General features: G+C 42.6%; 3 protein-coding genes across 5 annotated transcripts in view; all 3 read left to right on the top strand.

Annotated features, from left to right (window-relative positions):
• Window positions 1-15,826: 15,826 nt before the first annotated feature.
• LPAR4 (lysophosphatidic acid receptor 4) lies at window positions 15,827-33,875 on the top strand. The gene is made up of 2 exons (XM_034435000.3): window positions 15,827-16,338; window positions 32,480-33,875. Exon 2 carries the CDS (start codon window positions 32,614-32,616, stop codon window positions 33,658-33,660), a length of 1,047 nt encoding a protein of 348 aa, XP_034290891.1. The 5' UTR covers window positions 15,827-16,338; window positions 32,480-32,613; the 3' UTR covers window positions 33,661-33,875.
• A 28,486-nt stretch (window positions 33,876-62,361) lies between these two features.
• LOC117675901 (putative P2Y purinoceptor 10) lies at window positions 62,362-64,023 on the top strand. The gene has a single exon (XM_034434961.3). It carries the CDS (start codon window positions 62,417-62,419, stop codon window positions 63,383-63,385), a length of 969 nt encoding a protein of 322 aa, XP_034290852.2. The 5' UTR covers window positions 62,362-62,416; the 3' UTR covers window positions 63,386-64,023.
• A 5,225-nt stretch (window positions 64,024-69,248) lies between these two features.
• LOC117675933 (putative P2Y purinoceptor 10) overlaps window positions 69,249-72,089 on the top strand; it is an 8,068-nt gene continuing 5,227 nt past the window's right edge. Inside the window, exon 1 of one of the 3 annotated variants that reach the window (XM_034434997.3) lies at window positions 69,249-69,525. The gene's annotated coding sequence lies outside the window, so the exon portion shown is untranslated. The remainder of the gene's footprint in view (window positions 69,526-72,089) is intronic. The other 2 variants (XM_034434999.3, XM_034434998.3) reach the window with 2 other exon arrangements.

Raw genomic sequence — 72,089 nt, forward strand, 5'->3', positions numbered from 1 at the left:
AGTTTCCAGCCTCCAGAGGGCCTCCGGAGACTGGGGAGGCCGTTTTCGCCCTCTCAGAGGCTCGACGGAAGCCTCCAGAGCCCGGGGAGGGCAAAAATGCCCCCCACCATGGTGCAGGAGGCTGACTAGGCCACACCCAACATGGCCACGCCCACCCAGCCACCGGGACCTTCATCACTGGAGGCTTTCAAGAAGAGATTGGACTGCCATTTGTCAGAAATGGTGTAGGATCTCCTGCTTGGGTGGGAGGTTGGACTAGATGACCTACACGGTCCCTTCCAACTCCGTTAATCTGTAATCTGGTGTGTGTGTGTGTGTATAGACAAGGAGAAAACACTAATTTTATTATTTCCTTTTCTCCACTCCTTACTTATGTTGATTTTCTAGTTTCTAACCGTCTTTTGCCGACTCTAATAGCATAATAAACCGCCTGGGAAAACCAAGGGAAATCATCAAAACCATTAAAAAAGCGAAAGTTAGAATATTTTGGACATATGATGCGACACCCAGAAAAATACGGCATCCTTCACTTAATCCTTAATAATGAACCTTGGTAGTACAGTGGTCTAAGGCACCCTGTTATTAAGCTGGTTATTAAGACCAGCTGCCTGCAATTACTGCAGGTTCGAATCTCGCCAAGGCTCAAGGTTGACTCAGCCTTCCATCCTTTCTAAGGTAGGTAAATTGAGGACCCAGTTTGTGAGGGCAATAAGCTGACTTTGTATAAATATACAAAAGGATGAAGGCTATTGCTTAGTGCATTGTAAGCCGCCCTGAGTCTCCGGAGAAGGGCGGCATATAAATCAAATTAAAAAAAAAAATCCTCCAAGGAAAGATTGAAGGCAAACGAGGTCCAGGCAGAAGAAAAACATCATGGCTTCAAAATCTGAGGGACTGGTTTGGACAAAACTCAGCAGCACTTTTTGGTGATGCTGTTGATAAAAATAAGATCGCCAACATAATCACCAACGTCTGATGACGGATATAGCACAAGAAGAAGAAGAATAGCATAATCTATAAACGGGTTCAACAAACCATTGTTTCTGCTGTGGAAAAAATGATCTGGAATTGAGCTACAATCCAGCAGTGAGACTAAACTTGCCAGCTGACTAAACCTACAATGTTTTCAAGAAGTCCCACCCATCCTGAAGGGAACCCACTGATCTAGTGTTTATACGGGAATTAAACTAAGGCGATCAGGTTGCAAGGTATTTTTCAACAAACAAGAGGAAGTTCTTTGTACGCCCTGAGAGGCCAAAGGTTTTTTTTTTTTTCCACAAAAGGCAACTGGACTTTCTTGGGGCTTTTTTTGTCTTTGAAAACATTTTGCTTCTCAGAACTGCTTCTTGGATGAGAAGCAAAATGTTTCAAAGAAGAAGAAGAAGAAAAACACCAAGGAAGTCCATTTGCCATTTGAAAAAAATCACCTTTGGGACAAAACCATGACTTGGAAGATTGAGCATCTCCATAGACACCCCTTGATAGAGTTTACTTTTTTTTGAACTTGAGTTCTGTTGGAAGAAATGTCCATCTGGGTTCAGTTCCAAGTGGGGAAGAAAGACGCTGGAAACATGGAGACTGCTTAGAAAGATGGTTTTTAATGGTGGACAGGACCACGTGGTTTGAGGCCCTGGGGGGAAAAAAGGGAAGAGATCCTGAGAGTGCCTGGGTTTTATGCCCTCTCTGGGCTTTTGAATTTGAGCTTGTATTCTGATTGGTTGTCAGACTCCCATGGGGCCATGCAGGGGCAACTCCGTAGGCTGTCCTGAGTCCCAAGCTTGGTTGACTCTTGCTGGGTGATGATGTAATGAAAGGGCTTTGGGATTCCTATTATGGCTACCGGTTCTTCAGAACTGGTCAGAACCTGCGGAAACCCACTTCTGGCGTGCATGCTCAATATCAGCAAACTAATGTGCTGAAGCTGACCAGAATAAGGATACTAGCCAGATGAATACCTGGTAGGCAGATTCCCCCCCCCCATTTCCCTCCCCAAAACTAAGCTGCATCTTATACTCGGGTGCATCTTATACTCCGAAAAATACGTTATAGAATAGGTTTTCTATACTGTATCTCTTAATGAGTATTCATTTTGCCATTTCTAAATGGATAAAATCCTGCGGATGCTAGCAAAACAATGATTGTCCATTTGGTTTTGGGTTTTTTTAAGTAGAGAGGTTTTCAAGCAAGGCAATAGATCTACTATTTATTGTAAACAGAGGAGGATGGAGGACCTATCTGCCAACCTACCTGCCACTAGGATCAGCAGCTGCAAAAATCAACCAAAAACAACCCTCACAAAATAACAGCTAAGAAAGAAGGCTCCAGAAGTCGTGACTGATGATGGTATCCAGAAATGGGGAGAGCAAGCCAAAATTTTAAGAATTATGATTCTCAAATGCTAAAGTCCACAGGAGACATGACAGAGGTGGGTTTCAGCAGGTTCTGACCGGTTCTGGAGAACTGGTAGTAGAAATTTTGAGTAGTTTGGAGAACTGGTAAATACCACCTCTGACTGGTCCCGCCCCCATCTATTCTCTGCCTCCCGTGTCCCAGCTGATCAGGAGGAAATGGGGATTTTGCAGTATCCTTCCCCTGGAGTGGGGTGGGAATGGAGATTTTACAGTATCCTTTCCCTGCCACACCCACCAAGCTACACCCACAGAACTGGTAGTAAAAAATTTTGAAACCCACCACTGAGATATGACGATAAATGCTCCACCAACATCTTGGAGCGGGTGGGGTTGGGATTTTCAGCTGGTTTATTGGGAGGGGCGAAGGAAAAGAGTTGCACAAAAATTGCTGTCTATTTTTAGTGAATAATTCATTGAAAAAGTCAACCGGAAATCGTACCCTCGCAAACCTCATTTCAGATTCATAAAATAGTCCCATGTTTATCCATCAACTCTTCGGTCTCCAAAGTTCTCTTACTCCTAGTGAGTCTATATAGGTGGTCCTCGACTTAGAACAGTTTATTTAGTGACTGTTTAAAACTACAACTGCACTGAAAAAAATAACTTATTATTGTTTTTTACATTTATGACCGTGGCAGGATCCCCATGGTCATGTGATCAGAATTCAGACGGTTGGCAACGGACTCATATTTGTGACGGCTGCAGTGTCCCAGAGTCATGTGATCACTTTTTGCGACTTTTTCACAAGCAAAGTCAATGGAGAAGGCAGATTTACTTAACAGCTGTGTTACTAACTTAAGAACAGCAGTGATTCACTTCAAAAAAGTGGCAAGGAAGGTCGTAATATGGGGCAAAACTCACCAAACAATTCTCTCACGTAGCAAGAGGAATTTGGGGTTCAATTCTGGTTGTAACTCAAGGACTACCTGTGCAGTTTTTCTCAACCTTGGGAACTTGAAGATGCGTGAACATCAACTCCCAGAATTCCCCAGACAAAATGGTTGGCTGTGGAATTCAAGGAGTTGAAATCTACACATCTTCAAGTTCCCAAGGCTGAGGAACAGTGATGTAGTGCATTACAATAAAATATTAAGGTAAAGGTAAAGGTTCCCCTTGCATATATGTGCTAGTCGTTCCCGACTCTAGGGGGCGGTGCTCATCTCCATTTCAATGCCAAGGAGCCAGCACTGTCTGAAGACATCTCCATGGTCATGTGGCCGGCATGATTCAACACCAAAGGCGCAGGGAACGCTGTTACCTTCCCACCAAAAGTGGTCCCTATTTTTCTACTTGCATTTTTTACGTTCTTTTGAACTGCTAGGTTGGCAGAAGCTGGGACAAGCAACGGGAGCTCACCTTGTTACGCGGCACTAGGGATTCGAACTGCTGAACTGTCAACCTTTCAATCGACAAGCTCAGGGTCTTAGCCACTAAGCCACTGTGATCCTTAGTAATAAAATGTTAAAAGATTATTATCATCTTCACCTACTGTATCCCTCACAATGGACTTACAATAAAATTTCTGGCCCAGCTATCAATCACATTGCTTGTCAATTAATTTCTGAATCTGATTCAAGCTCCTGGCTTTTCTCTATAACCCTTTCAATGATTTGTGAGCAAAATATCAGAATAACAGAGTTGAAGGGACCTTGGAGGTCTTCTAGTCCACTCTATTGCTCAAGCAGGAAACCTTATACCTATATCACAGTTGGCAACCCCTTGCAATGGGTTGGACATAGGTGGGGGGAGGAGGGAGGCATGTAGGCAAGATACCTGCAACATGGCCAGATTTTTCATTGAAATCTGTTTGCAGAAAAGATTCAGCTGAAGTCCAGCTGAGATTGAAATCACTGTAGGAAGAACAAGAAGCAGGCTGGGATCCTTGATCTTTTGACCTAAAGAGAGTGATTCCTGGTTTGTTCTGGGGAAGGGAAAGCAAATACTTGTAAGGAGGGGTTGCTCTTTGACCCACCATTGAAAATGGGAGAGCTACAAGCTGAATAAGCTGGCAGGAATAGTCAACACCTTAGATGATAGGCTCAAGATCCAGATAGATCTTGACAGACTTCAACACTGGGCCCTATCTAACTAAATGAAATTCAATGTAGAGAAAAGTAAAGTCCTACACTTAGGTAAGAAAAACCCAAAGTACACATATAAACTGGGTGAAACCAGGCTTAATAGATACTATTAAGCCTGGTTTCCAAGGGATCTTGGAGTCTTAGGGGACAACCAATTAAATATGAGCCAACAGTGTGTGGCAGCAGCCAATCTTAAATTGCATTAACAGAGGGATACAATCAAGATCAAGTGAGGTACTAATACCACTCTATAAAGCCCTAGTAAGACCACACCTAGAGTACTGCATCCAGTTTTGGTCATCACACTATAAAAAAGATGCTGAGACTCTAGAAAAAGTGCAGAGAAGAGCAACCAGGATGATTAGGGGACTGGAGGCTAAAACATGCGATGAACAGTTGCAGGAACTGGGCATGGCTAGTCTAGTGAAGAGAAGGACCAGGGCAGACATGATAGCAGTGTTCCTGTATTTGGGGGGGGGCTTTCACAGAGAGGAGGGGGTCAAGCTATTTTCCAAAGCACCCGAAGGCCAGACAAGGAATAATGGATGGAAACTGAACAAGGAGAGATTCAACCTGGAAATGAGGAGGAATTTTCTGACAGTGAGAACAATCAACCGATGGAACAGAAGCTGCCTTCGGAGGTTGTGGTAGCTTAAAGATAATTTAATCACGAATGTAATGCAATAACTTTTATGAAGGATTTGCTATTAGAATAGCAGTTACAGTATAGAGAAGACAAGCGAAACATGTAGAAAAAACGAGATATACAAAAATTATCACTATGTCAGTTAATACTTAGTTGGGTAACCTTTAGCCTGAATTGCAGCCTTACAACGTCTTCCCATGGAGTGAACCAAGTCTTTTAGTTCTGCAACTGTTCTAATGTGAAACCAAGATTGAATGATGGCTTCTATTAACTGGGTTTTATTGCTGGGTCGCTTCTGACTAACAAGTTTCTTTAGTCGGCTCCATAGATTTTCAGTTGGGTTAAGATCTGAGCTATTCCCAGGCCACTCCAGCAGTGGAATATGATTATCCTGAAACTCCAAAAAAAGTGGTGTTATTAGCCATCAAACCTCAAAAATACACTTTTCCCAAAAGGTTTCCACAGTTTTGGCCAGTACTGTAGAAGCGATCAGAGTGCCCTGCAAATTTAAATAAAAGGGTAATAAAATGATGATGAATGTCCTTGTAGAACTGGAAGTACAGAAGAATATGGGATGTGGTTTCTATGGCATCCATATCACAGAGGAAGGCATCTTTAGTTAAACACAGGGATGTGTTTGCTTTTTAAAGCTATTGCTGTGTCATCTTTTTCCAAACAAGTATTTCCAAAGTCATTGACCAAGCAATTGAAAACAAATGAAATCAGCCCATATGTTTTAGCAGAAGGAAAGGCAATTGCATAACAATTCAGCTTCATAGAAGAGGAGATGAATCCAAACCACCAGGGATATTGGAGGGAAATGATGTCATAAGCCACAGAAAAGGTCCTGGCTTACATTTCCCACCAAACGAAGATGGTTATTATAACCCATGGAGAAGACAAGGCCAACTTAGTGTTGGCTGGGGTGGGCTGCTGGGGGTTCGCAGGGGTTCGGGAGAACCTCCAGCTAAGATTCTGTGCAGTTCAGAGAACCCCCAAATCCCACTCCTGGCTGGCCCCACCCACCCCACCCCTCCCAGGAGTCCCCATGTGGCCCGTTTTGGATGCAGGTAAGTGCAGGGTGCCCGTGGAAACTTGGGGAGGGTGAAAAACAGGCCAACTGGAAGTTTGTTTCCAGCCTCCAGAGGGCCTCTGGAGCCCGGGGAGGGCAAAAACGCCCCCCCCACCCCCACAATGGTGCAGGAGGCTGACTAATCCAGGGGTCTCCAACCTTGGCAACTTTAAGACTTGGGGACTTCAACTTCCAGAATTCCTCAACCATCTTTGCTGAGGAACTCTGGGAGTTGAAGTCCCTAAGTCTTAAAGTTGCCAATGTTGGAGATCCCTGGACCAGTGGTGAAATGCAAAATTTGTTACTACCGGTTCTGTGGGCGTGGTAAAAAAAACAGGATGTAATGATGTCCCAGCGGGTGGGCGGAGCTTCCCACCACCAGCACTACCGGTTCGGCGAGCCAGATAGGATTTCAGGAGGATTTCACCGCTGGTTATAACCCGGGGAGAAGACCACAACATAGAAAATTTTAGAATGTGCAGAAATGAATAGATTAACATTGAGAATAAAAGATAAAGAGGAGTCGATGTATTTCAAGACATGGAATAAATTTTATGATTGGTTAGAAAAGAAATATGAATAAGGATATAGAAATAAAATAGATAGAGAATAGATGGGAGAAAACAATTAGAAAAATAAATACCCAGATGATGTCAAGTAAAAGGAGAAAGGGGAGGGGGGTAAAAGGGAAAAAGTGAGATATTATAAAAATGAACGCAAATGATGAAATAAAAATAAATAATAATTGAATAAGAAATTGAAATGAGAATAAAGATAATTAGAAAATCGGGGCTGTTCGAATACCACTTTAGATTGAACTGAAAAGGGAAACAACAGGAGAGAGGGGAAGGAGTAGAGAGAGAGGAAGAGAAGAGTGGAGAGGAGAGGAGAGGAGAAAGAAGAAAGGGAAAAGGAGAGGAAGAAAAGGGAGGGGAAAGAGGAGTAGAGGAGAAGGTTAGAAGGGGGGAAGAAGAGAGGAGTCGGGGAAGAGAAGGGGAAGTAGGAAAGAGAAGGAGAGAAAGAACGAAGGAAGTAGGAGAAGAGAGAGGAAGAAAGAGAAGGGGAGGAGAAGAAGAAGGTTGGAGTAAAGGTAAAGGGTAAAAGAGCAGTCCTGAAAAAGTAAAAATTAAAAATGAAAGTTAAAAGATAAGATGAATGAAAAATGATGGATAAATGACTGTACATGTAAATGTATTTATGAGAAATAAAAATAAAAAACTTAAACAAAATGTTTGGGGTAGCCACAAGGTTGTGTTTGTGTGGCCAACTCCAACTCTTATTTGATGTTTTGTTTTGTTTTTTTTAAAAAAAATCATCTCCAAATAATGTAAAAGCCCATACATGGGGAAGGAAATGGAAGATCTACAATAAACTCTGGCTTGGCGTAGTCCGTCTGAGCGGTGTGTCCTGCAGACTCTGAATGAATTGTCTAAAGCGAAGAATAGCTGGGCCAGTATGGAAAGTATGTGCTATTGGATTTGTGTTTCCTAAGAAGAGACACAACTAACACACTACTCATATCTGGGATTAGTCACTCCTGGCTAACAACCACCACCTGCAACTTTAGGAACAATGTTGGATCCAGAAGCACTTCATCTGTTTCCTTAAGAAGGAATGCAACTGTGCAGAACACATATTCAATTCATATTTACTGAATGTTCCTGCCTTGTCATTGTTTTCAAGCAAGGAACATTGATAGTTTCCTTGGTATCATTTGAAAGGAAAGATAAAGTTTTGGATACCAACAGTCTATTGATAGCAACCAGCCCTAGTATGCTGGATGTGTTTCCTCACGGATTTCAGGAAGATACTAAAAAGAAGTGGAAACTTCTTTAAGATGCTTAAAGATTCTTTGAATTGGCCTCTATTCCTGGTGAGTTCACAAATAGAGCCATTTATTTTTCCTTAGCAACAATACAGAAGTGGATTGAAATGCCTTCTTCCAAAATTATTTTGAATTTCTCAATTTAGCCACCAGTGCTAAATTCCAGCACTAACCACATCTAATTTTTCAAAATCAGGTTTAGGTTGGGCTTTGTACATAGATTTTGTGGGATCCCACTTTACTGTTCAGACAATCTGGAAAAAAACATAAAACTCTTCCGGTTTCCGGCGCTGCCATGTGCGTGAAGACCAACTGACTGGCACGCATGTGTACGCCGGAACCCAAAAGAGGAACGGGCGACGGCTGGCGTGCCCAGAGAGATGGCTCTGCGTGCAGTGGTGGGATTCAGCCGGTTCGTACCACTTCGGGAGAACCGGTTGTTAACTTTCTGAGCAGTTTGGCAAACTGGTTGTTGGAAGAAATCATTAGGGCAGAGAACCGGTTGTTAAATTACTTGAATCCCACCACTGTCTGCGTGTCACTTCCGGCACGCGTGCCATAGGTTCGTCCTCACTGGCCTAGAAGCAGGTCCAATCCAAAAATCATTCTTGAACTGATAAGGATCCACACATCCGATATAATTCAAGAAATTCTGGATTTAAAGTTGCCATCACAGGATAGATCACTTTTAAAAAAAAAATAATCAGGACCGCAGCTTCAAACAATATTCTTGGCCCTGGAAACTTTGTGGCTAAGCAAATTTAGTCTTATGATTTTTTCCCCCCCACCTCCTTGTTTTCAGAAGGAGTACAACTAACATTTGAAGAACTAATGAAGTCCACAAGTTTCCAATTTTGTCCAACTCTGTGACAAAGGTCCCAGATGAAAGCTACAGAGAGAAGTAGGGAACAACAGGGAGAAAAAACATCGACCATTTGTTTGTCCGTTTTTAAAGAAAACCTTCCCCCCCTCCCCTGTTACAAAGAAAGGAACGTGCAACGTCGCTGTTGAACGCCATGTTTAATAAATGCAACTGTGCTGGAGACATATTTTTTTTTGACTGACACCCTCCTGGTTGCATCGGTAGGATTAGTGATTTCACGAAAGAAGCCTCTGCCAAGGCTGTTTATGCAAAACATCTGAAGTTTCTAAAATAAACCATATAAAATGTAGGATCAATAAAACAAAGGGTTATGGCCAAATTGTGTTTTAAGGAGGCATGCTGAAAGCAGAATCGTTTTGAACCGAATTCAGCTGCCAGCTGTTTGCTACATACAAAGAAAACGCCTGAGACTCAAAGGATACTAATATTTTTCCTATTCTGCAATGCGGTGTAACGTTGTCAGAAAAACATGGCCGTGCTGTTTGTGATGGACGTCAGTGGTGGGTTGCTCCCGGTTCGCACCGGTTCGCAAGAACCGGTAGTAAAAATTTGTAGTAGTTCGGAGAACCGGTAATAACATTGGCTGGCCACGCCCTCGAACCGGTCCCCGGCCCGGTTGCCGCTCGCTTACCCCACCTAATCAGAGGCTTTTTTTTTCCTTTTAAAAGCATTTTTTCTACAACCTCTTCGGCCGAAAAAATGCTTTTAAAAGTAAAAAAAAAAAGCCTCTGATGATCCTGCGGCTCAGCTGGGATCGGCAGAGGCTTTTCAAAACATTGTTTTCTGCAACCTCTTAAGGTTGTAGAAAAAATGCTTTTAAAAGTTAAAAAAAAAAGTTGGCCACGCCCACCCAGTCACATTACTCCCCGCACCAAGCCACGCCCACAAAATAAGCCACGCCCACAGAACCGGTAGTAAAAAAATTTAGAACCCACCCCTGATGGACATAGAGTAATTCAAGGATTATACAACCCCTTGGTGCTCTCTGAGCTTAGTTGTTTTCTTGCAGATGTTTCATTGCCCAAACTAGCTAACATTCTAAACACTGATGGTATTACCTAGTTGGGTAACGAAACGTCTGCAAGAAAACAACCAAGCTCAGACAGCACCAAGGACCTCTCATTTCAAGCCTGAGCTACAAATATTCTCCTTCATTGAATTATGCAACCTGCTTCTTTTTACCACCCAAGTTAAACACACCATGTGCCTGTTGGCTCAAGCTTGGCATAAGGCAGGTCTTCATGTTGTTAGGAATAAGAAGTCTAACAAGAAGTCTAACAAGCTGCATTTTTGGGGGGGGGGATTAATCTACCATGCAGAAAATAGTACTCCCCATCAGGGGTGAAATGCTCCTGGTTCGGACAGGATCGCCCGATCCGGTAGCGATGGTGGCGGGTGGTTCGGAGAACTGGTAGCAAAAATCCCTGCCCCCCCCCCATGCTCAGCTGAGTCGCACTATCATCAGAGGCTTTTTTTTTTTTACTTTTAAAAGCATTTTTTCTACAACCTCTTCCGACGAAAAAATGCTTTTAAAAGTAAAAAAAAAGCCTCTGATGATCACGCGGCTCAGCTGGGATCCTCAGAGGCTTTTCAAAGCATTTTTTAAAAAGCCTCTCTGACGATCTCAGCTGAGTTGCCTGATCGCCAGAGGCTTTTCAAAGCATTAGAAAAAATGCTTTGAAAAGTTAAAAAAAAAAAAGTTGGTCACGCCCACCCAGTTACGTTACCCCTGCCCCACCCCCACCAAGCCATGCCCACAGAACCGATAGTAACACATTTTACATTTCACCCCTGCTCCCCATCAACCCTCCTGCCTGGATTTGTAAAAATTGGAAAGAAGCAATCTTGCTCTCTGTCCCACTCTGACCCTTGCCTGCAAAATATTTTTATTTTGAGTCTCCTAAGAGAAACATATGAGTAAACGCCAAGAAGGAACCAACAAGTACAGTAAAGCAAATTATCTCTCTCTTGTGGATCAACTGTGATAGAGTCCCATTTTGACCTTGCTCTGCATAGATAGATTCATACCCCTTTAGGTGCGAGCAAATCTAGTTTACTCTTCACTAATCTGAAAAGGAAATGAGCATGTGAAGGCTAACCTGAACTCAGCAGGCCTTTATTTCTGCACCATAGATCCTACCCAATTCCACAAAGACTGGAATTGCTTGCAAACGAGGCCCACGCTAAATAGAAAGTGGGGATGGAATGGCCCTGTGGTTAGGAGAACATTTCCTACCAAGCTGCTCCTTGGGAAGGAAGAGCATATTAATTCAAGTCTCCCTAGGCATCTGATGTGTCGCCCCATTGGTCCAACGTCCTTCACGAGTCTCCTAAAATTTCATTACCTGACCTAGGTAATGAAAAAAAGCCTGAACTAGGTGGCTCAGTGGCTAAGACACTGAGCTTGTCGATCAGAAAGGTTGGCAGTTCGGCGGTTCGAATCCCTAGTATAGGCCTCCTTGCGTGAGCAGGGGGTTGGACTAGATGACCTCCAAGGTCCCTTCCCACTCTGTTACTGTTAAAAAGTAGGTAACATCATCAGAGCATCATCAGGGTAATGAACCATCTGCAGGAAAACAACTAAACTTTAGAAAGCACCAAGCACAGTCCTCCTCCTCCTCCTCCTCCTCCTCCCCCTTCCTCCCCCTCCTCCCAAACCCTACTCCCTCCTAGTAACTGATGATATTATCTAGTTTGGTTATGAAATGTCTGCAAGAAAATGTTCTGCCCCAGCTACGGACCCCAAAGAACGCAGCACACACAAAGTCTGTACAAACTTTAGTTTACTAAAATAAAATGAGTTTTTTTCTTCAAACAAAGGCTGTTAATTAACTTTCTTAACAGCCTGCAAGAATCCAAAGAATAAATAATCTTAATCTTACTATGGTTGGCAGAAGCAATTTGCAAAGAACTAAGATCAAGGCACGAAGGTATGTGAACTAAGTTGTTCCCTGCAAATTGCTTCAGTCGGCATTCTTCCTTAAATAGGCTAAGGAAGTGGCCAATTAGCCCCAAGCCTTACTCTCGAGGAGACTTCCTCCTGAGGAGCCACTCCTGCCTTTTGGCAGCTCTGCGCGCCCGTGCATCGAGAAGAGGCTCCTCCTCTTCGTCCTCTTCACTTAATGGAGCTTCTGAAGGCCCTGGTTGAATCCCCGACTCTGGCACCACATCTTCTCCAGCCTCCTCATTGTCCGACTCGAGTGCCAGCTGCACAGGCTGCTGGCGCAGCACCACACCAGCCTCCTCGCTGTCTGAATCAGCTACTAGCTGCACAATCCATGTACGGGCCACAACAGAAAACAACTAAACTTAGAAAGCACCTCCTCCTCCCCCCTGCTCCTCCTCTTCCCCTTCCTCCCAAACCCCACTCCCTTCTAGTACTGATGATATTATCTAGTTTGGTAATGAAATGTTTGCAAGAAAACAAACAAGCTCAGAGAGCACCAAGGACCCCCTCATTTCAAACCCGAGTCACAAATTATTATTCTCCTTTATAAGTCTATTAAAATTCTCAGGCTTGAGGGACCTCTTCTCTTTTGCTCCTCCGAATAATTTTATTCAAGATTGCCGGTATTTTCAACAGATGACACTCTTGTTACCATACACCATCTAGAAATACATCTTTATTGTAGAGAAACAAACCCGTCAACAATTTGCTCCCATTTAAGGAGCTGGCCTTACAGGATGGGGTGGTACAGGAAAGAGCAATGCAATTCCTGTAAATCAGGACCAGGAAATTACTTGGAGCTGCTGGAGAAGAGTTGAGGTAGCTTCAAGGTTCTTGTGGAAAAGACGCACAAAGGCTGTTGAGGACGAGCAGAAAGGAGTGTTTGTTTGCTAGTCTGGAGTTCTTTCGCTCTCTCTTCCAGCTGCACACATACAGTATATACACTCACACACAGACACGGAGCTCCTGTAGGTTGTTTACACCTGAAGAGACTGGAGAAAAGGAGACTCTTTTCAATTGAACATTAAAAAACAAAGATTGCTCCTTTGGGTTCCTTGATGGAAATTCTTCCTTAGAGCCACAATGGCATCAGTAGATAAATCAACCAAGCTTGGATTGATTAACTTACTGATGCAATTGATGCTAGAGAAAATCCAGTTTTGGATCTCAGAATGACTTAGTGAGATGCTTGAAGCCATGGATTGTTAACCACAGTTTAGAGTTTAGCATGCTGTACACTGAGAGCATGTGCACCAAAGGCAAATTCCTTCTGTGTCCAATCACACTTGGCCAATAAAGAATTCCATTTCCATTTCCATTTCCATTTCCTCTTCTCTCTTCTCTTCTCTTCTCTTCTCTTCTCTTCTCTTCTCTTCTCTTCTCTTCTCTTCTCTTCTCTTCCCTTCCCTTCCCTTCCCTTCCCTTCCCTTCCCTTCCCTTCCCTTCCATTCCATTCCATTCCATTCTAATTTTATTCTGTGATGTGGTGTGATGTGATGTGAATTCTTCCTTAGAGCCAATGTGATTAGTAGATTGATCAACCAAAGCTTGGATTGATAAATCTACTGATGCAATTGACCCTAGAGAAGATCCAGCTTTGGGTTAACACAGGGGTCGGCAACCTTAAACCCTCAAAGAGCCACAAAACTCCTAACAGAAGTCCCCATTCAATTCTGGAACCGACCGGAAGCCCAGTTCCCCCACCATAGCGTCTCCTCCTAGTGCGGTGTCCTTTTTCCTCTACCTCTCTTAACCAAAAGCCCTATCAATTGTGGAGCCGACCGGAAAACCCTCCCCTTGCCATAGAGTCTCCTCCTGGCACACCATGCTTCCCCCCCTCCCTAACTTGAAGCTCCTCTCAAAATTGTGCCACCGACCAGCGACAGGGAGCCGCAGCAGAGAAATGAAAGAGCCACATGCGGCTCCAGAGCTGCTGACCTCTGGGTTAACATGACTTTATGTGATGCTTGAACCCACCCCATATGGGTGGTTAACCACAGTTTAAGGCTTAGTGTGTTGTGTCGCAAACTCTGCCAACAGGTCTAGTAGGAGAGACGAATCTGCATGGAATTGGGCAATCTGAAAATTGTCTATGGAGTCGGGCAACTTTTTGCACACCCTCAATACTTCCCCAGTTGGGTGGGACAGACTGTCCTAGGAAAAGGGGGTGGGGAAAAAAACTCTTCACCACTACTCTGAATGTTTAAGGGGGAAGGTTAAATGGCTTTGGGCCATGCCAAGCACCCCACCCTATCTGATGCTTCTAACCCACCACTCAAGAGAAAGGGAAGGTTTTGTGGGTTCAAGTAAAAGAATGAAGATCAGGGAAGTAGGTGTGTGTGTGTTTATGTCTCTCTCTCTGTGTGTGTGTGTGTGTGTGTGTGTGCTCAGTGGCTAAGACGCTGAGCTTGTCAATCAGGAAGGTCAACAGTTTGGCGGTTGGAATCCCTAGCGTAGATCTCATGCATGAGCAGGGGGTTGGACTAGATGACCTCCAAAGTCCCTTCCAACACTGTTACGTTATGTTATGTTATGTTATGTTATGTGTTATGTTATGTTATGTTATGTGTTATGTTATGTTATGTTATGTGTGCGTCAGGGGTGAAATGTAAAATGTTACTACCGGTTCTGTGGGTGTGACTTGGTGGGGGGGGGTAATGTGACTGGGTGGGCGTGGCCAACTTTTTTTAAAAAAAACTTTTCAAAGCATTTTTTCGGCAAATGTAAAAAAATGCTTTGAAAGGGCTCTGACGATCCCAGCTGTGTTGCCTGATTGGCAGAGGCTTTTCAAAGCATTTTTTAAACCACTTCTTCGGGTGGAAGAGGTTGCAGAAAAAAATGCTTGGAAAAGCCTCTGACGATCCCAGCTGAGCCCTGCGCTCATCAGAGACTTTTCAAAGCATTTTTTTTTAACTTTTAAAAGCATTTTTTCGGCGGAAGAAGTTGTAGAAAAAATGGTTTTAAAAGTAAAAAAAAAAGCCTCTGATGATCCTGCTGCTCAGCTAAGCATGGTGGGGTGGGGTGGGGGCGCAGGGATTTTTGCTACCGGTTCTCCGAACCACCCGCCACCATCGCTACCGGATCGCATGATCCGGTCCGAACTGGGAGCATTTCACCCTTGGTGTGCGTGTATCTGGACAGAGCAGACTTTCTCAATCTTGGCAACTTTTAAGATGGGCGGACTTCAACTCCCAGCATTCCCCAAACGAGCGTGGCCGTCTGGGGAATTCTGGGAGATGAAGTCCACCCAACTTCAAGTTCCCAAGGTTGAAAAAAACACCGGGCTAAGACCGATCCTTATCTTAAACCCATCCAGTGGTGGGATTCAGCCAGTTCCAATCACTTCGGGGAAAACCGGTTGTTAACTTTCTGAGCAATTTGGCAAACTGGTTGTTGGAAGAAATCATTAGGGCAGAGAACCAGTTGTTAAATTACTTGAATCCCACCACTGAACCCATCTATCTTCAATTCAGGAGCCTGGATAGCTCTGCAGACTAAGCAGTGTAATTTAACACCAGCTGTCTTCAATTAAAGTAAGTTCGAATCTCGCCAGGCTCAAGGTTGACTCAGCCTTCCATCCTTTCTAAGGTAGGTAAATTGAGGACCCAGTTTGTGGGGGCAATAAGATGACTTTGTATAAAAATATACAAAAGTATGAAGGCTATTGCTTAACGCACTGTAAGCCCCCCTGAGTCTCCGGAGAAGGGCGGCATATAAATCAAATTAAAAAAAATAATAATCATGCAACAAGCAGAGAGCCATCAGTCCGGAGCCCACGTCCCCACTCCCGTTTCCCTTTCCTTTGCCATCGATCTGGCCAAGGATCCCCCCCCCCAATTTCAGTTCCCCACTCAACGGGCAACTCAACGGAACCTCGGAGTAAGTTACCCGGCGGAGGGGGGGGTGTTGAGAGAAATCCGATCCTCCTCCTCCTCCTCCGCGAGCTCCCCCCTCTCATCTCAGCCCTGAATGGGGGGCGGGGACAAGAAGGCAAAATCGAAAGGAGGGCCGGTCCGCCCCCCGCCCCCCCGGATCCTGCCACGATCCGCTCGCCATCCAATCCCCTTCGAAGACTCCGTTTTTTGACCCCCACCCACCCACCCCTCCGATCCCGGCTGCAGCCCCTCGTCCTCCGCCGCCTCGCCTCCCCGTGCGCGGCGCACACGGAATTGGGTCGGGGGGCGCGCTCTCCCAGGCTCCGCCGGCGGCTCCTTCCAGCCCGGGGTTGGGAACAAAGGAAGGCGAGCTCGGGCTGGTGGTTGCTCTCCGACCGGGATGAAGGGCTTCCCTTCCTAAGCCCGGGACTGGACGGAGCGCAGAGAGCGAGCCTGGCCGGAGAGCCGAGCAGGGGATCATCCGGGAGCAGATCGATGGATGGCGCTGCCTGGCATGAAGCTTCTTTGCAGCCGATCCGGAGCGAGGGGGAATCTCCAGGGTCCGGGGATCCCGTCTTGAGCGGCTTCCCTTTGTTGGGTAAGGCGATCCAGCGATCTACTGTGGAGTGGAAGGGGCGGCCTGCCTGCCTGGCTGGCGCGCGTGGAGAGCCTCTGCAAGCCCGATCCTCGGGGGAGAGACCCTTTGGAAAAGCGGCGGGGGCTTTCTTGGAGAAGTCCGCGTGGAGGAGGGTGGGTGGGGGATCCTTCTTCCTTTCTCCCCCCACCCCCCCCACGAGATTCCTTCTAAAAAGTCTCAGCTGCGCTTTTCCTAGCGCCGCCCGCGCCCTTCGATCGACTGCGGGGATCGACTGCGGGGGTCCCTGTACGGAAGGGTGAGGGGTCGGGATCCGAGCGAGGAGGAGGGGGAGTAGGAAGGGGGGAAAAAAAGGCTCGTGTTTGCTGGGAAGTTGGCAAAAACTAACCAGCCGAGCCGAACGCTTTTCTTTCTTTCTTTCTTTCTTTCTTTCTTTCTTTCTTTCTTTCTTTCTTTCTTTCTTTCTTTCTTTCTTTCTTTCTTTCTTTCTTTCTTTCTTTCTTTCTTTCTTTCTTTCTTTCTTTCTCTCTCTCTCTCTCTCTTTTTCTTTCTTTCTTTCTTTCTCTCTCTCTCTTTCTTTTTCTTTCTTTCTCTCTCTCTCTCTCTCGTGCTTTCCAAAGTATTTGCAAAATCGCTTTTTTTTTCCCCCTCCCCAAGAAAATACTGTATATTCTAATCATGCGTTTCTGAAGCTGCTTAGCTTAGAGAGATCAGAGAACTGGCCGTCTGGTCTCCTTAAAGTAACTTACTCTTGAAATCCGTTTCGATCAAGAACTGAGGAAGCCACTAGATCCCAGAGCCTGGAGCAGCCCTCCAAAATGTTCATTGGAGATAACTTATCGAAGGCTCCCTTTGAGAAACTTTCCCTCTGGGAAAGTTCGCAGAAGTTGGAACCTGAAGTGATCTAACGTGGCTACTTTTCCCATTTCCCCACTGCAAAATCCAAATAGTGGCATGGTCCCATATTTGCAGAAGGCCTTTGGGCTGGTTAGCCTCTCTCTCTCTCCCCCACCCCTGCTAAAACGCCCCCTCCCAATATCTTTAAAGGCTAAATTTTAAGTTCCTAGCCCCATAAGAACAGTGACGTTTTTTCACACCACAGAAATCACTCAGAGCCATGAAATGTTCTATTTCTCTTTTATGATACTATAACAAAGTTTTTTTTTTAAAAAACAACAACCTAGGAAGAAGAAACAACATTGTGTGAAACTTACTTTTGTTTTTCTGAAGTAGCTTTTTTTTTCTGTGTGTATTCGTGAGTCAAGGTTTCAGTTTGCTGTTATTATTTTTCTGTAGGAGCTGTTGTATAGGTAAAAGCTACTGATCTTCTGCCATTTTTTTAAAGGTCAAATAAAATGAGCGGAGGCTAAAATTGGATCCAGGTTCCAGATGTTTTGAAATCTAATACTGGGCCACAGTTTAGTAGTTCAAACAAGGCACTGTTCATTTCAGTCGGTTTTCCCATTGAAATATAGAAGATTATGCATGGATCTTAAGCTTTTTTTTCATTCCGGCTGGAGAAAGCTGAATATTTATTAAAGGTTTATTCACAATTAATTCCCATTCATCCAAGGGATTCTGTTCCTAATGCCCGTGTTTACAATTACAAGATTAAATGCTTCAGCTTTGCCAGATCCTGACTATTCTGATTTTTGGTATTTGTCTTTCAAGAAAATTCTATATATGCAAATGTTTTTAAGAGACCACACTCATTTTCTATTGCTATTGATATTACTGTCCTTAGCCTGCCAAGGATCAGAGTTGGCAAATCACTAAGGGTCTAAACTTTTCTGAACTTTTCCAGATGTAGAGTTTATCAAAGGTTTATGGGAGCATTCAACTTATTGGGAATAAAATTTTGGAGGGGTGCTCTAGGATCTGGAATCTAGTGGATTCTTCAGTGTGGTAATGAATGCGTGAAAAAGGGCATAAAGCAGCATCTCATGTCTCATTATAATAAGAGTTAGGACAAAGCAGAATAATAACTGTTTCCTGGTAGTAAAGGAGAATTGATGTACTACTGGAGTCAAGTTAAGGTTATATCTGCTAGCAATTCATCTGATCAAAGGAGAGTGGGCTTCTCAAGTTAAACGAGTGATAATGAATTCAGGTATCTACAGGTAGTCCTCAGCTTACGTCTACAATTGAGCCCAACATTTCTGTTTGCTAAGTGAGACAGTTGTTAAGTGCCTCTTTTTATGACTCTGTTGCCAACAGTTGTTAAGTGAATCACTATAGTTGTCAAGTCAGTAACAGGGCTGTTAAGTGAATGTGGCTTCCCTGTTGACTTTGCTTGTCAGAAGGTCCCCCGGACACTACAACCGTCATAAATGTGAGTCAGTTGCCAAGCATCTGAATTCTGACCATGTGACCATAGAGATTGCTGCAACGGCTGTTAAGTGTGGAAAATGGTCATAAGTCACTTTTTCCAGTGCCGTTGTAACTTTGAACGGTCACTAAATGAATCGTTCGTGTGTTTTGACAGATTAACAGAGTTGGAAGGGACCTTGGAGGTCATCTAGTCTAACCCTCTGCCCAAGTAGGAAACCCTATACCATTTCTGACAAATGACAGTCCAGTCTCTTCTTGAAAGCCTCCAGTGATGAAACTCCCACCACTTCCGAAGGCAACTTCTGTTCCATGGGTTGATGGTTCTCACTGTCAGAAAATTTCTCCTTATTTCCAGGTTGAATCTCTCCTTGATCAGTTTCCATCCATTATTCCTTGTTTGGCCTTCAGGTGGTTTGGAAAATATGTCCTCTCTGTGGCAGCCCCTAAAATATTGGAATCATGTCTCCCCTGGTCCTCCTCTTCACTAGACTAGCCATGCCCAGTTCCTGCAACCGTTCATCGTATGTTTTAGCCTCCAGTCCCCTAATCATCCTGGTTGCTCTTCTCTGCACTCTTTCTAGAGTCTCAACATCTTTTTTACAGTGTGGTGACCAAAACTGGATGCAGTATTCTAGGTGTGGTCTTACTAGGGCTTTATAGAGTGGTATTAGTACCTCCCTTGATCTTGATTGTATCCTTCTGTTAATGCAATTTAGGATTGCATTGGCTTCTTTGGCTGCCTTCTCACACTTTGGCTCATATTTAGCTGGTTGTCCACTAAGACTCCAAGGTCCCACTCACAGTTACTGCTCTGTTGAAGACTACCTGCATCAGATTCCATTCAAAGTTGGCATGGACCATCCCTGTCTGAAGGAAAGAGCTTGACAGCTGTCTCACTTAACAATATAAATTCTGGCCTCAGTTGTGATAAGTCGAGGACTGCCGGTCTAGCAGAGCCAAATATACAAAAGTATGAAGGCTATTGCTCTACGCATTGTAAGCCGCCCTGAGTCTCCGGAGAAGGGCGGCATATAAATAAAAAATAAATAAATAAAATAAATAAATAAAAAAGTTTTCTCATGTAAACCAAACCAGCTAAGAATAATTGCAATCTCTCTGATTTAAGCCAGATATTCAGGTGGCCTGACCCTTAATACAGGTAGCCCGCAACTTACAATCATAATTGAGTCCCAAAATTTATGTTGTTAAGAGAGAAATTGGTTAAGTGCGTTTTACGACCTTTTTTTTTTTTTTTGCCACATTTGTTAAGGGAATCGCTGCGGTTGTCATATTAATAACACGTTTGTTAAGCGAATCTGGTTTTCCCGTGGAGTTTGCTTGTCAGGTCTCAAAAGGGATCACGTGACACCCCCAGGACAACACAACCGTCATAAATGTGAGTCAGTTGACAAGCATTAAATAAAATAAAAAAAATAAAATCGGAATGTAAATCACATGACCATGGGGGGGGGTGTGCTGTAACGGTCATAAGTGTGAAAAATGGGCATAAGTCACTTTTTCCAGTGCTGTTGTAACTGCAAATGGTCACTAAATGAACTGTTGTAAATTGAGGATTACCCGTAGAATTTAAGGAAAAAACTAGAGCCACCTTGTATCCTCTCCAACTTCTGCAGCTGATTCAATATTCCTGTGGCTTGTTTCTGCTATAACTACAAATGCCCCATGATTTTCTGTTTCTTCTTAAGGGTAGCGATGATCACAGCTGTTGATCATATTTAAGAAGCTATTGAGTACCATTAATGTACTCAATAGTGTATCATTCAGGAGTACAACATCTGTACTTTCCAGATGTTACCGCATTACAACTTCCATCCTTCGGGTTTAGTCATAGTCATTGGGGCAGCTGGAAAGATTAGTTCAAGGCACTCTTTAAATTTAATGGATACACATAATGGATGTGTAAATTCCTATTTCTCTACCTCTTCTAGAAAGTCCTTGTACTTACAACTTAAAACCATTAGGAAGAAGGGGATTCAGACAATAAAATAACACCCTGGATAAATCTGAGAATAAAAGAGGAACTAAAGTCTACGGAGGAATTCATGCTGTTATTAATTATTATACTAAACTGCTTTGACATCCAAAAATAGTAGTCCTTAATGGTCTACGCTCCTATGTAACTAAAGGATTTTTATCTGCCCTTTTAAAAATAAGTTTATTTTATTGCGTCTTAGCTCCCAAGAGAGAATTATAGGTAATCTTTTGAAAAATCAAACGCATTTGTATTGTTTATTAAACTCAAAGGAGATCTATAGTGAAGCATTTTGTATTGTGGACAATAGATAGATTCCACAATATCTCATATATTTTTATTATATATAAATAATAACAACTATATATTTTTGTTACATTTTTAATAGAAGACAACTGGCAGTTTTATGTCTTTACAGAAATATAGGATGGGGCAATCCAGAATGCCACATCCGTTCAGGATCTTACTAGACCTTGGTAGCCTAAATAACATTTTTGCTCATTGCACTGAATTAATTGCTCATTGCAGGGAATTAAGAGGGGGAATGAATAGCTCTGAAAATGTTGGTGATGGCCAAAGGGACTGAAAGGATAAAGAATACAGGTAGTCCTTGATTTACGACCACAATGGAGCCCCACATTTTTCTTGTTAAGTGAGACATTTCTTAAGTGAGTTTTGCCCCATTTTACGACCTTTCTCGTCACCGTTGTTAAGTGAATCACTGCACTTGTTAAATTGGTAACCCGGTTGTTAAGTGAATCCGGCTTCCCCATTGAATCTGCTTGTCAGACGGTCGCCAAAGAGAATCACAGGATCCCAGGACATTGTAACCATCATAGTTACGGTTGCCAATTTTCTGAATTTTGTTCACATGACTTTTGGGGATGCTACAACGGTCACAAGTGTGAAAAACGGCCCTAAGTCACTTTTCTCAGACACGTTGCAACTTCAAACGGTTGCTAAGTGAACTGTTATAAGTCAAGGACTACCTGTATTCTTGTTTCAACTGCGAAAGCAGAGCTGCTGCTCGAGCTCTAGGTCCTACGATCAATTTACCTGCAGCTGCTTTTCCAGTGAGTAATTGGAAGCTGTCATGGGTAAGAAAAAAAAGACGAGAAGTCTTAGCCAAGTGACAAAATACTATATTATTTTGCGAGTCTCCACTTTTCTTTTTGCTAGACTTCATGAGAGGAAGTACATTCATGAGAAGGGCCAGCTCAGTAATCTTATTTTCTAGCTGGAAAATAAGATAATTTTGCCCTCTTAGAGCCATTTATTCAGACAAATTTAAGGACTTTTTAGTAAAGAGAATGTATATTTGATTATTCATATAATAACTGCAGCTAGGATTGTATTTGTACAAAACTGGAAAAGTGAAGAGATTCCTACAGATGAGAACGCGATTAGGAAAATATTAGAATATGCAGAAATGAATAGGTTAACACTTGCAATTAAAGAGAAGGAACAAACTGAATATTCTAATGTATGGGAACTATTTTACCGATGGCTAGAGAATAAATATGAAAGTTAGAAACAAAAGTAGTTTAGTGAAATATAGAAATAAGTTAAGAAGAGAATTTTTACAGTATTAGACATGCAATGTAATATACATTGTTATATACAAGATATACAAGATAAACAATGAATACGGCTGTAAATTTTAATTGTTGTTGCACAAAACATTTGCACCCAGGCGACACACTGTTTAATGGAAGATGGATTGTTTGTAGTAAAATACAATTTTATATATATATGCATATTCTTTCTAGCCAGGTTCCACTTACGTAAGCTAAGTTGTTCCACAGCCCTAGTTCTGTGAAATCTCATTCACAAATCTCATTGTGAATGAGATTTCACAGAACTAGGGCTGTGGAACAACTTAGCTTACGTAGGTGGAACCTGGCTAGAAAGAATATGCACCTATTTGGCTGTGGTATCACTTGATCTACTACTACGTGGGAGGGTTATCCTGAATCCTAAAAAGTCTACAGTGGCTACCACATTTGGTGTTTGGAGGAGATGTAGAAGAGACAGCATGTACTTTTCCTGTAACAGTCCCTGCCCTGTGGAACAACTTTCCCTAGAATCCAGCAGCTCCCCAACCCATTAGCCCTTCATAAAGAGCTTGTTCTTCTCCCAGTTGGTGGGTTAGAGCAAATGGATATCTGTGGATGGTTCTATTTTTTTTGTTTTTTTAATTTGATTTATATGCCGCCCTTCTCCGGAGACTCAGGGCGGCTTACAATGTGCTCAGCAATAGCCTTCATACTTTTGTATATTTATACAAAGCCAGCTTATTGCCCCCACAAACTGGGTCCTCAATTTACCTACCTTAGAAAGGATGGAAGGCTGAGTCGACCTTGAGCCTTGGCGAGATTCGAACTCTGCAGTAATTGCAGGCAGCTGGTCTTAATAACCAGCTTAATAACAGGGTGCCTTAGATCACTGTACTACCACTGTACTACTTGAATGCATCCAAGAAGATGACTGTGTCACAGGGTGGTTGGGGTTGATTTTTTGGGTTTGATACTTTTAACTGTTTTTTTGGCTTTTGCTGTTGTTGTGAGTTGTGATACGGTTGCCATAGAAACCATAGGCCAGGTTCATCTGCGTAGCCAGGAACGCTCAGTGAGAATTCATTACTCTTTTTTTTTTAACGTTTCCGATTAACTTTTAGATGAGAAAGTTAATCAAGATAAATTTATTTCTCTCGAAGTGGCAAAAATGCGGCTACCTTATGTCTTGGCATCACCCACAAACCGTTGCTATAGTTCCTGTTGTTAGGGGATCGTTCGTTTCGTGTTTTTTGTTTTATTGAGTGTATTATTTTTGGTCCATGACCGAAATAAAGTTTTGTCTCTCTGCCTGTGTGTTGCGAGCTGTCCGGAGTTGTGTTCCAAAGACGGGCTGGTGAGGAACAATCGTAAGTCACTTTTTTCAGCTTGGTCATCATTTTGAATGGCGGTGAAAGAAATGGTTGTAAGTTGAGGACTAACTATAGTGGAGTTCAAGAGTTTCATGACCTGGGTTTGTCATCCATCTCACAAAACCAAGGAATGAATTTTTGACCATCTGCTTGCAGAATCTGATATTTGTTGTAAGCCTACCAATTTTCTTCCTGCGTCTTCCTTGTTGTTCCCGTTTCCTCAAAAGAAAATAGTTCCCAGCCTATGACCGTAATCAGGTTTAACTCAAAACAAACCATGCATTTTAATTTTTAACTGTTCCCTTTAAGCAAAAAATAATCCTTTGCAATTGGTGGTTTACCCTGAGAGTTTTTAATAAAGAAGAGAATTGTTAATCACCCTGTATGGTTTCACAAATGTATTGTATTTGTCTCCCTGTCTGTCTCTTCCTTCTTTAAATAGGACAATAGATTATTTAAACCCAACCCATATTATATTATTAATACAATGCATCTAAAGAGATTAAAATGAATACAGTCTTTATAATATTGTTGTATTGTATAGTTATGGAATCATGGTGTAATGCCCACATCAAGGGTTTTAATACCATGTTTAATGCATAATCTATCTATTTATGTGGTCTCTAGAAGTTGAAAATGCTTGATGGTACATAATCATTTAATAAACAGAATGGGAAGCAGAAAATCAAATGTTTACACATGCGAGTTGTTTAAGAACTAGTCAATTGGTTTTTTTAATAGTTTTAACATTTGAAATTGGCTGTGGCAAAAAGCAATTTTTTTTTCTACTTGGTTTCATAATAGTGTTGATTTCGGTGGGACACGACGACGAATCTGATATTAGAATAGAACTGGATCAAAGTTCCTTTTCCAGAACAGTTTGCAAAGATACCTCTTGCAAATAAATCCCTTCTGTTCAGGAAAAATACGGCCATTGGATATGCTTGTTATCCTGGGCAATAATGTTGTTTCTGTTTGCTTTCGATTTAGTGCTTTGCAAACAAATTAGAGCTGGTCCAGTTGCACAGCGCATGAAGCTATTGGGGTACTTAAGCCATGATTCATGATCTAGGTGACTCAGCCAGTTCTAATTTTTTAAACAAACTATGCCCCAGCACAGGAATCAGCAACCTGTGGCTCTGGAGCTGCATGTGGCTCTTTCACCCCTCTGCTGTGGCTCCCTGTCACTCAAAATATGCGTCACAACCGCCAATGTGCAACACCCACTGGCACGCGATTTATTGAACTTTTCAACGCCTCATAGGCCAACCATGGATAAATCCAAGAAAAGAAAAGTTTCAGAAGAAAACAGAACGTTTAATTCGACTACATATGCTAGTTTTGTGGCCGCTCAAAAAATAGTCAGGCACGGGAAGGGTTTTGTGGCTCCCGGTGTTTTCTTTTCTGTGGGAAACGGGTCCAAATGGCTCTTTGAGTGTTTAAGGTTGCAGACCGCTGGACTAGCACGATAGGTGAACCCATCCAACATGGAAAGCAAACTTTATCTACAGTATAACAACTATTCCCCCATCCCAAAACATTTCATATTTCGGATCAAGATTCTCTGGTTCACATGATATACCCTGGCTATCTAGTTGTCTGTTTATCATATATTATCCTGTCTGTCTGTCTTTCTATCAATCATCTATCATACCCCTTCTTTATTATTCTTACAAATAACTCAAGGCAGTAAACATACCCATATATGACATAACCTGCAGTGGTGGGTTGCTATCAATTCACCCCGGTTTGGGAAAACCGGTGGCAGTGGCGGGAGGCTCTATCCACCCACTTGGATGCTTCTGCGCATGTGCAGAAGGGTTGTGCATGCGCGCCCATGAGCAAACCGGTAGTGACAGATTTTGAAACCCGCTCCTAATACCCTGACTAGCTGTTTGTCTTGTCTTGTCTTGTCTTGTCTTGTCTTGTCTTGTCTTGTCTTGTCTTGTCTTGTCTTGTCTTGTCTTGTCTTGTCTTGTCTTGTCTCAATCCAAATGCATTGGTGGCGCAGTGGTTGGAGTGCAGTACTGCAGGCTACTTCTGCTGACTGCCGGCTGCCTGCAATTTGGCAGTTTAAATCTCACCAAGCTCAAGGTTGACTCAGCCTTCCAGCTTTCCAAGGTCGGTAAAATGAGGACCCAGATTGTTGGGAGCAAGAGGCTGACTTGACTCTGTAAAACCACTTAGAGAGAGCTTTAAAGCACCGTAAAACGGTATATAAATCTTAAGTGTTATTGCTAAGTGCTATCTCCCGTCTTTCTTATTTTTACAAATAAGGTGGCGAACATACCCAATACACCCTCCTCCTCCTATTTTCCCCACAACAACAATCCTGTGAGGTGGATTGAGCTGAGAGAGATGGACTGGCCCAAAGTCACCCAGCTGGCTTTCATGGCTATGGCAGAACTAGAACTCACAGCCTTTCTAACTTGATGTCTTAACCAGTAGACCAGCTGGCTCTGAAAACAGCTGAAATTTTTTAAACACTAAACATAGCATAGCTGGACACACTTCAGTTCCAAACTAAACTCAAGCCATATCTAAGAGCTGATTTGCTTCTTCTCCTTCCCAGTTTCAATAGACATTTTGCCTTGGACTTCAATACTTTTAAAGTGGATTTGAGCTGTTCTTGCCGAATTAAAATTAAACATTGTTAATACAATTGTTCTCCAAGTCATACAGTTAATGACTTCCCCATTCAGTTGCATGAATAATTAGATTTTCTGAGTGTCTGGTCTCCATTCCCAAGGCTTTTGAGGAGCCCATAAAAGACATATGCATCTTTGAAACATTTATTTGGATATGCATTTGGATATGTTCACCGCCTTGAATTATTTGTAAAAATAATAATACTTCCTTTGGTCCACCCCCCCATAAGACACAGGCAATTGGAAGGGAAAGGAAAAGTCTTCAAGTCAACTCAACTCAACTCTTGGAAGCTTCATGCATGTGTCCATGGCAATCAGAAGAGGCTTGGGTGATAATTCCACTTTCATGCTTAAAAAAAAATAGAATTGTAGATGCCCAACCAGCAAACCAAAAATATTGCATAAATATATTCTTTTCGTGAGTTTAAATACAAAGTACCTGAAAACTACCAGACTGAACTTCTATATGGAGTAGATGAATTGAGTTCTAATAGGGTGCGCATTGTTCTTTACCATAGCCAGTGAATTTCTTTGTGAATGTTTTCAGTTGCTGGGGCAACAGGAAAAAAAGGGACACATGCCTACAGACAAGGGATAGCTATTGTGCTAGCTCCCTCACAAAAGGAACTAAAAATGAAAGAATAGGCTTTTGTATGTCTGTAGGTAGCAAATATAAAGCGGTTTGTAAACAGAATGGCAGAACTTGCTAACCAACATTTCTATTTGCATCTGTCTGGCTTTGAATATATAGAAAACAGAAATATCAGCCCCCGCGGAGTCAACTTAGAATGTTATATGTAATTAAGGGACATCTTTATTAATGGTGATGCATGTGAAGTTGATTTGAAAGTGTGTGCATGCTCAACAAGAAACATTGTTTGTTTGTTTGTTTATTTATTTATTTATTTATTTATTTATTTATTTATTCAATTTATATGCCGCCCCTCTCCAAAGACCCAGTAATTTTAGTTGCATTTTATCATTGTTGTTATTTTTTGCTTTTGTGAGCCTCTGAAGACTTGTACATGCACAAAGGTGGGATATATAAATTTAATAGTCTGTAGAGATTCTCAGTCATCCAGACAGGGGTGAAATGCTACCGGTTCGCACCGGTTCTAGTGAACCGGTAGTGATGAAAGCTACCAGTTCGGGCGAAATCCTGCTTTCTAATGAATCTAAATCGCACGGCACAGTTATTCTCCCCCCCTTGCTGTTCTACTTGCATTGTTAAGCCTCATTTTTCCACATGAAGCGCGTGTTTGGTGTGTACTGTGCATGTGCGTGCAACATGTTTTTGGTGCGCATCGCACATGCGCGGGCAGCAAACCAGTGGCAATCTTCGGAGGATTTCACCACTGCATCCAGGTCATGGTTGTTTCAAAGGAAAAAACAAGAAAGTCCAGTTGCTTCCTGAAAAAGCACCTCTGGGATACAGGGGACTGGAGGCTAAAACATATGAAGAACAGTTGCAGGAACTGGGTATGTCTAGTTTGATGAAGAGAAGGACCAGGGGAGACATGATAGCAGTCTTCCAATATCTCAGGGGCTGCCACAAAGAAGAGGGAGTCAAACTATTCTTCAAAGCACCTGAAGGTAGAACAAGAAGCAATGGATGGAAACTAACCAAGGAGAGAAGCAACTTAGAACTAAAGAGAAATTTCCTGACAGTTATAACAATTAATAAGTGGAACAACTTGCCTGCAGAAATTGTGAATGCTCCAACACTGGAAGTTTTTAAGAAGATGTTGACTAACCATTTGTCTGAAGTGGTGTAGGGTTTCCTGCCTGGGCAGGGGGTTGGACTAGAAGACCTCCAATGTCCCTTCAAACTCTGTTATTGTATTCTATTCTATTCTATTCTATTCTATTCTATTCTATTCTATTCTATTCTATTCTATTCTATTCTATTCACAGCAACAAAAGATTGCAAAAGCATAAGAAAGCTTTTGAGTTTATTATCATTTGTTAATGTTTTATGGCTCATTCAGGTGTATTTTTTAAAAAAATATACAATGGAACACAGAAATATTTGTCTCTTGCTCAGAGCTCAAGAGTGGGGTGAGATGTACTTCAGAGGAAAAGAACCTTTCTCCTTGACTTTTGCCTGGGCAGGAATTACATTAAACCTATTTTCAGCATACAGTATGTATTTTTTTAATGTTTCTCTAGAGATTCAGTGCTGTCACTGCAGCCAGAGGTCATTTGGTTTACAAAACAAGAGTTCTGGATCCTCATGTGGTTTGGGATAGAAATGACTCACCCTTGCTCCAGAATCTTTCCTTTTTTGTGAAAGTTATGAATATTTGTGAAAGTTATAAATACAAGATTATCTATCTATCTATCATCCATCCATCCATCCATCCATATCTATCCATCCATCCATCCATCCATCCATCCATCCATCCATCCATCTATCTATCTATCTATCTATCTATCTATCTATCTATCTACCATGTTTCCACAAAAATAAGATCGGGTCTTATATTAATTTTTGCTCCAAAAGATGCATTAGGGCTTATTTTCTGGTTAGGTCTTACTTTGGGGGAAATACGGTACTAAATGCATCCATCTGGCTGACAATCTTAACTGGGGCACATCCTGAAAAATCATGCTAGGATTTATTTTCCGATTGGGTCTTATTTTCGGGTATCTGTCTATCTGCCTGCCTGCCTGCCTGCCTACTATTGTCTGTCTGTCTGTCTGTCTGTCTGTCTGTCTGTCTGTCATCATCATCATCTATCTATCATCTTGCAGACTAAACTGGCATATTTTTAAAAAGCAATACCCACAATTATCAAAATGCCACAATCTTTAAGAAGATTATAGAAGCATTAAAAAGAAGGTGATTTAAAAAAAAAAAAATCTTGCCTTCGGGACTCACTTATTCTAACACCGCTTTTAAATAAAATTATGCCCCGTCCGTCAGATTTAACTGAATACATCTCCGTTGTGGTCTTTTTTTGCTTCTTCCTGGGCTTAAGTCCTACAAACAAACCCTTCATGGTTCAAATTCTTTTGGAAAAGTTGTGTGCCCTGCATTGTCTGACTCTTAACGTTTGCTCCTCAAATCCCTACAGATGGCAACGGACGTGGTTCTTTCCCCACCCCTCCCTTCTGCTGCTTTACACACTGGGTCAGATGTTAGAGCCTGTCTTACAACAGGAAACAAGCAGCTGGAATGTCTGTTCTGCTGTTGTGCGCCAGATGTTTGTTTCCCTTCTGCCAGTCACCCAACTCTTGCTAGCATTGTCTTCAGATGCTTTATGCATTTTTGTCATTGACACGGGGAAGGGAATTACACGGAGGAGGTTATCTGCCCACTACAAGAATAAATTCTGCATTCTTGGTGGAAAGAGGGTCTGTTTCCCCAAAGAAAAGGCTGCTTCCTTCAGTTACGATCCAGATGATTATCTAGCAATAGGATAAAAAGATGAGAAGTTTTCTTAGCCTAACGGAGTCTCAGAGGTGTTTTTCAAAAGCCAATTGGACTTTTTTCTTCTTCTTTGCTTCTCATCCAAAGAAGCTTCTTCGGTTCTTCAGATATCCTAATTGAGATTGTTCAATCTCAGGTTCTATAGCAGAGGAGTCAAACTCAAGGCCCGCGGGCCGAATCTGGACTATATGGTGCTTAGATCCAGGGACCACCCTGGAAACAGCAAAGGACCCGCCCGTGGTACCTCTACCAATGAAAACAGAGCTCAGGAGGGCTGTGTGCACCCCACCGGAGCCTGTTTTCGCTGGCAGAGGGCTAGCAAAACAAATTAAAAACAAAACAAAAGGATAAGAGCCTTGGTGGCGCAGCAGACTAAAGTGCTGTTAAGTAGCACCAGCTGCCTTGCATTACTGCAAGTTCGAATCTCGCCAAGGCTCAAGGTTGACTCAGCCTTCCATCCTTTTGAGGTAGGTAAAATGAGGACCCGGATTGTGGGGGCAATAAGCTGACTTCGTATATAAAAAAAGAACACCGCTTTAGGGGGGGGCGAGCATATACTAAGCAGGTATATACAAAAGTATGAAAGCTATTGCTTAATAGCTTAATAACTATTAAGCTATTAATAGTTAACTATTAATAAAATAAGTAAAGCTTATTACTATTGCATTGTAAGCAATAGTCTCCGGAGAAGGGCGGCATATAAATCGAACCAATAAATAAATAAATGTTTCCCCTTTTGCATTGGAGCATCCAAGAAGGGACAAGAAAGGAGAATGGGAAAGAGGAAAAACAAAGAAAAAGAAGGGAAGATGGAAAGAGAGCAAGGAAGGAAAAAGAAGGAAAGGGGAAGTAAGAAAAAAGGAGAGGGAAGAGGGAAGGAAAAAGAAGGGAAGGAAGGAAGGAGATTATAATGAGAGGGAGGGAGGGTCTGAGCCTTAGCACTTGGCCACCACAGGTGTCCCCGACACAAGTGACATCTACCTGCCCCCCCTTCCAACCCCCAGGTCAAACACAACCCTTATGCGGCCCTTAACGAAATTAAGTTTGACACCCCTGCTCTATAGCAAATAATATTGCAACCAGAAACAGCCAAAACAGCACTGGGCAAAAGTTTAGAATGATTCTATTCAAATACTTTCAAAATAATGCATGTACATTTTGTATAGAAAACACGAACAGGCTGAAGTCGGCTGCAATTGAGGGATTTACCTGCCTTGATGGTCTGGTTGAGTTCATACTACAAACTAGATACCTGTTAATAAAACGCAGTCGCTCTGTTTGCATAACTAGCAAACAGGTACAATGGGTTAATGTGATGGTTTGATACACACAGCATGTTAAGCCCGCAGCTGGGTTCCCATATCGATTGAACCAACATATTTTAATCAACTACATTTTAACCTAACTTAGTTGGTTACGTGAGCTTTTTTTTTATTTATTTATTTGATTTATATGCCGCCCTTCTCCGGAGACTCAGGGCGGCTTACAATGCGTTAAGCAATAGCCTTCATCCTTTTGTATATTTATACAAAGTCAGCTTATTGCTCCCACAAACTAGGTCCTCAATTTACCTACCTTAGAAAGGATGGAAGGCTGAGTCAACCTTGAGCCTTGGAGAGATTCGAACCAGCAGTAAATTGCAAGCAGCTGTGTTAATAACAGGGTGCGTAGACCACTGTACTATCAAGGCTCTTGGCTTAGCTTTATATTTGTTGATCAAATTTATACACAGTCTAAGTGACTCTGAGCCGTTTACAAGTAAAAAAAAAAAAGACATAAAAACTTACAAAAAGTAAACCAAATTATGTCTAAAAGAAGTACTAACTCAAGAGTTACTCTCTTAGCAGACATAAAATGTGAATGAGGGTTTGAATTCCTCTAGTATCATGATGGCGAACCTATGGCATGAGTGCCACAGGTGGCACGCAGAGCCATATCTGCAGGCACGCGAGCCATTGCTCCAGCACGCATGCGTGCACTGGCCAGCTGATTTTGGGCTGGCCCCACCCATGCTGCCCCCCCCAAAGAGTCTTCACATGGCCTGTTTTGGATGCCAGGTAAGTACAGGGCTCACGTGGAGGCTCTGGGAGGGCGAAAAAAGGCCTCCCGGAAGTCCAGAAATGGGTCGTTTCCAGCCTCCGGAGGGCTGGGGGAGGCCGTTTTCACCCTCCTCAGGCTCCAGGAAAGCCTCCGGAGCATGGGGAGGGCAAAAAAAGGGCCTACCGGAAGTCCAGAAACGGGCTGTTTCCGGCCTCAGGAGGCTTCGGGGAGGCCTGCTAGGCCCAAAATGGGGTGCGGGGGGGGGCAGCGCTGGGGGGTCACGCATGGATGCCCAGGGGCAGGGTGTGCAGGGGGGCATTGAATTGTAGGTGTGGGCATGCGCGAGACACGCTTTCATCACCCGCGGAAAAAAAGGTTAGCCATCACTGCTCTAGTACATCAACTCAACATCAACTCTGTTCCTTAGATGCAGAAAGAGATAGGAGGAAAAAATAATTTTCACTTAATCTGAATGTTGTAACTGGACATCATAGAATGTGCTTTCTGTGAGATCCTTGGTGGTCTTTGAACTTCGTTGACTTCTTGCAGAGTTTCATTGTCAAGCCAGGTAATGTCCTCAGTGCTAATGATGTTACCTAGGTTGATAATCAAACATCTGCAAGAAAGCAACGATGTTCAGAAAGCACCAAGGGACCCCACTGTTTAACCTTAAGATACAGATGTTCTCTTCTATCAGTGTTTTTTTTTTTAAGTTGTGTAGGACTAAAGTCTCTGAGATCTCATCTCTTTCCCAATCTTTTTGTGTTCTTCAGGAGAAAGGTTTACATCATGATTCTGTGGCCGCAAGCTTTCAACCAACAGAAGATGCTTCTTGAAGCAGTGGGGGATTCCTGAACTTCAGTACATGGATGCTACTTAATTTTGCTTCACCAAGCGCAGCGCTGGAATGGGAAATCACAGCAACAACCATACCTGCGTGATCGATGATTCCTTCAAGTACAACCTCTATGGAGCTGTCTACAGTGTGGTCTTCATCCTTGGCTTAATCACCAACTGTGCCTCTTTGTTTGTCTTCTGGTTCCGCATCAAAATGCGGAGCGAGACAACCATTTTCATGACCAACCTGGCAGTCTCAGACTTGCTCTTCGTCTTCACTCTCCCATTCAAGATCTTCTACAATTTCAACAGGAACTGGCCCTTTGGAGACCCTCTGTGCAAGATCTCAGGAACAGCCTTCTTGACCAACATCTACGGAAGTATGCTATTCCTCACCTGCATCAGTGTAGACCGCTTCCTCGCTATTGTCTACCCCTTCCGGTCTCGTTTGGTTAGGACAAGACGTAATTCAGCAATTGTGTGTGCAGGGGTATGGGTTTTGGTACTCAGCGGAGGGATCCTGGCATCCTTGTTTTCCACAACTAATACCACCAATGGCATAACAACATGTTTCGAAGGGTTTCCCAAAGACGTATGGAAGACCTACCTGTCCAAGATTACAATATTTATTGAAGTGGTTGGCTTTATCATTCCCCTTCTGCTCAACCTTACATGTTCATCGCTGCTTCTGAGGACCCTCAGGAAGCCTGCCACCCTCTCCCAGATTGGCACGAACAAAGAAAAGGTGCTCAAGATGATAATCGTGCACGTCACCATCTTCGTGGTGTGCTTTGTCCCCTACAATTCCATCCTTTTCCTTTATGCCCTTGTACGTTCTCAAGCTGTAGCCAACTGTTCTCTGGAGACCTTCGCCAAAACCTTCTACCCAATCACCCTGTGCATTGCCACTCTCAACTGTTGCTTTGATCCTTTCGTCTACTACTTCACTTCGGAATCCTTCCAGAAATCGTTCTACGTCATTCCTCATCTCAAAACAGATTCCCTTTTCAAAACCGAAACTCCTCTAACGAAAGTTCCCCTGCCACCAATACAGGAGGAGATGAGTGACCAGATGATTACGAATGGGGGAGACCTGACCTGTGAATCCAATTTTTAACCCTGAAGCTTTCTGCACTAACGGTAGGATAGGCATTGAACTGCAGAGAACTTGGTATTAACTCAGTAGGTGGGAATTAGATAGAACAAGTATGTATGAAAAGTCAAGCAGATGCTCTTCCTTCTGAAAACATATCCTCGTGTTTTAACTCCAGTAACGTATGCACATTTGGCTTTTGAAGCATCAGAATAATAAAATATTTCATCTTGTCCTTATTCATTCCTTCCTCTGCTGATTACTGTTAAAAAGGTAAAGGTTTCCCCCAGTGGTGGAATTCAATTTTTTTTACTACCGGTTCTGTGGGCGTGGCTTGGTGGGTGTGGCAGGGAGAGGATACTGCAAAATTTCCATTCCCATCCCACTCCAGGGGAAGGATACTGCAAAATCCCCATTCCCTCCTCACTCATGGGGGAAGGATATTGCAAAATCTCCATTCCCATTACACTCTGGGGCCAGCCAGAAGTGGTATTTGCCGGTTCTCCGAACTACTCAAAATTTCCGCTACCGATTCTGCAGAACCTGTCAGAACCTGCTGAATTTCACCCTGGTTTCCCCTCTCTAGTCATGACCAGCTCTATTTTCATCTCCATTTCCTAGCTGAGGGAGCCAGCATTGTTTGAAGACGCTTCTGTGGTCATGTGGCTGGCATGACCATACACTGAGACCCACGGAACGCTGTTGCCTTCCCAGCAAAGTGGTACCTATTAGTCTACTTGCCTTTGCATGCTTTCAAACTGCTAAATTGGCAGGAACTGGGCCAAGAATGGGAATTCACCCCATCATGTAATGCTTGGATCTCAAACTACCAATCTTTCGGTCAACAAGCCCAAGATCTTAACCGCTAGGCCATTGTGTAATTATGGAGCAGTGGCCTTTCCCAAATCTGATGGGGTAGAAGTAAGTTTGTTCTCCCAGTTCTCTTCCTCCAATATGGAGAGAGTGGTTCCTGCTCATGTAAGTAAACTTCCCCTCCAGTTTCCCTTCTGAAATGAATGAAAGTAATCCAACATAAAACTTCCTTTTTGGGTAGAATATGAATGTGTAAATATCCAAATGATGAGTGGAATGTTTGTCATATTGGAGGCACTTGTCAAGCTAGCATGCATTTAGAAAGATCTTAAGAAGCAGGATATGCTATCATTTTTGCTTAATATGTAACCATCCTTCTTCCACTTACCTCTATTTCTGGTTCTGAATTGCAAAGAGGACAATTGCAGCCAACAACAATGGGTAGAATTTCCATTGCAAATGCTGGCAGGATAAATTTCCGTTCGCCTTTGCTCAGGAACATCAAGATTGACAGTTCCATGTAAGGGATTGGTGGGTTTTTTTTTTTGTTTTTTTTTTGTGCAATGTTTGCAGAGGAATTTAAAAGATGGGGGAAAGACATTCAAGGGATTAGTTAAGAAAAACAAGAGGAAGGGTTGGTTCAGAACACAACAATGTTCTCCTGAAGACTGCAGTTGATGGAATCAAAATACACCATCGTTCATCACGATGAAAAATCTACACTAAGACTTTCAGTCATGGGGACAATGCAATAGTATTTATATAGTATGTGTGCCGGGGTTAGTTAGATAAGGTTACTGTTATATAGGTCGTTATTACTTTAGCCCAAGATTGGTGATAACCATGAAAATGTCAGGTGAAAGAATCGTAGCCATCCATTTAAGTTTGCCAACACGTAAGATTTATTCAATCCTATATGCAAGAATCTAGGAGGATTATTTATTTAGCATATGGCATATATATTAACATTTCATCTAGACTAGTAGATGAAATGTTAACATAGGCTGTATATATAGATATTTCATCTAGACCAGTAGAAACCAATAAAATATAAATGTTAAAAAGATCTATGTTCAAGTACCACTGTCTAGGCCATCTAACCATTAAAGCGCAACGTCATTTATGTTCAAAGAATCGGATACCGGATCGGTATATGCCCTCAGCTTCCAGCTGGTTACAATGTGATCTATAGTTTGACGTGGGACCCCACGGTTAGATTGAGGGGAGGATGCTTTCTCCAATATGAAGAGTGCAACCAAGCTCAGAGAAGACCAAGGACCTCCTCATTTCAATCCTGAGCTACAAATATTCTCATTATTGGTACAAGAACCTAATTAAGTTCAGTACTAAATTGGTGCCAGGTAGAATTCAGGAGGGGTTGTACTTGGGCCATTTCTGGGAACGTAATGACTCTAAAACTCAAAATACTTTGGCCACCTAATGAGAAGGAAGGACTAGCCTAATGCTGGGAAAGATTGAGGGCAAAAGAAGAAGTGGACAGTAGAGAACAAGGTGGCTGGATGGGGTCACTGAAGCAGTCGGCGTGAGCTTAAATGGACTCCAGAGGATGGTAGAGGACAGGAAGGCCTGGAGGAACATTGTCCATGGGGTCGCTATGAGTCGGACATGAGTTCGCAATTAACAACAACAAATGACTAAGCTGATGACATGCTTAACTCAACCACACACACCCTCCTCTCAGCTCTGTCTACTCTTTCCCTACAGAAAGAAGCCTGGCAAAACATCATCTAGTGAGTTTAGGGGGTTGCAAGTGGGCACAAAATGGTTCTTGGTAAGGATCAAGCATTGAATAATAATCCTTGAATTCGCAAATTCTTCAAATTAACTTCCAACCTGTTTCTTAGATGTTCATCCTAATTTCCCTGCAGAAGCCCAAGGTGGGATTATTTAATACACCCTCCAGTTTCTACCTGGAGAGGGAGGATGTCAGGACTCAAAGAAACAAGGAGTAAATAAGAATAACACCCCCTCCCCGGTAATATCTCATCATTACTCCCCTATGGCTGGGAAAGTGGCTTCCCCCCCACTTTCTCTTTCACACAGATGGGATTTAGAAGATTTGAGCTTCCGTGGTCACCATGTCTGGTGCCAGAACCTCATTCTGAGTTGAAATGAAAACAGTAGAAGCCTCTCTTTGGATGTTAAAAAGAGGAAGAACGTTTAGTGGGCCAAAGTTGAAAGCAGGGAAGGAGGAGGGAGCCAGTGCCTCTCATACAATCTCTGGAGAGCTTTTAACATTGTTCTGAGCAGAACTTCTGACAAGTTTATTTAATTTTTAATTGGGGGGGAGGAATGAGAAGCTGCTTCTTTAAAGACTTGGAACACACCACCGTCTAACCTCCCTAACTGGAAACTTGAAAGCTAGCAAAAGGAAAAAAATCAGCTGGGACTGGACAGACTCCAGGTTAACCCAAACATAAAGGGACTCTAATCCTAGCATAATGCCGGCTCTTTTTTTTTATTTATTTATTTTGCTTTCTATTTTAAATTCAAGGTCCTGCCAAAGCTTACAAGGTTCCCTTTTTTTCTTTTTTTCTTTCTTTTTTCAGTTTTACAAGCCAAGAGTTGTGGTCAGTTTTCTCACGTACAATCCCAAGTTCTTTTCATTTGCCAAAAGCGTTCGCTGAAAAGATTCATTATTTTGTCATTTAAAGGCCTTCAATAAATTTATCCAGAGATCCGACCGGGGGTTGCTGAGGATTGCAAATAGCAAGACAGAGTGGCTTTTTTCCCCCTTATTAATGGAAATAAAGATGAAATGCCTGCATAAATGTGTGTTTTAGGGGCATGCATGCAACTAATTAGCATTCATGGCAAGGAGGCTCTGTTGTTCCTTTCAGATGCTGCAATCATTGTTCGAATAGAACTTCGCTCAGAAGTGGGGGGGAAAAGTGGATTTAAGCAGAACAGCTGAGAATTCTGTTCAGCAATAAACTCCTTTTGGAATCCAGTCTCATAATCTCCTTACAAGGGTTTTGAAAGAGCACCATCACATAAAAGCTGACTTCAAGCTTCTTGGGTGAAGTTGGTTGTGATGGAGACACATTTCCTAGCAAACTCATTTTCTCCAGGTCAGAAAAAGTGCTGGCCTCAGAAGCTAAGGGAGATAAGCGTGTGTGTGTGTGTGTGACTGTCTGTCTAAAAATAAAGTCTAGATCCGTGATGGCAAATCTATGGCATGGGTGCTACAGGTGGCATGCACAGCTCTCTCTGTGGGCACACCAGCCATTGCCCCAACTCAGCTCTACCATGCATGCCCACGCGCCTCTCACTGGCGAACTGGTCTTTGGATCTCTCACGCATGCATGTGTTGTGGCCCGCCAGCGGCCTGCGCAGATTATGGCTGATCCCGACAATGAGGAGGCTGGTTTGGTGTCACGCCAGCAGCCTGCGCAGCCGGCGTTCACGTCAGACAGCGAGGAGGCTGAAGAGGATGTGGTGCCAGAGGGAGAGACTCAGCCAGGGCCTTCAGAACCTCCAGAGGCTCCTTCAAGTGGAGAGAGCGAAGTGGAGGAGCCTCTACTCAATGCTCGAGCACGCAGGGCTGCCAAAAGGCAGGAGGAGGAGCTCTCCTTGAGAGTAAGGCTTGAGGATAATTGGCCACTCCCTTAGCCTATTTAAGTCACACGCCGTTAGTAAGTTTCTTGCTGGAAACAACTTGTAATTATCATCAGAGCATTTTTGGAAAAGTCTTATCGTATCTTGTTTTCTGGGCTGGTTGCCAACCTTTGCCGGACTTTGGTTTATTCTTGCTACTTAATAAATTTGATAAGGACCGTTGGTGCGTGTCAATATCCTCGGGAATCCGGAGCTGGGGCAGAACAACATGAGGGGCAGGGCACATGTGCGGGGGGCTGCAGGTTGCTGTAGGAAGCTTTCCAGGCCCAAAATTGGGTGCGGGGGGGAGCCTCGCACTGCACCCTGTGCCCCGTTTTGGCTTCCAGGTTGGTGCAGGAGGCTTTCCAGGCCAAAAATGGGGCTGGGCGGGCTTCGCATGGCCCCCCGTGCCCCATTTTGGGCCTGGAAAGCCTCCTGCATCAACCTGGAAGCCACAACCGGGCCACGGGGGGCTGGGGTGCATTCGCAGGAATGTGCACGCATGTACGGGGAATGTGCGCATGCACAGGGCTGGGGCATATGCATTGCATTTTGGCGGTTCGGGTATACGCACGTGCATTCGTGCAGGCGTGTGCTTTGGGCACTTGGCACCAAAAAGGTTAACCATCTCTGATCTAGATGGCAGCTCCAATTACATGACAGAAGCTGTATCCCAACAGAAGAAATTTTTTGTTGAACTGGGGGGTCCTTGCTGTACTTGATTGTTTTCTTGAAGATGTTTCATTACCCAACTAGGTAACTTCATCAGTACTAGGCCATGTGCATGTAAAAAAGGGCAGGACTTCAAATGCATGGTCTTGGCTACCATCTTAACTTTTTGGAACTCCTACAGTCGTCTCTGGAGACCCTGCAGAGAAAGAGGATTTTTGAGGTTGGGATTTTCTCTCCGGAATTCTCCCTCTGATCTTGGAGAAGATCTGAAACATCATAAGACAATTTTCTAAGGGCCACAGAGCAAAGAGCCGTGGTGGGCTCGGTGGTTAGAGTGCAGAATTGAAGGCTAGCTCTGCATTCCCGCTGCCAGAACTTCCATCCTGACTTGCTCAAGGTTGACTCAGCCTTACATCCTTGCAAGGTCGGTAATATGAGGACCCAGAGGGCAATATGCTGACTCTGTAAACTGCTCAGAGAGGGCTCTAAAGCACTATGAAGCCAGGGATGGGCTTCAAAAATTTTAGCAAGGGGTTCTTTGCCCGGTTGCTGGGTGGGTGTGGCCATGGTGGGTGTGGCCTAGTCAGTTTCCTGCAAGGATGTGTGTGTGTGGGGGGGTTCCCTCCCCGGGCTCCGGAGGCTTGAGGAAAACCTCCGGAAGGGTGAAAACGGCCTCCCCAGGCTCCAGAGGCCCTCTGGAGGCCAGAAATGGGCCCGTTTCCAGCCTTCCTGAACTTCTGGTAGGCCCGTTTTTCACCCTTCCCAATCTCTGTGCGCACCCTGCACTTACCTGCATCCAAAACGGGCCGCGTGGGAACTCCTGGGAGGGGCAGGGCGGAGTGGGCGAGGCCAACCAGGAGTGGGATTTGGGGGTTCTCCAAACTGCACAGAATCTTAGCTACAGGTTCTCCCGAACCCCTGCGAATCCCCAGCAGCCCACCCCTGTATGAAGTGGTACATAAGTCTTGAGTGCTATTGCCATTGCCATAGCATTCTAGCTTTAGTTACTCGGATGTTAAACAAGTGAATACTTCAAGTCCAGAAACGTCCTTGGAAAAACGAAAAGTGGAGGTGTGGATCAGCACCTTTTTAGAAAAAGACTGGAATCGTTCTGTTTATTGTTTCCAAAAACAACAGCTTCACACATTTATAAATGGAGTTGAAGAACATCTTCCTGGCTTTGTGTGACGTAACATTTTCTGAAAATCCAGAATTTGTTTTAATCCAGCAGTTCTTAGCTTCCTTCTACCCTTCCCTGCACAAATTTCTTTTTTTTTTTCTTTTGCAAAACGATCATCAATCTCACACCAGAGGATCCCAGGATCCTCCGTTACTTTTATTTGAAGTTGTTCTCAGCATTGTAGCGATTTCTGATTAATCTCTAGGATCATGAGACCGTAACCGTCAGATGGTAGCTTTGATCTTCATCCAGCAAACCATCTGGAAATGTAGTTCAGATTGGCGGCTGCTTCTTTCACTCCCCAGTGTGGTTTTCAGCAGCATTTCCGCTGAAGTTTTTTTTTTTTTTAATGTATCCCAAGTTTCAGGGTTATTGAAAAGAATAGTACTAGAAGTTCTCATCCGTCTTCAAGGTGTGGGTTTTTTTTTTATTGCTTTGTAAAGGGGAGAATATATATATATATTGTTTTGCATAGGAGCATTAACCCCAAATAAATAAGCCTAAAGGTAAAGGTTCCCCTCGTACATATATGCTAGTCGTTCCTGATTCTAGGGGGCGGTGCTCATTTCCGTTTCAAAGCCGAAGAGCTAGCACTGTCCGAAGACGTCTCCGTGGTCATGTGGCTGGCAGGACGAAACACCAAAGGGGCACGGGACGCTGTTATCTTCCCACCAAAGATGGTCCCTATTTTTCTACTTGCATTTTTTATGTGCTTTCGAACTTCTAGGTTGGCGGAAGCTGAGACAAGTAATGGGAGCTCACCCCGTTACCCGGTGCTAGGGATTTGACCTGCTGAGCTGCCGACCTTTCGATCAACAAGCTCAGTGTCTTAGCCACTGAGCCACCATGTCTAGTTTTTTTAAAAACAATATTTAACCCCAAGGTGGCCCATGTTCTTCAGGGTTGCTCATTCTCTGATTAGTGTTGCCTATACTTATAGATCCGGGCTAGCTACTGCTTGTCACAACATCATATCCTGCAAACTTTGGATCATCTAAACCAAGGGTATCAAACTCAATTTCATTGAGGACCACATCAGAGTTGTGTTTGACCTTGGAGGGCTGTTGGGGGGGGGCATGGCCAGGGGCATAGCCATGGTGGGCGTGACATGGGATTCATGTCAGGGGCACCTGTGGTGGCCAAGTGCTAAGGCAGAACTTCCCTGAGACCTTCCCTTTCTCTGTTTATTTATTTATTTATTTATTTATTTATTTGATTTATATACCGCCCTACTCCCGAAGGACTCAGGGCGGTGAACAGCCAACAATAAATCCATACATACAAAATTTAAAAGCAGAATTAAAATCAAATTAAATAGTTTTGGCCCAGACAAATTAAAACCCCAATCAATTTAAAACCAATTTTAAAATTTGAATATATAAAATACTAAAAAATATTAAAAATTAAAAATTCTTTTATAAAAGAGAGAGAAAATTAGGCCAGTCCCACCTGGTGAAATAAAAAGGTCTTTAGAGCGCGGCGAAAGGTGCGCAGATCCTGGATCCTCTGTATCTCAGGGTGGAGCTCATTCCAGATAGTAGGTGCCCCCACAGAGAAGGCTCTCCCCCTGGGGGCCGCCCGTCGGCATTGTTTGGCCGACGGCACCCAGAGGAGCCCCTCTCTATGGGAGCGTACCGGCCGGTGGGAGGCTATTGGTGGTAGTAGGCGGTCCCGCAAGTATCTCTTTCCTTCCTTCCTTCCTTCCTTCCTTCCTTCCTTCCTTCCTTCCTTCCTTCCTTCCTTCCTCCCTCCCTCCCTCCCTCCCTCCCTCCCTCCCTCCCTCCCTTTTCTTCTTTTTCCTTCCCTCTTCCTTCTCCTTTTTTTTTCCTTCCCCTCTTTCCTTATTTTTCCTTCTTTGCTCTCTTCCCCATCTTCCCATCTTTGTCTTTGTCTTTCCTCTTTCCCTTTCTCCTTTCCTGTCCCTTTTTCCATGCTCAAATGCAAAAGGGGAAACTTTTCTCTTTTTGTTTGGTTTTTAGTTTGTTTCGATAGCTCTCTGCCAGCAAAAATGGAGCTCAAGGGCGGGGGGCGGGGGGAGGCGTGTGCGTTTTCACCGGCAGAGGCACCGCAAGCCAGCCCTTTGCTGTTTTCAGGCCAGATATAAGCACTCCACGGGCCGGATCTGGCCCCCAGGCCTTGAGTTTGACACCCTTGCTCTAAACCAGGAGTCTTCAAATTTGTCAGCTTTAAGACTTGTGGACTTCAACTCCCAGAATTCTCCAGCCAGCTGGCTGGAGAATTCTGGGAGTTGAAGTCCACAAGTCTTAAAGCTGCCAGGTTTGAAGACCTCTGCTCTAAACCAATCTTCTCCAGCTTGATGTCCTCCAGAAATTATGATCCCAGCACAGTTGGAAGGGAATAATATTAGGGAAATGCACTGAAAGATGTATCTCAACTCCGGAGTGTCAATGGAGACCATAACTTTCTTCACATTTGCAATTCTGGCATCAATAAGAGTAGAAAAATGGTAACGCCATTGAGTTTTCCCAACATTTTCCTCTCTGGGTGACTGCACAGAGACCAGTCGTGGGTTTCTACCGGTTCACCCCGGTTCGGACAAATTGGTAGTGGCGACCGCAGAAGGCTCCGCCCACCCACCCGGATGTCATCATGGATACTCTGCACATATGCAGAAGGTTCTGCGCATGTGCATAAGCGCAGTGCGCGCACTCACAGTTCTGAACCAGTAGCGAAGGTAAGTGGAGCTCACTATTGACAGAGATGTCATTTTCCTGGCAAAAATTTGGAAGGTGTTATGTATGTATCTATTTTGTGCGGGAAATTCAAATGTTCTGTGAATTGTGATTGGTTAACGGTTGCCCCTGAAAAGTATATAAAAAGGGCTGTTGCCTGTGTTTCTTTGCTGAAGTCTCACCCTGAATTAAAGAGCTGTTGTCCCTTGCTTGCTTGTGCCTCTCGTTATTCCCGCGCTACAACAGAAGTGCTTTCCCAATGCCTTCTATTATGATGGTTTCTCAACTTTCCAACTTCTGAACTTCCTTATTCATTTACTAACCAGTTCCAATTCTACTTAGGTTGTGACAAAATTGTCTGGTGCTGCCATCTGGTGCTGCCACAAAGTTACACACACACACACACACACACACACACACACACACACACACTAAAAGAGAGCTTTTGCAATGGAAGAGAAGAAATCTTAATTGTTCATGAAGATGCTTCTAAGATTAAGAGGGTCATTTCCAACAGTGGTGAAATCTAAAATTTGTGACTACCGGTTCTGTGGGCGTGGCTTGGTGGGCAAGGGGGGGTGTTAATGTGACTGGGTGGACGTGGCCAATTTTTTTTTTTTTTTACTTTTAAAACCATTTTTTCTACAACCTGAGGACCCAGTTTGTGGGGGCAATAAGCTGACTTTGTATAAATGTACAAAAGTATGAAGGCTATTGCTTAACGCACTGTAAGCCGCCCTGAGTCTCCGGAGAAGGGCGGCATATAAATCAAATTAAAAAAAAAAAAAACCTCTTCAGCAAAGAGGTGGTAAAAAAATGCTTTCAAAAGGCTCTGACGATCCCAGCTGAATTGCCTGATCGGCAGTGGGTTTTTTAAAAAGCCCCTGCCGATCAGGCAACTCAGCTTGGATCGTCAGAGGCATTTAAAAGAAAAAAAAGGGTTTTTTTTCTTTTAAAAGCCTTTGACGATCCCAGCTGAGCCGCACGATCATCAGAAGCTTTTTTTTTTTTACTTTTAAAAAAACACCATTTTTTGGCCGAAGAGGTTGTAGAAAAAATGCTTTTAAAAGTAAAAAAAAAAAAAAAAAAGCCTCTGATGATTGTGCAGCTCAGCTTGGTGTGGAGGGGGGGGGGCAGGGATTTTTGCTACCGGTTCTCTGAGCCATCCGCCTCCATCGCTACTGGATTGGGCAATCTTGTCCAAACCGGGAGCATTTCACCCCTTATTTCCAGCCATTCCTTGAAGATTGCAAGATTAACTGAGCGACCAACCATCTAGCATCCCAGATAAAAGGACTTAACTGCTTGTTATGTCCCAGTCAAGAAACTGCCATATCCTTGGATTAAATTTAATCTCTTTTAAAAGTGTAACAAGGTCACATTTTGAAACTACGCTTTTATAATAAACTGAACTTTCTCAGAGGTCCTTGGTGCTCTCTGAGCTTGCTTGTCTTCTTGCAAACATTTCATTACCAAAGTAGGTAATATCATCAGTGCTAGTAAGGAGTGCTGTTTGCTGGGGGTTTGTATTCTGGTGACTTGCCTGTCCGTGTCGGTGGGGTGTCTTAAAGGGTTTTTTTTGTTGTTGTTGTTGTTTTTTAAATTTGATTTATATGCCGCCCTTCTCCGAAGACTCAGGGCGGCTTACAATGCGTTAAGCAATAGCCTTCATACTTTTGTATATTTAAACAAAGTCAGCTTATTGCCCCCACAAACTGGGTCCTCATTTTACCTACCTTAGAAAGGATGGAAGGCTGAGTCCACCTTGAGCCTGGGGAGATTCGAACTGGTGTAATTGCAGACAGCTGGATGTTAATTACGGTGCTTTAGTCTGCAGAGCTAAACCAGGCTCTTTCAAGGTTCTTTGGTTGGGCTGTTTGCTGCTGGTTTCTTTGGCAGCTTCTTGAATGGGGTTTTGTTTATTTGATTGTTGGTTTGATGTTAACCTTGGAGTTCATCTATGGTGACCTGGGTGCTGATTGATGGTGGAGAGGCGCTTGTGTTTATTGGTTCCCTGTTTGGGCATCACCCAGATCACCATAGATTAACGATGGGTCAGACACGACTTCGCAACTAACAACAATAAGTGATACACTTAATAAATGTGTCAAGAAAAGTGGCAAAATAGGGCCAAGCACACGTAACAAATTTTGTCACGTAGCAACATAAATTTTGGGCTCAGTTGCGGTCCTAAGTTGAGGACTGCCTGGAAAATCTTTGCAACTTTTGCCTGGGCATACAACGGTGATCCTAACGATTTGTGTTTTTCTAATTAAGGAAGCCAGAAAATCCTGTTTGGGAAAGAAACATCTCTCGAACAAAATGGGTGAATAGGGGGACAAGAGACAGACTTTTCCTGCCCCGGTGGAGTCACTTCAGGGTAGACGTGTCTTAATTGCCACCTCCTTCCTTCCTTTGCTTTGCTCCTGTTTGTTTTTCAGTCTGCTGGAAATGCAAAGATTAGTCCAACGAAGGGAAATACAAGCTTCTATGAAGCAATTGAATCATTGGATAGAGAAACCAATGTCAGCAATGCTGGACTTGCTTGGGGTCTAAGTTCAAGACTGGGTCATTTTATTTGTAGAATCTCGGGTCCAGAACAAATAATAGGTCTTTTGGGGAGTTTCGTTTGAAGATTTGTTTCCTGGGATTTTCCTGTTGGAGAGAGAGAAAGAGGATGGAGAATTTGATCTGATGCTCATTAAGAAACCAGATGGACATATTTCTGCCTTTCCATCTCCTTCTACCTCATCCGTAGTGTAGAAAGTTAGCAGCTACCCATCTCTTGGAAGAATGAAATATTTTGAGAAATATTAAAAAAAGGCAGAATATTATATTTCCCAAAGAGAGAAATGGAGAAACATGTTTTTAAGAAGGAGAAAGCAGCCCCCACCTTTCTTAGTAGCCCACAGCAGATGTCAGCACTTAAGAGATAAAGAATTTATTGAAAAGAAGCCAAGTATCTAGGTAGCTCTATTTATAGGCAAAAATTCCCTGCAGCAAGGTCTGAACAAAGGTAGGATTAGCCCTCAACCACAATAGGAATTGCCCAACAAACTCCTTCATTGCATCAGCAGTCCAAACTTCAACCAAACGTAGCTCAGACAAACATGACTCCTTCATGGCCCCATGGGAGTCTGACAACAGCCAATAGAATACATGTTCTTGCACAGGAACAGGAAGCTCAATTGCAAAGCCCAAGAGGAAGGTATAAAAACCCCTCACTCTCAACTCCATGTGGTCAACTGCCCAGAACCACCCATGTGGTTCTGCTTCATCATTAAACCATCTTTCCAACCACATCCAGCCTCCATTTTGCCTCCAGTGCCTTTCTCCCATCTTGGAACTGAACCAGATGGATATTTCTACCAACAGTCATTTTAAAATCTATGAAATAGGCATCTTCCTCTCCTGAACTCTCTTCAGCAGCACTTAAACAAAATTCTCTTTTTTGTATATCTAAACTTCAATAGATACAGTTTGATACAAATTAAAGGTTTGGCACCAAGATAGCCTGTTCCCTACCATGGAATTCTTAACCACTTGAGAGACATTTAGCTTGAAGTCTGCATTCCAAGCCACAAAGTGAAGATTTGCATTTTTCCCAGCTTGTGCCTGATTTTAATTAGCTGATTGTCTAATTGATTCTCATCCATCCTACCTTGACTAAAGAAAAGACTTTGTCTAAGTTTCTTTCTACATGAACACCACTTTTGGACTTTTTTTCCTAGAAGCTGGCAGAAAGACTAACACTAATTTTGAAATGTGACAATTAAGAAATGTTCATGAGTTCAGAAATACTGGGTATTATTGAATTTTTAAAAAAATTTGATTTATATGCCGCCCTTCTCCGGAGACTCAGGGCGGCTTACAATGCGTTAAGCAATAGCCTTCATACTTTTGTATATTTATACAAAGTCAGCTTATTGCCCCCACAAACTGGGTCCTCATTTTACCTACCTTAGAAAGGATGGAAGGCTGAGTCAACCTTGAGCCTGGTGAGAATTGAATTTGCAGTAATTGCAGGCAGCAGATGCAAGTGGATGTTAATAACAGTGCTTTAGTCTGCTGAGCCACCAGAGCTCCTTTTGAAATCAGAAGGTTAATGGAGTGGTGAAATCCGGCCAGATCTATCCGGATCGTGCAAACCGGTAGCACCAGTGGTGAGAGGCTCCGCCCACCCACCGGGACGTCATTATGTCCTGCTTTTTACCCTCTGTGCATGCGCAAAAGAGGCACACGCACTCACATTCCCGAACTGGTACCGAAGGTAAATGCATTTCACCACTGGGTGAATGTATTTTATTTCTATAATTGCTTTAACAGATTAACAGAGTAGGAAGGGACCTTGTAGGTCTTCTAGTCCAACCCGCCACCCAAGCAGGAGACCCTACACCATTTCTGACAAATGGCAGTCCAGTCTCTTCTTGAAAGCTTCCCGTGATAAAGGCTGTGGGTTCGATCCTAGGTAGAGGCAGATATTTCTCTCTCTGGGCAAACTGCTAAAAAACTCCACATTGGCAACAGGAAGGGCATCCGGCCAGTAAACACTCAGCTCCATTCAGTTGCCCAGACTCCACCCTGCAAGGGATTATGGGGGCATTAAAAGAGGATGATGATAATATATGTATGGTACACATATATATTTATATGTATGTTGCAGGTATATATTTATACCTGCACGATACATATGTACATACATATTTATGTATGTAAATATGTGTATACATACATATTTATGTGTACAGGTAATATCTCGGGTTTCTTCCTGTATAATTGTAAACATATCCTTAAAAGGGTAGTAGCGACGTATTGACGAAATCGCATTTGTCATCTTCTGGCTGAAGTTCTCGGTTTGGTGCTTATGGGCAAACTGTGTGATCGTAACTGACGTTTTTCTATGAAAAGAGGCAAAGGTGTATTCTGATTGGTTGACAGTGTTGTTGTATTCTGATTGGCTGATGACATAGCTGTATTTTGATTGGGTGGAAGCACTGTTGCTTGGTTGTGGGTTAATGGGTAAGTTATGCTGGAAATGGTGGCAACACAGGCCTTATGATGAATCTTTGATCTATGGTTTATATTTTGTGTTAAGATTCGTCTGTCTATGAGAGCAGGTTTCCAAATAGTAGGCAGACGGGAAGTGTCATCACGTTTATTCATACAATATGGTCTTTTCTCTATTTCAATGGCATCTCTGATTATTCTGCCATTGAGATGTTCTATTTTTGCAACTGTTTTTGTGTTATTATAACACAAATCAGAATACAACAACACTGTCAACCAATCAGAATACACCTTTGCCTCTTTTCATAGAAAAACGTCAGTTATGATCACACAGTTTGCCCATAAGAACCAATCCGAGAACTTCAGCCAGAAGATGACGAATGTGATTTCGTTGAAACGTCGCTACTACCCTTTTAAGGATATGTTTACAATTACACGGGAAGAAACCCGAGATATTAACTGTACACACATATATACCCGTGAAAACTTACATAAACAAATACATATTTATGTATGTATATAGCAGAAGTGGGTTTCAGCAGGTTCTGACCAGTTCTGGAGAACCGGTAGTGGAAATTTTGAGTAGTTCGGAGAACTGGTAGTAAAAATTCTGACTGGCCCCACCCCCATCTATTCTCTGCCTCTCAAGTTCCAGCTTATTGGGAAGAAATGGAGATTTTACAGAATCCTTCCCCTGGAGCGGGGTGGGAATGGAGATTTTACAGTATCCTTCCCCTGCCATGCCCACCAAGGCATGCCACGCCCACCAAGCCATACCCCCAGAATCAGTAGTAAAAATTTTTGAAACCCACCACTGGTAAATAGTATGTGTATATGTGTGTTATGTATGTGTCTGGGTAGATCTTGACATCAGGCAACAGAATTTCATTTTTAATGTGGGCCAGTGTGCTTGCAGTAAAAAAAATGACAATAAAGTTATCTTATCTTTTTGTTTTTCTTTCTTCTTTTGCATTTTCCCTTCCCCTATTTTTTCTACTTTAATCATTCTTTGTTTATATTTATTTTCTGTAGAAAATTAATGAACTACATAATAAAGAATAAAGAGATAGTGGAGACCATACAGAGAAAGAAAGAAAGAAAGAAAGAAAGAAAGAAAGAAAGAAAGAAAGAAAGAAAGAAAGAAAGAAAGAAAGAAAGAAAGAAAGGGATTGTTAGTTTTCAAAATTCAAGGGCTTTCTTGTTTTTAATTACTCTGGAATCAAGGGTGGAAACTTTCCAGGGTGGAGTAGATAGAGAGTATAAATGTTTTAAATATATCACAATATTGTAAATAATTGCTTCTCTCTGAAAACCATTTCCAAAAAAAAAAATAGGGTAAAGGAAGAACAATTGAAGCTGAAAGTTCTACAGGGATCATATTCTGTTCTTTCCCCTTGATTGACATCTGATTTTGTTTTTTGGTGAGAGCAAAAAAAAAATAAAAATACGACAATTGTTAAAGGTAGAGGTCACCATCTTGTGGCTGAAAATAGGAAATACAGAGAGAAAAACAAAGTTCAGTTGCCCTTTGAAAAAGCTTCTTTGGGTCAACCATGAACCTGCATGACTGAGAATCTCCACAGACAATGGGGTCCTTGGTGCTCTCTGAGCTTGATGATTTTCTTACAGACCTTTCATTACCAAACTAGGTAACATCATCAGAGGAGGACACCAAGAATTTAGGCGAGTTTGGTAAAGTAATTTCCTGCCAACTTTCACATCCAGGGTTAAGCAACTGCCCATGTGTTATGAAGGGCTTACTCACAAAGTAATGGTGTGTGTGTGTGTCTTTGTGTCAGCCTCCTCCTTTATATTGCTTGCTTGCTCGGCTGCCATTTTAACGGGGGTGGGGAGGGGGTAGCTGTCTGGATGTCTGGGTGGGTGGGAAAGTGAGCTGGTGGAGTAAATGGGAGAAAATTTCCCTCAGCGTTTCTCTGCAACTGGGAAGTTTGTGTGTGGTTATTTGGTTGGAAATGGGTTGATGGGGGAGACTGGTTTGCGTGCGAACACCCAGTGTGTACAAAATAGTGGATGTATGCAGAGGTGGGTTTCAGCAGGTTCTGACCAGTTCTGGAGAACTGGTAGCGGAAATTTTGAGTAGTTCGGAGAACCGGTAGTAAAAATTCTGACTGGCCCCGCCCCCATCTATTCTCTGCCTCCCGAGTCCCAGCTGATCAGGAGGAAATGGGGATTTTGCAGTAACCTTCCCCTGGTAACCTTCCCCTGGAGTGGGGTGGGAATGGAGATTTTACAGTATCCTTCCCCTGGAGTGGGGTGGGAATGGAGATTTTGCAGTAACTTTCCCCTGGAGTGGGGAGGGAATGGGAATTTTGCAGTATCCTTCCCCTGGAGTGGGGAGGGAATGGGAATTTTGCAGTATCCTTCCCTTGGAGTGGGATGGGAATGGAGATTTTACAGTATCCTTCCCCTGCCACACCCACCAAGCCACGCCCACAGAACCGGTAGTAAAAAAAATTTGAAACCCACCACTGGATGTATGTTTAGAAGTGCAAGTTTCTTTTAAAAAAAAGTTTTAAAAGGGGAATGTGATGTACCAGACATTTGGTAATTCCTGCATTTAATCTACTGTCGGAAGAAATATCCATCTGGTTCAGTTCCAAGCGGGGAGAAAGACACTGGAAACATGGAGGCTGATTGGAAAGATGGTTTATTGATGGACAGGACCACATGGATTTGAGGTCCTGGTGCAGCTGACCACATGGAGTGGAGAGTGAGGGTTACTTATACCCTCTCTTGGGCCTTGCCCTTGAGCTTCCTGTTCCTGTGCAAGAAATATATTCTATTGGTTGCTGTCAGACTCCCAAGGGGCTATGCAGGGGTCATAGCTGAGGTTGTCTCAGCTCCCAGGTTCGGTTGAAACTTGGAGGGTGATAATGTAATGAAGAGGCTTGTGTTCTGAAAGGGTGTTGGGCGATTCCTATTGTGTCTTAATAGCTTTCTCCTGGTTTGGATCATGAATGAGGGTTAATCCCATCACCCTGAAGCTGAAGGTCTTTTGTCTTGCAGATAAGCTGGCCCAGTCCTGCTGGGGCTATTAAGAAAAGTGGGGATTGCTTTCCAAGAGTATGTTTCTCCTTTAAGAAATGTAATATTCTGCCTTTTTAATATTTCTCACAATATCTCATTCTTCTAGGAGACGGGTGGGTGCTAACTTTCTACACTACCAAAATAACTTTTTCACACAAGGGACTTGGAGGATGAAGCTCACTTTCCCAAAAGATCGTTCCAGCGCACATCGCAGGATATCTCCACATATCAATCTTGGAAACAATATGAAACTGAGTAGTTGTTATTGCTATGAATAACAATAAAACAAATAGTTGTTGTTTGTTTCAGCAGTATCACGTCAACCTACAATTTGCTTGCTAACCTGATTTCCAGGTCAAAAATGGAATTGAATTTGGTGTTTATTCATATTGGATTCATTCCAGGAACTTCATACAAAAACAACCATACTGTAATTTTGTTTAATATGCTGTTTTGAATTAATGAAGAGACAATCACATACGCCTTATGTAACTCTTGGTCAAAACTTCCTGTTGTTGTTGCTGACGTCTTACCAAAAATATTCACAATGTAATGTAATGATTGCCTCTCCTTCCAACTTAAGAAAGTAAAAACTCTTGAAACGTGGTTGTTCAAAAGGAACCTTTTATTAAGCAGAAGTGATAACAACCCAGTTAAAGCAAGATCTGAATACCCTGAGGCAAGACAAGTAGGATTAAAGCAGTAGAGACCCCTCCCTTTAAGTCAGAATGCAGATTTTAGCCAATACAAAGGTGTGAAGATGTTTTCTTTACTAGTTTCCCTGAGAACCCAAACAAACATGCATTCACCCCGTTATCCTTTAAAGTGAAACAACCCACATGGCTATCATAAACATTCCTCTACGTTAAGAGGATCTCAGGGCTCTTTGGCGCCAGGATATAGGTTGTAAAATATCTGTTGACAGGCAATGCTAGTAAATCGAATCCAGGTCTTCCCCCTTCTCCCAATTGAATGGCAGTATCACTTTTAGGGAACTGACACTTATATTCTCAGATTTACCTGTAGAGGGCATGAAATGAGAAATGATCAGAAGCCATTACTCCTCTCATCCCATATGCACAAAAGTGGGGACAGAGACATTGCTTGAGACCTGGGAAAGGAGGCAGTGGTGGGATTCAACCGGTTCTGTCCAGTTTGGGCAAACTGATAATGGCAACTGAGGGAGGCTCCGCCCACCCACCCAGACGTAATGTGCGAGCAAAGAGCATGCGCGGAAGGCCGTGCAAATGTGCAGAGGAGGCACGCACGGTCACATTTGCGACTCAGTAGCTAAGACGCTGAGCTTGTCGATCGTAAGGTCAGCAGTTCAGCGGTTCGAATCCCTAGTGCTGCGTAATGGGGTGAGCTCCTGTTACTTGTCCCAGCTTCTCCAACCTAGCAGTTCGAAAGCACATAAAAAATGCAAGTAGAAAAAATTGGTAGGAAGGTAACAGCGTTCCGTGCACCTTTGGCGTTTAGTCATGCCACATGACCACCGAGACATCTTCGGACAGCCCTGGCTCTTCGGCTTTAAAACGGAGATGAGCACTGCCCCCTAGAGACGGGAACGACTAGCACATATGTGCGAGGGGAACATTTACCTTTACCTTTAGGGAAGGGAAGTGAATCGCACCTCTAGAAAGGAGATAGTGTTAGAAAGACACTCAAAGTGACTCTTCCTTGACTCAATGAAGTATAAGTGGGAAGGAGCAACAGTACAATCAAATTTCTAGGAACCTGTTAATACAACAGATCTTAATCAAGCTTTGCTCTAGTCTGGAAGCTAAAACATATGAAGGAGGGTTGCAGCAATTGGGTATTCTAGTTTAATGAAAAGAAGGACATGATAGCAGTGTTCTAATATCTCAGGGGCTGCCACAAAGAAGAGGGAATCAAGCTATTCTCCAAAACACTTGAAGGCAGAACTAGAAGCAATGGATGGAAACTCATCAAGGAGAGAAGCAACCTAGGAAAAAAAAGGAGAAATTTCCTGACGGTGAAAATAATTAATCAGTGGAACAGCTTGCCTTCAGAAGTTATGGGTGCTCCATCAATGGGAGTTTTTAAAAAGAGATTGGAGAACCATTTGTCTAAAAGGGTATAGGGTCTCCTGTTGAACAGGGGGTTGGACTAGAAGACTTCCAAGACTTCCCTTCCACCTCTGTTATTCTGTTAGTCTTCTTGTGGAGTCAGTTTCCTGCTCTGGACAACCTGAAAGGGCTGATATGACTGGATGGAAACTTCTAGACAGACCTAAACAAAAGTTGGGGACATTCTCCAGATGCAGACCTGAAGAAATCTGAACCAAATACATTCTGAAAAAAATCTGTTGAGATTCCTTAGATTTAGGCAGACCCATCTTCCTTAATAGCTGGTATCAAGAATTATTTTTTTGTACTGGTGGTAATCGTTTGTGTGTTACAATCTTGTGGAAGTATCACTTTGAACTGAACACATCCAAATTTATTGAGATGGCTTCATATCTCAAATCTCTCTGAATTGAAGGAATTTGAAGCATCAGTTCAAACTGATTTAGACATCCAAATCTAGTTTTCCAAAACAGTCCTAAAGTTCAAAGAGGACTTGATTCATTTTTTTTATTTTTTTATTTGATTTATATGCCGCCCTTCTCCGGAGACTCAGGGCGGCTTACAATGCACTAAGCAATAGCCTTCATTCTTTTGTATATTTATACAAAGTCAGCTTATTGCCCCCACAACTGGGTCCTCAATTTACCTACCTTAGAAAGGTTGGAAGGCTGAGTCAACCTTGAGCCTTGGCGAGATTCGAACCTGCAGTAAGTGCAGGCAGCTGGTCTTAATAACAGGGTGCTTTAGACTACTGTACTACCAAGGCCCTTGGTAGTACCCATTTGCCCCAAACACTTTAATGCCTTTTCTTCCTGAAGGTTATTTGAAAATAAAAAGAGTTCTATCTACATGTTAAATATTACATTGCCTGATTTCCTGAGTGAACTTCTGCCACCAGCAGAAACTCTATTGTTTGGATAAGCCTTCTCAATTCAGATTGCTGTGTCTTGCAGTTACAAAAATGTCTATAACCAGGTGTCCATTCAGGCTTTGTATCTTCTCAAGCATCAGAACACTTCATCGTTTGATGGAATTCTAGCTATAAGCAAGAATTCTTATTTTTGTGGTTAGTAAAATGCAAACTTCTCTTCTTCATAACTTCCTGCGAAGAGAACCTTGTTCAGACAGTTGCAATAACAAGATTCAGTCAACGGTCTTTCTTTCCTCTTTGAGTCATTCTCCAAAAAGAGAACCGGGGAAGAATTTGCTATCCAAAGGTTGCCTTTTCTACACTCCTCGCTTTTCCTGATGCTCCAGATGGGGTAAGATTTTCAGAATTTGAAGTGTGGAATTTTAGACAAGGTAGATTTTATTCCCCCTCCACCCCTTCTGCAGTTTTGGAAGAATGATCCTCTTTAGTTAGCACAAAAAAATTTGCAATAAAGATCTTGTTTTTCTACGATCAAGTTAGTCTCTACCAGATGACTGCACTTGTGAAAGTTGGAATGAGCAGATATATCGATTTATGCCTCCTGAAAATTTGGGGAGACTGTCGCCAGATAAACACAATGAGTGAAACTGCTGTTTGACTGAGGTAGTAACAAAAAGATAAAAATATGGAAGAGAGAATCTGATTTCATAGGTCTGGTGGAACAGGGGAGGGGTTATTTTATACCGTGTTTCCCTGAGAATAAGAGTGGGTCTTATATTAATTTTTGCTCCAAAAGATGCATTAGGTCTTATTTTCTGGTTAGGTCTTATTTTGGGGGAAATATTGTACTAAATGCACCCATTTGGCTGACAATCTTACAGTAACTGGGGCTTATTTTGGGGTAGGGCTTATGTTACGAGCATCTCAGAGGTGGGTTCTACTTACCTTTACTACCGGTTCGCAGCGGGGCCGTGCACACATGCTTGCTTCACGTGTGCACGCGTGCGCTCTTCTGCGCATGCACAGAAGCGTTTTGGTGACATCGGGGTCGATGGGAAGGATCTCCCACTGGTTTTACTACCGGTTCTATAGAACCGGTGAGAACCGGGGGCAACCTACCATAGGAGCATCCTGAAAAATCATGCTAAGACTTATTTTCCGGTTGGGTCTTATTTTTGGGGAAACAGGGTAGAAAAGGCCTGTTTCTGAAGTCCCACTGATAACATTTTAAGGAAAGAGACCTGGAGAATGTCCATCCTACTCGGGAGAGGCAGTTCCGCAAATAACATAGTCCTGAACCATGTAAGGCAGTATTTCTCAATCTTGGCAGCAGATATGTGGACTTCATCTCCCAGAATAGCTGGCTGGGGAATTCTGGGAGTTGAAGCCCACACATCTTCAAACTGCCAAAGCTGAGGAACACTGATATAGGTCTTTAAAGATGATAACTGGTGACTTGAATTGCACCCAGAAATAAATTAGGAACCATTCATACAACAATGGTGTAATATGGACAAACCAAGGGACACTCACCGCTGCATGAGTTACCGCATTTCTGGACCACTTGTAACTTCTAGCCCCACATAGTGTACATTGCAATAATCCCACTAAGAAATGAGCAAGGATTGACTGTGAACAGGGGCTGCCAGTTCAGGAATGGGTGCCATTGGCACACAAGATACACCTGGGCAAAGATACGGCCGTCACCCACAGCTATCCTTGTTGTTGTTGTTGTTATTATTATTATTATTATTATTATTATTATTATTATTATTATTATTTATTGGTTAATCTTTAGTGAGATTCACAGCCTTTGAGGCTGGTTAATAGCTCAGCAGCTCGAGTCCTAACCAAGGACCTAGGAACTGTTAAGGTATCGTCGGAGGATGTAAGCTGTTCCGAGTAAGGTGGTTTATTATTATTATTATTATTATTATTATTATTATTATTATTATTAATTGAATTTATATTCCGCCCTTCTCCCCGAAGGGACTCAGGGCGGTGAACAGCCAAGAATTAAAATAACATACAATATAAAAGTTAAGATAATTAAAAATAAATTAAATTAATCGGCCTCCCAATTTAAAATTTGTTCCAATTTGTTCCTTGAGCAGAAGCGGTGAATCGAGAAATCTAGTTTTTTTTTGGAATAGATGCTCACCAGGATTGTGCTTTGCATTTCAACGGCATAAATTAGGAAAAACCTATTTATCAGACCACAGAAGGAAGGCGCGTCACATGTGGCACAAAATCGGTTTTCTCCAAAAGCTGCATGCAGACCTTCCTGTATTCCCAACCAGAGATCTGCAAAAGTTACATGCACCTTTGACTAACGTGAACTCTCTGAGAGCACATAATCTTTACAGATTAAAAGATTTTTATAGCCAGGGTGAGCCCCTCAATAAAGAACAGATATTACAACAAAGAGGTGATACGCTACAATAGCCTTTTCAGTATTAGCTCAAACCTCTTCTAGGTAATAGCTAGCTAGGTAGTTTATTAATCGATTAGTCTTATGACTATATCAAAAATATAAAACAAAATACAGGCTCTAATTCCAGGGTAAAATAGATAATAGAATTCTAGGCAGAGGTGGAAACTGTGGGTCACATACTCCTTAAATGTTCCTTTTACAGTGGGATTCGGGGGAAAAACATACTCTGCCAATAATTGCTAGATGTCTTGTCCATTCTGACAATGCTTATCTCCAGTGGCAGCTTAAGGACGAACAGTCCGAAACTACAGCGCAGGTGGTTAGATTCTGCACAGCAGCACTAGGAATTCGTCGAAAACATGTGTCAGACCCACCATAGCTATTTTATAGAACAAATGTGGCAAGCCCTTTGCACTGCTTAATCCTTTCCCTTTTAGTATTAAACCAACTACTGGCCTCACAGTTTATGGATTGCAATTTTAGTATAGTTAGACCATGTACAATTGACAGACTGGATTTTATCATAGATTTTAGTTGTTATTTATTATTTTATTCTAAGAATTTCTAACTGTGTGTTTATTGAGTGTTTTTTATATGTTCTGGTCTCTGGTCCATGTCTGTAATAAATTGAACTGAATTCTGGGCAATAGAAATATTAGAACTTTTGGCAATACGGCCTTATACAAATTTTGAGAATACTTCATTATTCAGAACATCCAAAAGGAATTTCAAAAGATTATAGTTTATTGTTGTAATTTAAAAAGGGAAAGCTATCGGATGGAAGCTTGGGTTACTGATCTTGGTAATCCCACACAGGAGACAAATTGGCAGCACTTATGGAAACCAGTTTCACTTCAGTTTCAGTGAAGTGAAGTGAAGTGAAAAAGTGAAGTGGAAAATTAAACATTGTTGTTGACTCCTGTTAGGCTGGCTCATATATATTAAAATTATTTTCCCAAATGCTGGAGAGGTTGCCTAAAGAACATAAAGGTTTATTTTTTTGTTTGTTTTTTCATTTGTGGTGGTCACCTCATAAAGGTATATATACCCTTCTGGTGAAATTTTTTTGAAGACGTAACATCATTAAACAAAATATAGAATGTCCTCCAGAGTTAAGGTTATTTACAAGACTAAACCATGAGGTTAAAAATAAAGAATTGATTTATCTATTTAATTTTAGCAACCCAAACAATAATTGTGTAACATTGGCGAACTCTAGGTAATATAACAATTCAGTTGCGATTAGCAAGGCCTCTTCGATTGCCACATTGGGGGGGAAAAAATCACAGGTCGAGTTAAGGAAATTAAATGTCAGAAGCAGGAACCACAATTTTATCAAACTTGGTTGGATATTATGGTTTAATTTTTTTCTTCTTCTGTTCAACCGTGTCTGATTTTTAAAAACTGCCTGGAGAAGTCCTGAAAGTTTTCTTAGCGAGGTTTTTCAGCAATGGTTTGCCATTCTCTCCTTCTTGGGGCTGAGAGAAAGTGACTGGCTCAAAGTCACTCAGCTGGCTTTGTTTCTAAGGCGGGACTGGAACTCATCTTCTCCCAGTTTCCAGCCAGAGGCCTTCATCACTACGCAAACTGGCTTTTTAATCTAATAACAATAGTTTATAATTTGACACACTTTAAATATGATAAAATTTACATGGATAGTACCCCTCTCTTTATTCAGGGTTTAATATAGACTTTTTATATTTTTTTTATTTTTCCTCATTATATGTATTTTGGATTCATGTTAATGTAATTTCCTGACAATGTGTGAAATAAAACTAAAAAAGTTACACACAGAGATAGCTTCGTTGCTCTACTGCCCCTCCTTTTAAGGCATGAACTGGTCTAAAGAGAGTTTTTGAAATTAAGGTGCAGCTTCAGTTTCTTGTTTGTTCCTGTTTTGAAATCCAAGCATCTCCTGGGTACATGTCCTGCCTGTAAGTCACATTTTATGAAAAAATCTCTGTGGGTTGTTTTTGTGAGGAAAGGCCATCGCTGCCTGCATGCTATTCAAGAAAGGCATCATCCCAGATTAACACAAGACCAACAATCAAGCAGCAAACAATATCCCCAATCAAGGAACTACCATCTCAGACAAACAAGAGAACAGTAAAGAACAGCCGAAACAAGGAACCACCAAAAATACCGCTGCCAACAACAGGGAAAGTGGGCATGGCTTGGTGGGCATGGCAGGGGAAGGATACTGCAAAATCCCCAGCCAGGCAGCCAGGCAGCCAGCCAGCCAGAGGTGGTATTTGCCGGTTCTCCAAACTGCTCAAAATTTCCACTACCGGTTCTCCAGAACCTGTCAGAACCTGCTGGATTTAACCTCTGGTACAGGAGTGTCAAACTCAATTTCATTGAGGGCTGCATCAGAGTTGTGTTTGACCTATGCGGGGGGTGGCCAGGGGGCATGGCCAGCTCGACATCACTCGTGTCGGGGGCGCCTGTGGTGGGCCGAGTACTCTGCAAGTGAAAACGGGCTCTAGGCCTCCGTTTTTGACTGCGACAGCTTCCTGCAGCCCTTTGCCAGTGAAAACGGAGCTTGGGAGGGCTTCCCGTGGCCCTCCCAAGCTCCATTTTTTCTGGTAGAGGCACCGCGGGCCGGTCCTTACTGTTTGCAGGGTGGCTCTGCAGGTCAGATCTAAGCATTCCGTGGGCCGGATCCGGCCCCGGCACTTGAGTTTCACACCCCTGCACTAGTATATGAAGATAAAGCAAACCCACTCCTAGCACTGATGTTACCTAGTTGGGTACTGAAACATCTGTCAGCCTTGGAAGCCATATTAGGCCGGAAGCTTCAATGCTGCCACCTCTTCATGTGTCAGATAGTAGGAGGGGGGGATTTAGGAGAGGGGAGTTAGTAGACATAATAGCGATCTTGTCAAGGTCAGGGTGAGCCAGCATCTGGAGGAGGAGTGGTCAGGGGCTGGCTTGAGGTGGAACGGACGATGATTGGAGCATGTGATTGATTGAGGAGTAAGGGGGTGGTTTGGGGAGCTTTGAATTACTGAAGGAAAGCCCGGGTTTTTCAGATTCAGGATTTCCCAGATGTCAGGTTTCGATGTCATCTCAAATAAATTGCACTCTCAAACAATTAATCTTTGCTGAAATATTCCATTTATTGAGTACGACAGATCTGGCCCCGACTTCGTCGTAGCCGATACTAACCCTCTGACCCCCCAAACCCTTCCCTTTCTGTTCCCCAATTCTCATCTTCTCATTGGCCATCTTCCAAGTCAGTCTCCCCAGCTTCTGACCTCACCCCACAGTCCTCCTCCTCTTCCTGGCAAACCTCACTCCCTTCCAGCATTTATGCTGTTACCTCGTTGAGTAATGAGATGTCTGCAAGCAAACAACCAAGCTCAGAGAGCATCAAGTATCCTGAGATACAAATATTCTCTTCTATTAAGCTCTTAGCTGTATAATAGAGCTTGCATTCAGCCAGCTGTCAGTAGAGCCAGCTTAAAAAGTAACTCAAGCAGAATACATTTGTGGTCAGTGACAATCTTGAGTGTATTCATTATAATTTAATGCTCTGGGGAGAGAGAAATCACAGAAGCCCTTTCACCAACATGCAATACGAATAGCTTTCCCCCAGAGGTGTCATTATGGAAAGCAGAAGCTGGAAATTTGATTTTTATTGACTTCCCGCCTGCATGATGGAGTTGAAGCTGCCGACTTAATAAGAATTAATTGGCAAAGATGCTAAACAGGAAACTCTTGAATAGTATGCATGAGCAATTTAGCAAATAGCAAATGCATGAACGAACAGGTAGGTGGAAGGAGAGTTACAACAATTTACAGGCTGGGCAAAATGGCTCCACCATTCTCAAGCAGCAAAAGAGGTTTCCTTTTCTTTTTTGGAAAGAACTTTATTAAAATTAACAACGTTTTTCAAGGAAGTGTGTTTCCCATAGGTTAGGCTAATAGGGTAGATCCGTGATGGTGAACCTATGGCACGCGTGCCAGCTGTGCCATGGGATCCTGCCCATGGGGTGCTTAGATCTGGCCTGTGGGGCTGCCCTGGAAACAATGAAGGACTGTCCCACGGTGCCTCTGCTGGCAAAAACGGAGCTCGCGAGGGCCACAGGTGGCCCTTCCAAGCTCTGTTTTTACTGGCAGAGGGTTGCAGGAAGCCATCACAGCTGAAAACGGAGCTCGGGAGCCCATTTTTGCTGGCAGAGCAAAATGGCCGCCATTAGCGCCTTCAACACAAGTGATGTTGAGCTGGCCATACCTACCCTGGCCATGCCCACCCGGTCCCCCAAGGTCAAACACAATCCTGATGCGGCCCTCAATGAAATAGAGTTTGACACCCCTGCTCTATACCTACACCTCTCTTCCCTCTTTCTTCCCCTTCCCCATTTTCCTCTCACCTTTCAGTAACAGTGACAGGGGTGGAAGAGACCTGGGAGGTCATCTAGTCCAAGTTCTTTCTAAATTTGAAAAGAAGCCAAAAAACTAAGACTTATTTGCTGCTGCTTCTTTCCCTTTCTCCTTCTCTTCTTAACAGTTTTTGGGTCCTCCAGTAAAAGGAGAGGAAAGCTGCAATGGTGTTACTCAAAGACAATTCCATGTCAAAAACACTTTGCAATGTAACACTACAAAACAATGTGCCATCTGAGGGGTGGTCTCTGAGCTTAGCTGTTTTCCTTGCAGATGTTTTATTACCCAAATAGAAAAATATTTAACTGGGACTTTACTTCCTGTCATAAGGAGATTTTTTACCAAATTGAGATTAGACCAACTTCAAACAAACATGCTTTGGGGTAGGTATAAGGGTATCCCTCTAAGTGAAAGAGTCTGTTTATGTGGGACGAGGGAAGTTGAAACAATGTCCCATGTAATTTTTGATTGCCCCCTGTACTCAGATTTGAGGGAACAGCCAGCAACAACATCCCATTGCCCGGTTCGCGCCCATAGGGAGGGCCTGCTCAGGGTGCTGTCGGCGAGACAATGTTGGCTGGCGGCCCCCAGGGGTAGAGCCTTCTCTGTAGGCATGCCCACCCTCTGGAATCAACTTTCCTTGGGGCTTCGGCTGGCCCCTGACCTTCGCACCTTTCGCCACAAATTAAAAACTTGGCTATTCGAGTTCCCCGGCCTGGACTGATGGGTTTTTTACGGGTTTTTAATTGTATTTGATTTAATTAGGTATTTTAATCTTGCATTGGATTGTGGTTTTATTGTTGTGAGCCACCCTGAGTCCATTGGAGATAGGGCAGCATATAAGCCTAATAAAATAAAAAATAAAATAAAAATCAGCTGGGCAGGATCTTGTATACCAGCACCCCTAAGTCTAAAGAGAGCTTCTTGCAACATTGTCTGTTAGGTTCTAACGTGCAGCTGGTGAAATGGATTGCCAAATTTGCGGTAAAGTTGATGGAAAAAAGGACAAAGTTGGTGCAGCAGAATGTGGTAGATTGTAGGAAAGATCATTTGCTTTAATAATGTAATTTCAAAGTAGTTTTAAGACTGATTGGGTAGATGCAGGGGTGACATTATAATATAATTCTAATCATATTTAATTTGTATCTCAAATTATTGTACTTTATTCCGATTTCATTTTAGATCATATTTTATTCTAATTTCATTTTAAATTGTGCGTTATTCCAATTTCATTTAAATTGTTTTACCAAATTTTTTCATAATTATTTTTCTGGAACTCTGCACTTTGATATGGCCCAAGGGCTAATCAATAAATAAAGATAGATAGATAGATAGATAGATAGATAGATAGATAGATAGATAACCCAAATCAGGTAATATCATCGGTGCTACTCAGAACAAGCTCAGAGAGCAACAGGGACCCCTCATTTCAACCCTGAGCTACAAATATTCTCCTTTATTAGCATTATGAGCCCTGGTGGTGCAGGATTGTAACCGGCTCAAGATTGACTCAGCCTTCCATCCTTCTGAGGTCAGTAAAATGAGTACCCAGATTGTTGGGGGAAATTGCTGCCTCTGTAAACCGCTTAGCGAGTGCTGTAAGGCATTATGAAGCAGTATATAAGTCTAACTGCTATTACTAGTGCTATTGGGAGCCCTGGTGGTACAGTGGTTAAAGTTCAGTATTGCAGGCAAACTCTGCCCACAGTCTGGAGTTCGATCCTGATGGGGCTCAAGGTTGACTCAGCCTTCCATCCTTCCGTCGGTAAAATGAGGACCCAGATTTTTGGGGGGCAAGATGCTGACATTGTAAACCACCTGTAAAGTCCTGTAAAGCACTATGGGGTGGTATATAAGTCTAAGTGCTACTCCCATTGCTTTATAAATGTGCCATCTTTTCCTTACAGGGACCAGAATCTCTCCATAGGTGGGACTTCCCCAAGTCCTTTCACCGGCAATGGAACTGAGATGATGGGAAGCCCAGGGATGAATTGCTCGGAACCTGGACAAGATTTCCAACACACCTTTTATGCTGCCACCTACTCCATCATTTTCATCCCAGGCCTCCTCACCAACAGCATCGCTCTCTGGATGCTATGCCTCTTTATCCGAAAGCAAAACAAAGCCATCATCTTCCTGCTGAATCTGGCCACCGCGGACTTCATTCACGTCCTCTCCTTACCTCTGCGGATTTATTATTATGTCAACTACAAGTGGCCCTTTGGACTCTTCCTCTGCCAGCTTTGCTTCTACTTGAAGTACCTGAACATGTACGCTAGCATTTGTTTCCTCACCTGTATCAGCGTGCAAAGATACCTCTTCCTGCTCCATCCCTTCATGGCCAAAAACTGGAAGAAGGGCTACGATGTTGCCATCTCGGCTACCGTCTGGTTGGTGGTTGGCGTAGCTTGTCTGACCTTCCCATTGCTGAGAAAGACCCTGAGTTCGGAAGCTTGCTTCTCCGATCTCAGCATTGAAAAGATCCAGAACACGGCGGCTTTGATCGGGATGCTGATTGTGGCCGAACTGGTTGGGTTTTTGTTCCCTCTGGCCATCATCGTCTACTGCACTGCCAAGACCAGAGCTTCCCTCCAGGAATATCAAATGCCTTTACAAAACACCGCCGAAAAACAGAAGGCGTTACGGATGGTGTCCATGTGTGCCGTCGTGTTTTTTGTGTGTTTCGCCCCCTATCACCTCATGTTTTTCTTCTTCATGTTGGTCAAAGAAGATGTGGTGAAGGGCTGTGCTGTAAAACAAAGTGTCTTGTATCTGCACCCTTTTTTCTTAAGCCTTGCCAGCTTCAACTGCTGCTTGGATCCATTCTTGTACTTTTTTGTGACAAGGGAATTCAATGATCGGATACCAACCTACAGGAGCTTGTCCTTCAGAAATCGTTTGTTAAGCAAGGAAAGCGCTTCTTCGATGAAGGAATAAATTAGCTGGACTTCAAGTTGGACAGAGGATTGGAGGGTCTACAGGAGGTGCCCTAGTTCAGACTGCACCTCCAGATATCCTGTAGCATAAGAATGCACTCACATACCACGTCAGAGAAAAGTTTCCTTAGTTATGGTTGGATGATGGAGCAATAGTTGCAGTGGTGAAACTCCAAATTTTTTTACTATCTGTTCTGTGGGCATGCTCTGGCTTGGTGGCATGGCAGGGGAAGGATACTGCAAAATCCCCATTTCCTCCACACTCCTGGGGGAAGGATATTGCAAAATCTCCATTCCCACCCCATTCTGGGGTCAGCCAGAGGTGGTATTTGCCGGTTCTCTGAACTGCTCAAAATTTCCGCTACTGGTTCTCCAGAACCTATCAGAACCTGCTGGATTTCACCCCTGAATAGTTGGTTGGGTTCAGACCAGGGGTGAAATGCTCCCAGTTCAGACTGAATTTCCCAATCCGGTAGCGATGGTGGTGGGTGGTTCGGAGAACTGCTAGCAAAACTCCCTGCGCCCCCCACCCCGATGCTCAGCTGAGCCGCACGATCATCAGAGGCTTTTTTAAAAAAACTTTTAAAAGCATTTTTTCTACAACCTCTTCCGATGAAAAAATGCTTTTAAAAGTAAAAAAAAAAAAGCCTCCGATGATCGTGCGGCTCAGCTGGGATCATTAGAGGCTTTTCAAAGCATTTTTTTTTTTTGCAATGTCTTGGCTGAAGAGGTGGTAAAAAAAATGCTTTGAAAAGTCTCTGACGATCAGGCAACTCAGCTGGGATCATCAGAGAGGCTTTTTAAAAAATGCCTCTCTGACGATCCCAGCTGAGTTGCCTGATCATCAGAGAAGCTTTTAAAAAAATGCCTCTGTGACGATCAGGCAACTCAGCTGGGATCGTCAGAGAGGCTTTTCAAAGCATTTTTCTCTGCAACCTCTTGGCCGAAGAGGTGGTAAAAAAAAATGCTTTGAAAAGTCTCTGACGATCCCAGCTGAGTTGCCTGATCGTCAGAGAGGCTTTTCAAAGCATTTTTAAAAAAGCCTCTCTGACGATCCCAGTTGAGTTGCCTGATCGGCAGAGGCTTTTCAAAGCATTACAAAAAAATGCTTTGAAAAGTTTTTTTTTAAAAAAAATTGGCCACGCCCACCCAATCACATTACCCCCACCACCCTCACCACCAAGCCACGCCCACAGAACTGGTAGTAACAAATTTTACATTTCACCCCTGGTTCATACAACATGATAGATCAGTGGTTCCTAATCTGTTTTACGGAAACCATTTAACAGGAAGTTGCAGGAGTCAAAGCAGCTGTGGATGATACATTGCTGGCTCTAAGTTAACATTGTGGTCTTCAAAAACGTTCAATGACAATCTAGAAGTCTTCATGAAGAGAAAAGTTGGGATCTGTAGCACTGTGGTTTACAAATCTCAAGGATGAGATTCACATAGCTAAACCATCGGATGATCTGTTTTGTTTTATTTTTTTTTCTATGATCTTAGCCTGACGCTCATAATTTCCAATCAAGAATTTCAAACTGGGTGGGGATGACCAAATGTTAAGCTACACAAACCCAAAACAGCTCTTCAGAGACATGAATTTCTTTCTCCCAGACCTGCCTAAGAAAGGCAAATGGCTGAACCTGCTTTGTTTTGCTTTATCACATCCTTTGATAGTTTTGGAAGTACTCCCGCTTTTTGCTGATCCCACTAATGCCATGATGGCAAATTTATGGCACATGTGCCCAAAGTGGCACACGAAGCCATGTCACCCGGCAAGCACGGCCTTGCCTGTTTGTCTTCTGGGTTTCTGGCACACATGCGCACGTGATGATCAGCTGTTCTTCACATGTGCGGTAATGCCAAAAACCAGTGTGCGCATGTGCGCCAGCCAGCTGATGGTCAGGTGTGCATGAGTGCCAAAACCCGGAAGTTCGGCATTTATGGAACGCAGCCCAGCCGAGCACGTGCACTCAATGTTTCCGCGTGACCTTTTCGGCACTTGGTGCCAAAAAAGTTTGCCATCACTGCACTAATGTGTCTAAAGGTTGAATCATGGTAACTGGATCAAACGTTGTTAAACTGAGACGTTTCGTTGCTTATCCAAGCTTCATCAATCAGAGCAAAATTCTCTGCCTAAATAATTTTGCTCTGACTGATGTAGTTGCTTGGATGCGCAACGAAACATCTCAGATTAACAAAGTTTGATCCAGTTACCATGTTTCAACCTTTAGACACCTTTGACCTGGTGACATCTTGATCCCATTAATGTCCAATGGGAAATTACTTTGGGAATGCAATTCCTGACTGATTTCAAGCGAGAATCAAAGGTATAACTTGCATTAAGCCTTCAGATAGTTTTAGCATACTAAACATTTGCAAAAAAATAATAATTGGAATACATTGAAATACATTCCATAGATAGGAACAGGAATTCTCCAGGCTTCTCTTGATCAACAACTTTCAGTTTATTGGTCATAAAAATTAACTGATTGTTTAGTCCTGTTTAAAAGTATAATTTCATTAGTGAGTTGACTGCGCACATCTTTGTAAATATGTACATACTCTGCAAGTAAACAAAATAATTGCTCTGAATAGTAAAGTAAATAAAAGAACTGCTCTGAAAGAGAAAGAAAACAAGGCTTCTCTCTGTCAGTTATGTTCACTACTTTTCAAAGAGAACAGTCCACACTGCATCAACTCATCCCTATCTTAATCGTGTGATCTGGGTAACTATGCACTTCCAAATATATAGCTACGTTCTGGTTTCCATAGGTTTATGTGGGGGTGTTTGGTTCTTTCCCTTTGTTATTTCTTTTTTTCTTTTTCAGTCAGGTGCATCCTGTGGGTTATTTTTATCTTTTTTTTACAGCCAGCCATCGACAGGAAATACTTGCCATTTTACTTTTACAAAGGGAAAGAGGCACATTTTATGCCTCCTGCTGCCTATCTGTGGCCAAAACATTTTTAAAAAGCAAGCAAATCTAACGAGTGACAATGGTTTAATATTATTAATATACATCAATTGTTTTTTTAAAAAAATATTTTTTATTATTTTATATCATACACTAACTTTCTGTGTTGAGCAGTGTGCTCTCCAGGTGTCCAAGGTGTTAACATACAAGCATACAAACATCATCATCGTCATTATGATCATATATATATAAACAAATATGTGGTAATATATAAACAAATATGTGATAACATCAATCATATTATAACATATATTATTTTCCATTATAGTATTGATTATATAACCGTCTTAAATATTTTCTCACCTGTTTTTCTTTCTCCTATAAATCATATTTCACCCAATTCCACTCCTCTAACCTCAATTTTTTTTAAAAAAAAAATAATTTTATTGATTTCCCCCCCACATTTACCCACATCTTTTTTTTTTGAACAGAATATTGGCCTTACCTTATCCTCTAACCTCAATATTTGTCATTTAACCATTTATAGAATAGTTCCCATGTTATGAAATAGTCCGAATCTTCTTTTCCTTTAATTTTTAGGGTTAACCTATCCATCTCTGCACATTCCAGAATTTTTTTGATTATAATATTGTCTGCAGGGGTTTCTGGGTTTTTCCAACATTGTGCATATGCAATCCTAGTTGCTGTTAGGATGTGTAGAACCAAATCTGTGTTCCCCTTATTATAATTTCCTGGAAGCATGCCCAACAAAAATGTTTCAGGTTTCAGATCTATTTGTTGTCCTATCATATTTTCCAGCCATGTGTGTATTTTCTTCCAGTATTTTTTGGCTTTGGGGCATGTCCACCACAAAATTCTTTCCCAAAGAAGTTTGGGAAAGTTTCAAAAACACTGATGATATCCTTCTTACTATTCCACAGTTACAAGAAACGTATAAATCAAATTTATAGATATAAATTAAGCATGGGCTGGTTTATTGATTATGTGCCATCCGGTCAGCGTTGATCCTTAGCAAAGATAAATTTTCTCCAGCAATCAATTAATCCTAATATGACAATATGCGCAAAAGCAAAAAGTCAGAAGCATCTTTCTCTGTCCCTCTTTAAATCTAACCACTTACAGCAAGTCCGGGATCAAAACACATCTTACAGAACGTTAAGATTTCATTTTTTTAAAAAAATTACAGATTAGCAGAGTTGGAAGGGACTTTTGAGGTCATCTAGTCCAACCCCCCGCCCAAGCAGGAGACCCTACTCCATTGCTGACAATGGCAGTCCAGTCTCTTCTTCAAAGCTTCCAGTGATGAAGCTCCCACAACTTCCGAAGGCAACTTCTGTTCCATGGGTTGATTGTTCTCACTGTCAGAAAATTCCTCCTCATTTCTAGGTTGAATCTCTCCTTGTTCAGTTTCTGTTTTGACATTCTGATTAAAATAGTCATTTCAACGGACCGAGAAACGTTTCAGCTTTCAAAATAATCTCTTATTTTACTTTTCCTTCTCTCGGTTTCTAGACTCTAATCAGATATGTAATGTTGACTATCTGGAATATTCCAGAAAATATTTGAGATGCCTTCTGTATTTAGTCTTATGTCAGGTTACGTTTTTTTGTTCCTATAAAGGTAAAAGTTCCCCTCGCACATATGTGCGAGTCGTTCCCGACTCTAGGGGGTGGTGCTCATCTCTGTTTCAAAGCCGAGGAGCCAGCGCTGTCCGAAGACGTCTCCATGGTCATGTGGCCGGCATGACTCAATGCCAAAGGTGCACGGAACGCTGTTCCCTTCCCACCAAAGGCGGTCCCTATTTTTCAACTTGCATTTTTTACCTGCTTTCAAACTGCTAGGTTGGCAGAAGGTGGGACAAGTAACGGGAGCTCACCCCGTTATGCAGCACTAGGGATTCAAACCACTGAACTGCCGACCTTTCGAGTGACAAGCTCAGCATCTTAGCCACTGAGCCACCGCGTCCCTTGTTCCTATAGTTTCTGCTATTATTCTATATCTAAATATAGCAATATAATAAAATGGTTTCAGTGATATAGACCCCTATGTTGTCAAAAAAGTGCTGTCCACGTGGAAGACAATTTCTTCTGTACTGTTTATCCTGGAGCTTTGAGATTAATTACATTAATCACCAAAGGGCCCATTGTAGCGAAGAGAATGAGGTATTCTGTAAAGACAGCATATTTACCTGAATGCTGATTCTTCGTACTTAACACTAATGTCTTTGTCACCGTGTTTTTCTTTTATCTATTTTACCCTGGACTTACATCCTGTACAGGTAGTCCTCAATTTACAACAGTTCAAAGTTAAAAAAACTGATTTATGACCATTTTTCACACTTATGTCCGTTGCAGCATCCCCATAGTCACATGATCAAAATTTCAGATGCTTGGCAACTGATTCATATTTATGACGGTTGCTGTGTCCTGAGGGGAGGTCTTGTGATCCCCTTTTGTGACCGTCTGACAAGCAAAGTCAATGGGGAAGCCAGATTCACTTAACAACCGTGTCACTAATTTAACAACTGCAGTGCTTCCCTTAACAGCCTTGGAAAGGAAGAGTGTAAAATGGGGCAAAATTCACTTAACAACTGTCTCGCTTAGTGACAGAAATTTGGGGCTCAGTGGTGATCATAGGTTAAGAAATATCTGTATTTTACTTTTGTGTTATATTTTTGACATGGTCATAATGCTAATCAATCAATAGACTATTTCTTGTTATGGTTTCTTTCTGCACTTCTGTTATTTTGCATTAAATAACTCTGTTCATTTTTATGTTCCCTTTTAATACTATTCATGTCTAAAAAGTTAAAAAAAATAAAGCAAACAGGCAGATACAGCAAATTTGGACATGGGGTTGTGATGAAATGGGCAATTTTTCAAGGCCACGCTATCATTGTGATGTCATCTGTTGTTTTGGCATCTCTCCAGAAAGCTGTGGCTGTATTTTAAGTGGGACAGAGAAACGGAGAGCCAGGATTTCCTTCCGTACAGCCCACAGCGCTGGACCTTCACTCGTCTTTCTGAAAAACTTTTCGAGACCCTCCTCAGCCTTCGAGATTACCACGAAGAGGTTGAAACTGCATGGGAAAACCTTGTGACCGAAATGAGGAAAACATCAACGTTCAAAGGAAGCCTCTGTTGCTTTTCATGGCTTATTCCTTTCTGCGGTCAGCATCTCTTGAAGGAACGCAAACTGCTATGAGGTAAGGCTGTTCTCCTAAAATCTGAAGCAGGGATAAAAAGCTTCACACTGGGGCATCCTTATATCCAGATTTCAAAGTGAATTTGCAGGAAAGAAATTCCGTTATTGGATCTACAGAAATGGGTTTCAGCGCTTCTGAATGCTTTGTGAATCAGCGGTAAAGCCCCACCCTTAAATAACTACACCCATATCATAGATTTAAAAGTGAAAAACAAGGTTTTCCTGCCAAGGAAATCAATTCAGCAGCAAGGCTCTGTTCTTTTCTTCAGAAAGACTGCCTGTTTTAGTAACGGCCACATTTCACTCTTTAACTTTACAATGTCCTGCTTTATATTGCTATAATCATTAAGATCTCTTTCAGTTTTTTTTTTTTAAATCTGGTGGAAAAACAGCGTTTAACCAATTATTTTTTTTTTAATTTGATTTATATGCCACCCTTCTCCGGAGACTCAGGGCAGCTTACAATGTGTTAAAAGAGGAACCTTTACCAAATCTTTAGAAAGATTTCCGTCCTTTCCTTGTTGGACTGAATAGCTAACTGTGACTTCTGAAAGGAAAATGACAAAGGAAAAATGACATCTATTCTAGAAACAATTAGGGTCAAATTACGGTTTATTCTTTTCTTGGCAGTCAGTGTTAATTTAACCTGTGGGCATGTGTGTCTCTGAGCATCTAAGGTCTACCAGATTTGGGATGCAAGAATGCAGAAGAAATTATTAGACAGCTCTAAAAAGAAACAGATAATAAGAATTCTCTTCTCCCCTTCTCCTTTAGTGGCTGTCTGAATTTTTGTAATCCAGATGTGGTGTCTGCCCTAAGACATCTGATCCTTGCAGGGTTGATCCCTGAGGATAACAGCCTTAAGGAAAAGCTACCACAATCCATACTTTGGTCTCCTAAATTCAAATGCTCCAGGAACTACTGTATCATTGGAATATCTCCCACACCTTACTTCTTCCTCAAGTGTGCAAAATGACATTTCTGAGTATGCTTATTTTTTTTCTTCTTCTGAGTTTCTTTTGCTCTGGGGTGATCAAGGAGTCTGAAAGTACCCAGAGATCCTACAGAGTTGGGACTTTTCTCCTATGGACCAGCAAAAAATTCTGTAGTATAATTTGGGGCACCTTCACTGCTGTTCCTCATTTTGCCTCCGTAATAAACTGTAGAGCCTTGGTGGTGCAGCAGATTAAAGTGCTGTTAAGTAACACCAGCTGCCTGCAATTACTGCAAATTCAAATCTCACCAGGCTCAAGGTTGATTCAGCCTTCCATCCTTCCGAGGTAGGTAAAATGAGGACCCGGATTGTGGGGGCAATAAACTGACTTTGTATAAAAAAGAACACTGCTTAGGGGGGGCCAAAAGCTCTACTAAGCAGGTATATACAAAAAGTATGAAGGCTATTGCTTAATGCATTGTAAACCGCCCTGAGTCTCCAGAGAAGGACGGCATATAAATCGAACCAGTAAGTAAGTAAGTAAGTAAGTAAGTAAGTAAGTAAGTAAGTAAGTAAGTAAGTAAATAAACAGACCGTGAAGAACGACAGAGGCAAGATCTATTTCCAAGGCAATCATCAGATAAATGTGGCTTGGCTGCAGACCAAGAAAGTGGTTTGTGCTTTGGAAAGCACCCCATTCCTCTTAATTCTCATCTAGATGAAAGAAAGAGGAAGGAAGGCACATTCAGACCTACAAGATGTTGTTACTATAGTTACTCTGATAAACCCCAAACCCAAAGGTGCTTTTCTAAAAGGCAACTGAACTTTCTTGGGTTTTTTCCTTGAAAACCTTTCATTTCTCATCCATTCTGAAACTGCAGAATATTCTTGGAGGAGAAGTGAAATGTTTTTAAGGAGGGGGCAAAAAAAACCCCAAGAAAATTCAGTTGCCTTTTGGAAAATCACCTTCGGGACAGCCATGAACCAGATGATTGAAAATCCCCATCAACATTTGTTCTGATAATTGTAGTTTTAGACACAAGAATCTTTCGCTGCATGCTTACTTCGGTTTGAAATTGTACTGTTTCATAAGTTCTGAGTTTAGGTCAAGGTCCACCAACTTCCCATCGGTTTCCTGGATGGAGAGTCGTAATTTTTTTGGGGGAGGGGGAGGAAGGGGTATGTGACTGTTTATTTACACATTTTTGGAAAAGATCATAACCCCACATTGCAGAAGAGAAGTTCTCTCCCAGAGCAGGCATGTAGGGGAAAAGTCTCTACAAATGGTACAATGGAAAACATCCCATTGCTAAAAATATAAACAAATGAAAACCATCCATAGAACTCTAAAACAGCAGCTTGGGAATATCAGAATGTTGGATAATCAACCAGGCAAGGGGTGGATGACCCTTTGAAGTTAAATAATCATTAAGCCAACACCCAACTGTGGCTATTTTGCTCTAGAAGGGTTTGGATGAATCAGCAGCCAGAGGAAGAAAAGGAACAGGGTAGAAAGTTTCAAGCAATACTGAACCATTAGATTTCCCCCCTCCCCATTCTCACACACAGTGACTGAGACATGAAGGTATAAAAATAGTCTGCAAACAAACAGACCCAAAATAGAAATGGGT

The sequence above is a fragment of the Pantherophis guttatus genome, chromosome 12 (genome assembly GCF_059756535.1).
Source record: "Pantherophis guttatus breed Tessera chromosome 12, ASM5975653v1, whole genome shotgun sequence".
Classification (NCBI taxonomy): Eukaryota; Metazoa; Chordata; class Lepidosauria; order Squamata; family Colubridae; genus Pantherophis; species Pantherophis guttatus.

Coding starts and splice junctions, on each gene's coding strand:
- LPAR4 (XM_034435000.3), top strand. CDS start 32,614: ATGGGAAATCACAGCAACAACCATACCTGCGTGATCGATGATTCCTTC.
- LOC117675901 (XM_034434961.3), top strand. CDS start 62,417: ATGATGGGAAGCCCAGGGATGAATTGCTCGGAACCTGGACAAGATTTC.